We start from the raw sequence: 70084 nt of genomic DNA, 5'->3' as shown, positions 1-70084 counted from the left end.
GTCCGGTGTGCACCGGACACTGTCCGGTGACTCACCGGACAGTCCGGTGAATTATAGCGGAGTGCCCTCTGAATTTACCGAAGGTGAAGAGTTCAGTCTCGAGTGCCCTGGTGCACCGGACAGTCCGGTGCGCCACACCAGGGTGCCTTTGGGTTGCCTTTTGCTCTCTTTGTTTGAACCCTTTCTTGGTCTTTTTATTGGCTTATTGTGAACCTTTGGCACCTGTAGAACTTATAGACTAGAGCAAACTAGTTAGTCAAATTATTTGTGTTGGGCAATTCAACCACCAAAATCAATTAGGAAAAAGGTGTAAGCCTAATTCCCTTTCAGTGATAATCTCATAAACTTTTCAAGAATAACTTATTTGAGATTATTTTTGGTAAAAAACCCACTATCATTGGTTATTGGTTATGTTCATAAATTTACAACGTGTGTCGTTTTTCTTCTTTCCCAAACGACACGCATGCAGGGTATTGTTGTCTTTGACTTTGTGTCCCAAAAATCAATAATCTTAATTCATATAATCCGGTCATTCAAATGGGTACATTCAGATTATAATTTAGATTATATAATTATAAACTAAAACAAATAGGACCATAATCTAACTGAGGGAGTATTATATAAGTTATCTTAACTTAAACTGGCTTTAAAATAAGCTATTATAGGCCAGCTAAGATCATTTACTCTTCGTTGGAGCGGACCGGCACATGGATCTTTGTCTGATGTGATGATGTTGTTAACGGAAAGTTTTTTTCCCATATGCTACTTTATGAAGTATCGTTAGTGTGACCATTGTGAAACGTGGTGGCCTCTAATTGTTCGAAGCAGATGGAGCTCTAATCATTTGAACTGTTGCTGCAGCTCTAGTTCGTGAAGGTTCTAACATCAACACCTTTATATTGTTTGAGTAGCCTAACTACATATTCGTGAGAACCATTTTGCATCAAAAGAAGTGTCTACGTACACTCAGAGTCACAGTGGTGAACCTATTTAGAGCGTCGTGGACGCAAATGTACCCAAAAAAACAAAGTGTCATTAAGTAGATCATTTTTCATCATGTTTATGGCTTAAGTATAAACATCTGTAATGCAAGTGCCTTTCATCCGATTATGGCTTAAGTATAAACATCTGTAATGCAAGTGCCTTTCATCCGATTTGCTTTAGCTTCGCTAAGTTACAAAACTACCTAAATCTTTATATTTAGTTATAGCATTCACACGTTGTTCAATAAGATCTAAAATTGGCTTACACTAACAGTTTAATGTTTACATCCAAGCACGATTAAATCATTTTTCATGTATCAACGCTGAATCATTTGTGACATGTTGATGCATGTCTCAGCCGTGGTAGTAAGATATTTATGATATATCTATATGTGTACCACTATATAATATACTAGTTTAAACTTTGTAAAATCCATCTAACCAAATCACTACCACACCTATAACCTTTACTAAATTTATCAAACAAATTGACCCAAACTTACTAACGTGGTTCAAATCGCTAGATAACTCTCTTTCAAATACAATGAACAAGATCATTTAGATCATCCTCGTCTCCCTCCAACGACCCTACCGCCTTCACACCGTAGTTAACTACTCTCCTCGCACCGCCCCGTCCCTCTAGAATCGTAGTGTTGGCACAAACTATATGCTAGTATATCAAAATACACTACAAGATTGTGGCACAAATTTAAACAAACAATGTCACTCCAACTGGGGTGAATTTTACTAAGATACATCTGAATTGCATATATAGTTACCTAAATCAGCTTTCAGGCAGTCCATCGCACACACCACGCCTTGTCAGGAAATAACAGCAACTAAACAAGCAAGATGCACCAGAAATAGACGACGCAGACACGCAGTACATACTAACACAGACACCTGGTGAAGAAAAGTTCATCTAGGATTGCATCGCGTCCTCTCCATCTGCTTCCCCGGGCACTTCGTTGAACATGTACTGGCTCTGGTACTCCATCAGGTACTGCGTCGACCGCTTCACGTCCAGGAACAACTGGTACACCCGGCTAATGTCCTCCATGTCGACCACCTTCCCCTTGCGCCTCTGGCAGGCTAGTGCGGCAGATGTGATAAGGTTGATGGCGTACCGCAGCGAGGTCTCCACGCCGATTTTGGTGAGCAGGACCTTGGCGTCCGCGGACATCTCCACATCCTCCTCATCGCACCGGATGTCCAGGATCTTCCTGATCTCGTCCTCCGTGTAGGGCTGCGTCGTGATGATCAGTAACCGGTCAAGGAAGTCTGGCGGGATCCCGTGTGGCGAGCGGTAGTTTGTCCCACGAATGGATGTGATCCCTCTGTTTGTTGCGATTACTAGGATCGGAGCCATGTCATTTTCCAATGCTCGGTTGAGGAAGGAGAAGCACTCAATGTCTAGCATGTGAACTTCATCGATGAACAGAACACCAGGGACAATATCAGCTTTTCCTTCCTCTCTCCACTCTGCGACTTTTGTGTCAATCTGCTCCCGAACCTCTGCACGAATTTCACCGGTGTCACCAGTGAACAGTGCAAGAAAACCCTGTGTCCTGGACAGAACGTAACAAGATAATAGAAATGAGTTGATTGAGGCAATTTTGGATTTCACACTACAAATTAATTTACATCTGAAACCCACTAAATGTTTGTATCATGCATTCCAAGAATAAATGAAGCACAGCCTGCAGGCTGTTATTACCAGAAAGATCTGACGGATTCATAAAAAAGAACGAAAAAATTTAATGCAGTTTCATCCAAGTTGTATCTTCTAGTACACACATAGGTTATGTCAAAGTTTGGTAATCATTAGCAAAATAATAGCATTCATTTTTAGATGGTTACAGATATCTGTATATATATTATATTATGGCAAAATATCCTCCAAGGTCAGCTTTAAGCAGGGTCCAAATCCTTATGTATGTACAGATAATAACTTCTAATATGGGCATATGGCATTGACTCAAGAACATGTACCGGGAGATCTACTCATTTTCATGGGACCATGTTCTCTAATTTTCACACTCCTTAAACAAATTGATACAAAACAAGTCCATGTAGATCCTTCATTTCAATAGGGTTGCAAAAATCAGTTCGATAACACAGCTCTATAGTAACTTTGACCGAGTATATAAAAAACAAAAAAAAAATATGTAGGACTTCAAATTAGCTTAATTATATACAGTACACACTTTTATAATATACTTTTTTGATGTGGTAGATGTTAATACTCTGATCTATAAATTTGGTCAAACTTAACATAGTTTGACTTAGGATAAACATGGATCTCTTACTCCTTCGGTCTCAATTTATAATTCGTTTGACTTTTTTATATCAAGTTTGACCGGATTGTCTTATACATTTTTTTGCAAAAAAAAGGAGGAACATTCAAAATCATACTTAAAGTATACTTATATGCTAAACGTTATCACATAAAAAAAAATATTATGATTTTTTAAATAAGACGAGCCGATCAAACTTGAGGTAAAAAAAGTCAAACGGATTTTAAATTGGAAACGAATGGAGTGTATTTCTTGAAGGAGGGAGTATGTTTCTATTCGCTTTTATAGAATTTACATGTCAAAACAGTAGGTCATTAACTGTAGGTTGATGCACAAACCTTTTAGAATTGAAATATAAATTTAATAAAGCTTCAGGCATCGATAGGCATATAGGTCAAATGATCTTCTTTCATTGGATATACGCACAATTATTGCTAGGTATACAACAAAAGTTTGACAAGCAAGAAAACATAGCTTTACATTTTCTGCTGGACAAGAAGTCAGAACTGAACTATAAACAGGTTTGAGCCAACAATTGTTCACGGACGTTATAAAGCTCCTTTTGCATTTTTTTAAAGAATGGAATGGAACTTTGGCAGCTAGAAATGAGCAATCACTTACACTCAGCATAACCAAGGTAGCAGCAAGGTAATGTATATTATCCTTGTTTGTAAAATGTTAAAAAATATCATATACTTGCTATGACATTTTTACTGTTGTGTGATTTCTTGCTGTAGTCTTGCAATTTGGGAGACCAATTTAGCGTAACATCACTGAATACTACATTAATACATTGTTAATGTAAAGTGGATTCCTTGTCAGAACTGTTAAAGGTTACAAAAACTGAACTGCATCTTGATGTGAAAAAAAAAATCAGGGAAGGGATGTGTGAAGGTACCTGCTATTAATGACATCAATCTCATGTAAGGTAACACAGTGCACGATCTCCTTGCGCTTCTGGAGCTCGCCATCAGGACACTTGACAAACTTGGTGTGCGGGCCAACGGCATCATAATCCCGCGACCTCCCAATGGAGCGTCCAAGCTTGGTGACCTTCCCGGAGGCCTTGTCAAGCGCAATCACATCCCCGCTCTGCACCTTCTCCTTCCCAAGAGCCTCAATCATCTTTCCCCCGAGCTCGTACACCGTTTCCATGTCCGTGGTCTTCAGCGTGAGCCGACCCGACTTACCAGCCGCAGTAGCACCTGTAGGGGCAGCCGAGCTGCCGCCAGCGGCAGAGGCCGACAAAGGGCGGTCGATCAAGATCTCCACGACCTCGCCCTCGATGATTTCCGTCTCCTCCTTGATGCGCACGCCGATGGCGCGGCGGAAGGCCTGCGTGAGCGCCTCCGTCTTGGAGAGGTCGAGCGAGAAGAGCTCCGAGGCGGCGACGGAGGCGAAGGGCGTCTCCGCGCCGAGCGACTTGGCGATGCCCATGGCGAGCGCGGTCTTGCCGGTGCCGGGCTGGCCCGCGAGGAGAACGGCGCGGCCGGCGATCTTGCCCTGGCGGATGAGCTGGAGTATGAGCCCCGCGGCGCGGCGCGCGGGCAGCTGCCCGACCATGCCCTCCGAGGCGTCGCGCGCCTCCATGGAGGAGTCCAGCCCTAGCCCCCGGATGTGGGAGTGCGCGCCGATGCGCTCGATCCGCGTCAGGTCCCGGCTCTCTGACAGCCGCTTTAGCTCCGCCATGGCCACCGCTTGCCGCCGGCCCGCCGCTTCGGTGCGCCGGCTTTTGGCCGCCGGGGTTGAGGGGATGGACTGAAGGAGGCGAGACGAGGTTTAGGTTGAAGCCTCGAAGGAGAGACCCAGGGTTTTTGTCAATGGACCAAGCTAGAATGCGGTAGGCGAAGACGGCTGGTGGGCCTCGAATAGATAAGCGCGTGGCGTGGTCATATGGGCCAAGACAATTAGGCCGACGGTATTGTTTTAGTAGCAAACGCCTCTGCTCCCAGCACTATGGGGCGGATTCGAGTCCGGCCCTGAGGACCGGCTTACGTAATGAGCAAATATATTAGTTACGAAAATGTCCTCGGTATGAAAACACTGAGATGTTATTTGGTTCTCGAAATGTAGCGTAAATACAATGGTAATGATTCATATTTGAGTACCGATGATAATAAATTTCAATAGTCTGATATTAATTTTAGTGTGATATCTAGTTACTGTTGGTGCTAAACAAATATGATTTAACGTTATCTATTGTGTTATAAATATGTGAACCAAATTGCACCCGGCCTGCTACTTTTATGATAAAGCCGTTCGATGCCAGGCAGCCAGTCCGTAAAAGACGTCTTGGCATTTAGCATTACTTAATGGTCCGCCTCTATTGTTAGGCCTGACCTGACTATAAGTGGTTGCCATTTAGTACTTCTCTCCATGTAGCTTTCCGGTGCCGTGCCGTGTTACTGTTGCGCCCGTGGCTTCTCTTTAAACAGTCGCCTCTCTTGCAATCGTCATTCAGCCACTGGGGTACCTTGTGGCTGTTTGGTTCAGCTTCTGGGCGGCTTCTGGCCGCCAGAAGCTGAAGCTGAAACCAAACGCCCAGATTCTCGCGCGGCTTCTGGGCGAAGCGCTTGGGTAAGAAGCCGCCCGCCAACGGTCCTCGCGAAGCGGCGCTCATTTGGCTTCCGTGAGAAGCCCACGCGAAAGGCTAGGGTTCCCTGCAACGCTCCTCCGCCGCCGAGAAGCGAACGGAGCGCCGCTGGTCCGCACCGAACGCATCGCCGCCGGTGTACGCAGGTACGGAATCCCTCCTCCCATTGCCGTCCCCACCGTCTTCTCCTCCGCGTTTCCTTCAGCGTTTCCTCGTTGCAGCAGTGACACCTCCGCCCTGCCTCCGTCGCGAAGGTTCCGCCTCGAAGCGAACGGAGCGCCGTCGGTCCGCACCGAACGCATCGCCGCCGGTGTACGCAGGTACGGAATTCCTCCTCCCATTGTCGTCCCCACCGTCTTCTCCTCCGCGTTTCCTTCACCGTTTCCTCGTTGCAGCAGTGACACCGCCGCCCTGCCTCCGTCGCGAAGGTTCCACAGCTCCCCCACCATCGCGCCTGCATCTTCGTAGGTACGGTGCACCTCGCGTCCATCCGTACCCACCCCGCTGTCTCCTGTCGTGTTGCTAGGGTACCTGAATCCCGCCACACCCCTCCCCCTCATGTCCAGTAGATCCACTTAATCTTCGAAGGTATGAACGACCTAGTAACAGATTATTGTCTTCATTGCCGCCTACAGACTTTCGTATCAAGTCGAGGTCAAGGTGTTCGGATCCAAGTTAAACTGGGATTCTAGGTTCGGTTCCAACCTCCACTTAAGCTAAGGTAACGTCAATATCAATTTCTGTTTGACTTATTTGTCAGCATAGCTGCAGTTTATGTGTTCGAAGAACGTGGATCCATGGCCTTGTTTTAGTTCATAAACGTCACTAGACCTGAACAATGATTCCACGGTTAGGATAAAGAGAACTAATCTAAATGGTAGGGATCAATTGCTTCAACATTTTTATTGTGGGAGGGATGATTTTTTTTTAATACAGAAGATAGTACCAATTGTTGGTCGCAGTTAACTGCAATCCATTGATATGTTCTATCCGTCGTATTTAGGGTTAAGGGTTTATTCCATAGATTGCCAACCTGAGTATCTTTATGATTGTAGTTGCAACCCTAATTTTGTAGAGTATCTCAATGGATGTAAGTACATTGTCCTACTGCCTAGTTCACTGACAACCTTAATCCACATCAGATGGATTCAGCAGACTCCATAGCCGACAAGGCAATTGGAAGGATGCAAGAGATTGCGGACAAGATATTTTCCGTAGCTCGTCAAACAATTCGTCCAGGACGCGGGTTGTCCTCATTTGAGGCTACCAAATTACGTGTAGCATTGGAGGACATTGCTTGCATGCTTGAGCAAGACTCTCTGGTGTTGCAAGAGAATTTGGACAACGTGAACAACGTTGTAAACAACCCTGCTGACAGCAGCTATGAACCGTCAGCTTTGTCCTCACCACCCCCAGCTGACGAGTTTCTTAGTCCGGATTGGGACTTTGCTGACCACTTTGCAAACTTCTGGGGTCTTGAATATGACTCAGACCAGATACCGTCATTTAGTGACAATGAAGTTTAATTTGGATCATGTTAGAGTCAGGTGTTAGTAGTGTGACTGGGATAGATCAGGCTTTTGGTTCATGCCACTTTCTTAGCTGTTCCTTGTGCTTTTGTGTTCAGAAGCACTTTAATTTCGTAAGACCCTATATGTAATTATGACAAGCGAATGTGACTGCTTCTGGTACTGCTTTATTTTATTATGGTTAGTTTCCTGTTATATTTGTTGTCGTATTAAGTGAAACTTGAATACGTATTTTCAATCGTGTACACTATTTTGCACTAGATGGACAAGTCTGGCAAAGTGATTGCTAAGTGGGATAGTAGAGCTACAAAAATTTACACAGAAATATGTGTAGAAGAGGTCAATGCACGGAACAGGCCACAACAATTCCTAAACGCCGAAGGGTATGCTAACCTCATAAGAAAGTTTAAGGAACGCACTGGTCGCACGTACACAAGGGATCAAATGAAGAATAGGTGGGATTCGTTGAAGAGAATGTTTACCCAGTGGAAAACTCTTAATGAAAGGGCTACAGGTCTTGGTCGAGACCCTCATACTGGTTCAATCAGTGCGCCAGATGAGTGGTGGGCCAAGCAAAATGAAGTAAGTTCATCTTTTTTTTCATAGACTAACATTAGTATTGGCCATCTAAAGTAGGAACTACCAATTGGTGCAGGCAATGCCAGGTTGTATTATGTTCAAAACAGCCCCCCTAGAGAATGAGGACGAGCTAAAGGTTATGTTTGGACCCATTGTCTGCACAAATGAAAGAACCCTGGTTCCTGGCGTGGAGGATGCTAATTCATCTTCTGATGATCATTTGGAATACACTTTAGGTGGGGGTGAAAACAGCACACCTGACCCCTGCACAAATGCTACTGGGAAGCGTAAGATGCGCCATGATTCCCCAAAACCAAAGAAGAAAAAAGATTCGAGGGAAGAGTACATGAAAAGACTTGTGGAGGCTTTTGAGTCCCGCTCATTGACCACAAACAAGTCCATTACCTCTTCTGACAATGACCCGGTTCGATTAGAGATTAAAAAGCAGTTGCTACAAGTGAAGGAAGATGGATCACCTGAAGGGAGCGAACTACATTTGTTTGCGACACATCTTCTGATTCATAAGAAGTATAGAGATGTTTTTGCAAACTTGGAGACAAAAGAAGGAAGAATCGCTTGGCTTCGCAATGCTTACGAGTTAGAAACTAAAAAGAGCACTTAGCTGGTGGACGTCCGACAACAGAGTCGTACATGTTTACTATTATCGTTGGTTGTGTTTTTCATCAGGCATGTCGTTTCATTAGATGTTAAAAAAGTCCACCTACATGCTGCTGGTCGGACAAATGAGGCTTATATATGTTCAGTATGTTAGTTGTGTTTGCTTAATGAGTCATGTCGTGTCAGTTTTCGTTAGTATCATTTTCACTTTCAAACAATTTTCCACAAATTCGAGTTGAACATGTATCAGAATAATCAGAGTTGTAACTTTGTGAGCTATGTGAATCTGTGGACTTCATATGCCTGTAAACTGTTCGGCTTCTTTAATATGTCTTTTATAAATTGTGGTTGCATATGAAATTGTGGCTCTCGGTTGTCTCCATGCAGATGTGTGACCCTTATGAATATGATGATGAAATGGATGCACACACATCTGATGATGAAATGGATGCACACACATCTAATGACGAAACACATGGAGAAATGCTTGTTGCTCTTTATGCTGTTGACATTTGGGGCAGCCATTTCAGTCGGGCTCCTAGAAGAACATTGGTCGAATCTGGTATTCAATGGGTTCAAAGAACGTTGGAGATTAGTAACGACTGTTTTGACATGTTTCGGATGCGAAGAACTGTTTTTCGACGATTGCATGACACGTTGGTAGAAAATTATGGTCTGCTTCCAAGCAGGGGTGTCAGTACTATGGAAGCTCTTGGCATATTCTTGTGGGCATGTGGGGGTCCACAATCGTTTAGGCAGATCAGAAATAAATTTGGTCACTCATTGGAAACAATTAGCCGCAAGTATAGTGATGTCCTTAATGCACTTTATAAGATGTCATCGGACACAATCAAGCCAAAAGACCCACATTTTGTCCAGATTCATCATCGTTTGCGAGAGGCGAGGTTTTGGCCACACTTCAAGGATTGCATAGGCGCAATAGATGGTAGTCACTTCCCAGCGGCAGTCCCGGCTTCGGAACAAGCGAAATATATTGGCCGACACGGTTACACGTCGCAGAATGTAATGGCCGTATGTGACTTCGATATGAGGTTCACATTTGTGGTGACAGGATGGCCAGGTTCAGTACATGACACAAGGGTACTACAGGATACTTTAATAACTTATGCGGACAGGTTCCCCCATCCACCGGAAGGTATATAAATATTTTGTTCATTAGTATAATACAGTACTATTTTATGTCATATGTACGTAACATTTGTATTTTGAGTTTGTGCAGGTAAATACTACCTTGTCGATTCGGGTTATCCAAATAGAAAGGGGTACCTTGCACCATATAAGGGTCAGAAGTACCACATTACGGAATGGCAAAATGCGAGGCAACCAATTGGGAGTAAAGAAGTTTTCAACTATGCGCACTCATCCCTACGAAATGTTATTGAGCGACCATTTGGGGTGCTAAAAATGAAGTGGAGAATTCTATTAAGTCTCCCTTCATTTTCGCTTGAGAAACAATCGAAGATAATTATTGCATGTATGACACTGCATAACTTCATTAGAGATAGTGCTCTACACGATAGAGATTTTGATGAAGTAGGACCTAATAGCCTAAGTCATGATCTACCTGCAGGTGAGAGTAGTACTAGCACGTCTGATGAGTTAGACATGAGTGATTTTCGAGATGCAATTGCAAATGCATTAGTGTCGTAGTTAACTTAGTGCAATTGTAACGGTACTTATGATGTAATCAACTCAACTAATTAATTTGTAATGAACTTTATCTGCGTTATGGGTTTCATTTTATCGTTTGTTCGACCAGAATCTGCAATTTCAGAATCTGAAACCAAACACGTAGATTCTGACGGCCAGCTTTTCTGCACAGCTGGCGAACCAAACACCTAAATTCTAACCACCAGCTTTTCCTAACAGCCAGCTTTTCCCCACAGCCAGCTTTTCAGATAAGCTGGCCAGAAAAAAGCCGAACCAAACACGCCCCTTGTCATTTGGACGCCATTTCCTAAAACACATACGGAAAACGCTTCATCAAATTAAAACCAAGCCGTTCCGGTCCCAGCACAGCAGTACGAAAAACTTGGCCCGTTGGAAACTTGGAATCGGAACCATCGTATAGTAGTGACATTTGGTTGATGGAAACACCATAAACACGGGCTTCGTACGGGACGAAACACGGGTACGGTACTGCCCAGCTCTTGCTATACGCCGTTTACACTTTGGCTCTTTGGAGTGTTTGAAATGCTATTACGACGACACAGTGATTTTTCTTTGTTTGTTTGCTGTCCATGACTGTTCCTCCCGCATCGGCGTGGGAGGCGATGGCCAGCCCACCAGACCAGCTCCCATCTCCGTCACAGATTTTTTTGGGCACGTCCGTCCATGCGCTTCCAAGATCCGGAACGGGACGAGACAAACCGGCCGCTTGTTGGCACTCCGCACCCACCTTTGTGCGCCCGCCCTGCCCTACGGATGCCGTCGCCGACGCCGACGCCGAGCCACCCACGGTCACGGGTCGTGGGGACCTGGCGCTGCTCATCACCGTCTGGCTTCCGCCTCCGCTGCTCCCAGCTAAGCTAAAGTAATCCAGTCGTGGCATGATCTCCTGAACGTGTCCAGGAACTTGTCCACCACACACCACATCTGTCTCGACTCGAATCAGCTCATTTGAATTTTTTCACGAGCTGAGCTAATATCCTAGCACGATTCGTTAACGAGCTATTATATTTTACTAAAACAAAACTATATCATATCATTTACGTAAGAATAAATGAACATGCTATATGTATGCGCGGTGTATATGGTTTATAATTTAAACTAATGATTAATAAACTGTGTCTATGTGCTAAATTGGTCTGTGAGATAAACTGATGAACATGTGTGTGAATTGTGAACTGATGAGTGATAAGTTATGTTAATTTGTTGTTACATTGATGTGGTACAAAACTATAAGTACAATTACTATTTTATATTGTTAAATTAATTTAAAATTAACTAAACATTGATTATTATATATATATACATATATATATTTGTTCTGGCTCACAAACTAAATGATTTGAGCCGAGCTACCTTAGCTTAACGAGTCAGCTTACAAGCTGAATCAAGTTGACTCAATATGTAGCCGTAGCCTGTTTGGAGCGGCCTGGCTGCTAAACGAACCAAACGCGCCTAAACGTTTCCATCTCCAAAGAAAAGATCTCAAACGCTGAGACCGCTGCTGCTGCATCTGGTCCCCGCAGGTCGAGACCGACGAACGGAGGTGAGCCACGTGGCCGAAACGGTGTCGGTGCGTCACTTATAGATGTCCAAATAGTGCGGGCCGCTCGTTTGGCCCGTGGCACGGCACAAATTTAGCCCGGTCCAAATACGGCCCGGCACGGTCGGTTACGGGCCCGGACCGGCACGACCCGTTTAGCGGGCCGAGTATGGACAGATACGGCGGCCCGCGTGCTTTGGCCCAGTTCGGCCTGATAAATGGGTCGGCCCGACGGCGGCCCGCATATTTATGTAAATCCTAAATATGTAAATACATTTAATTCTCTCATAATATGTAAATACTAAATACGCGGCCAAACATATATAAAATGCATACATAAATATAAAATTCATACATAAATATTTTGTTGTCTTAATATATGTAAATAATATGTTATTATATATGATTAATTCTATTAAATGTATGTATTTATATACCGCTCTACTGTTGGTTTGGACCAGTGGCCGGCCCGGTACGTTGAGGTCCACCGGGCCAACGGGCCGGGCCGGCACGATTTTTCCCTGTGCGTGCCAGGTTTGGACATGTCCCTAGGCACGTGGGCCAGCCCGACCCAGCCCGAAGCATCAACGGGCCGTGCCTGGCCCGACCCTATTCGTACCGGGCCGAAACGAGTTCGGGCCGGGTCCGTGCCGGGTGACCTGTTTGGACATCTATAGCGTCACTGCGGCGTCGGCTTGGTGAGGCGGGCGGGTGGCTTCGTGACGGGGGGCGCATGGGTTATTATTTTTCTAGAGATTTAGATGTTTATAAATGCACTTTAAATTTTTTACAGACATACTTTATAAAGCTATACCTTTTATGGAAAATGTAGATGCATTTTATTATTTATTCTGTCAATATATGAAATTTCACGTTTATTTCTTTCTGTTTAATAAAAAGAAAATTTAAATACAGTATAAAAATAAAAAACGATATGGTTTTTATATCTTTTAACATAATATAAGTTAGAACTCAAAAATTATTATGTCGACAGAGTAAAAAAGTGCATTCATAGATATTTTTTATTTTATAATTTTTAGTAGTTAAATTGCATGGTGATCCTATAAAAAGAGTCTGGTTACGGATGAAATTTTATGTTATGGATAATCGCCCAACAATTCTATTTGCTCCATTTGACTTGGACACCATGAACAAAGCTTTATCTATTGCACTTTCTTTTAAGGCAATGACAAATATGCAAACAGATCTTGTCTGTTAGATTTAAATTCAACGGTAGATACAATTGTGGTTATGTTAGAGTTTTTTTATAAAGCTACATCAGGTGATGGTGGTGGAAGAGTTTAAGTGCTAAATATGACATACCGTTGAATCTAGATGTAATGGAGTAAAACATCTGTTTGCACGCTTCCACCTAGTAAGTGCATGATTGCATATTAGTCGTCGCCTTCTTTTAATCAAAGCCATGTCTATATAGAACCGGGGTGCTTTTTAATTCACGTAACGTAACGTAAATAGTAACGGTAATTACACTCAATTGTCAATAGTAACAAATTTAAATAGAATGATATTAATTTTTAGTAAGATATTTAATTAATATTGGACTTAAACAACATACTCCAGTTTAACATTATCTATATGTTACCAATATGTGAACAAAACAGAACCTGAACGTAGATGCCTTAACCTCTGCACAATGGATCCATGTACACCCGCGCACGTGACTACTGTACTCGGAGCTTCGCTCGGATCGCGTGCTTCGCCAAGTCAAATGAACGGCTCCCTGTGCCACGTGGAGCAGTCCACGGAAAGATCCGGTCAGAAGGCAGGCACAGGGCGGGCAGCGGCCGCGAAAGACGAGACTGGTTCCTGGCTCGACCAACCAGCCACGACCCCCGGAGATTGCAGGTTCAATGGTCCAGTGGCATGTGGCCTAACAATCAATCACAGCCGACTGAGAGGTATCGAAGCAAAGCTCTGCTCAAGCGCAGGCAGAGACTTGGAAGCGATCAGATCATGATCTCGCTGTACAACTTAATGCTGACAGTGATGTTTGGATTGTCACCTCCACACTCCAGAGATTAGATTAGACGCTCCATTGCTTCCACGGTTTTGATCGGGCGACGGGTCTGCCGTGCAGGTGCAGGGCTGTTTTAGTGGCCTCCACTTCATGTTTTTTTGTTTAAAAGGGAATAAATTCTACCATAGATTTAATATAAGTTTAGATTGAGTGAATCCATATATCACACTCAATCTCTTGGTGAGATTAAATTCATCATTTGATCTATTTATCTCTCAAAGTTAGTTATTCTTTTGATTCATGGATTCTAATATAAACTTGTGCAATATTTTTATGGATTTGTTCCGTACCTAATTAGCTATAGAATCCATGTCTTCGATAGTTTAAAAAATTTCTAAACCACTGAGTTATAATCCATAATATGTTTAACCTAATAAAAAAATTAGTAGACTTGAATTATTTTGGTACATGAATTGTAGCATGATTTAATTTTATTCTATGTTAATATAGAGCTGTATTGGTGTAAACGAACAAGGACTCATCCAGGAACCCCCAGCTTAGCAGAGATTCCAATCCACCGCGGGTTCCTTGGTTAGCTGAGTTCTTCAAAAGAAGAACTGGTAGGGTTGGTTGAGTTCCGGAAGAATAGAGTTCAGTTGGTCAACGGAGTTTCCAACCGGCCTCGACAAACTTTGAAGGAAGGAAGCATAGTAGATGATGACTTCACTCTTTGCACAAAGGGCGTGGTGGATCTCGAGGCCCAGAAAGAAAACTCCTCGCCCTTCCGCGTACCGCGCGCGCAAAGCGGTCGACAAGCGCAAATTACAGTAAATAAACTCCACAGGAAGTGACACCGGTGTCCGTAGAGAGGTCTAGAGAGGAAAAAAATCCTGCGGCCGCGCCCGTGACGAGCAAAAGGGTCGGAAGCTGCAGGGGAAATGCACCATGCAGCGCGGCTCGGCCCCAGCCCCCAGATCCAGGCACGCAACCGAGCCGCGGCCCCCCTGCGCCCTTGTCGTCGCCGCACCGTCCGTCCCCGCCCGCGTCAATCCGTCGTCGTCGTCGTCTCCTCGTCACCCCGCGAGCTTTTTTCACCGCTGCCCTGCCCTGCCCCCGCGCCCGTTGACGTTTCCGGCCCCCAATTCGAAAGCCTCGCGCTCCCCGTTGCTCCCTTCCTTGCCTAGGCGGCAACGCCCTCGTGCTTTATAACCCAGCGGCCCCTCCCGCGTGAGGCAACCGAGACGGGAGGAGACCAGACCAGCAGCAGCCCATCCGAACCCCGCCTCCTCCTCCTCCTCCCGGGTTCGCGTGAGGCTGTGTGCTGCTGGGAGGCGGCGCCGGCGCCGGCGCCATGGAGGCGGAGAAGAAGCCGCCGGCGGTGTCCGACGTGGGCGCGTGGGCGATGAACGTCGTCAGCTCCGTCAGCCTCATCATGGCCAACAAGCAGCTCATGTCCTCCTCCGGCTACGCCTTCGCCTTCGGTACCCCTTCCTTCCTTCCCCTCCCTCTCTCCGTCTCTCCTCCCCCGCGCGGCGGCTGCGGCGGGCGGGGATCTGGAACCCGGATCCGCCAGCCGCCGCCTGGGGAGACTCGCGGATCTGCGCGGCCGTCTGATCGCTCGTGTTCTCGCTTCTTGTGAGCGCGCGCAGCCACCACGCTCACCGGGTTCCACTTCACCGTCACGGCGCTCGTCGGGTGGATCTCCAACGCCACCGGCTACTCCGTCTCCAAGCACGTCCCGCTCTGGGAGCTCGTCTGGTTCTCGCTCGTCGCCAACACCTCCATCACCGGGATGAACCTCAGCCTCATGCTCAACTCCGTCGGATTCTACCAGGTACGCCTTTGCTCCGAGTCTGACAGTACCAGGCCTACGCCGGGCCATCTATTTGGACCTGGGTTGCTTCTGTGTGGCTCAAGTTGAGAATCTGCAGATCTCCAAACTGAGCATGATTCCGGTGGTCTGCCTCATGGAATGGGTGCTCAACAGCAAGCACTACACCACTAAGGTCATATCCGCAGTCATCGTCGTGGCCGCCGGTGTCGGGATTTGTACTGTCACGGATGTCGAGGTCAATGCCAAGGGGTTCATCTGCGCTTGCGTGGCAGTGTTCTGCACGTCGCTTCAACAGATCGTGAGCTCTTTTCCTTTTTTTTCACCAGTCTTCTTGCTAGCCTTTTTGTATCGTGTATCCCATTATGATATGGAGGATTCTAATTTTGACGTCCATAATGCTATTCTGCAATTTGCTGCAACGAGATTTTGTCACGTAGTTATGAATCTGAGCTGCCAGCCTTATTTAATTAAACCGATACGGCCAACAATGATGAAATGTTTTGGAAATGATTAGATGTTATTTGTCCTATTAGATGCCTTCCCTTTCTCTGCTCTCCCTTTAATCAAGCTATGAGCATATGTAAAAATAAGAGGGAAAACCATGTCGTTTGGGTTTGAGATTCCCCTCATAAGTTATTTTGTTGCAAATGTCCATCACTACTTAGCTTTGTTGCAAAAACCACCGACTACGCACACACTCAGCCGATTATGCCAATGTAGTGCCATGACAGGCCAAGCTAGCCGCTAGCAGTTTGTTCAAATGCTTGGATTAGCTTTATCATGTTGCAGTGCTCCTATTTTTTTTTTCAAATAGCAAGACCCAGTTTGTCAACACTTAAGGACCTGTTTGGAAGTGTAGTATTTTTGCAGTTTTGAAACAATACTGTGGTATTTGATGATACTATGGTATTGGAACACAAAAGGTATTTGGTTTGTACACTCAAAACACAGTTTTAAATACCATGGTTCACCTAAAACCGTGGTATTTTTGGAGTTTTCGAAACTCCACTCAAGACCTCAGTTTTCTTCTCTTCTCTCTACATATACTTTGTTTTTCCAATGGAATCAAACAGATTTCGGTTTTGAGCAATACTATGGTTTTACTGTGGTAAAGTAATACTATAGTAAATGGGTCATGTACAATTGTAAACTATAGTATCTCAAAACTACGTCATTTCAAAACTGCATTTCCAAACAGGCCCCATCAGTATTGTTTTGGTGGAATCCTCGAAACGTGCTGGGATTATACCCTAGTGATTACATTGGCAGTTCCTAATTGCTAAAAACATGTTTATTGTTGAATCGTTTAAGCATACGTAGAATAGAACAAAAAATGGTAGTGGGTGTTTGCAACAAAGTTGCTTATGGGAGAGACTCAAAATCCAAGTGATATGGGTTGTTTTTTTTGCAATTTCCCCCTTCAAACAACTGAGATGCTTATGCTTTGGACATCGCTTAATTGCTGTATCTGTAGCTTATGGCTTAACTGGTTATAACTAGGCAGCAAGGCACTGTTATTGGAAGCCCGAACTTTGCAACTCGGCTCTGAACTACAGTAATACAGATCAATGGTAAAAAGGTACTAAAAGATCATCAGTTGAGACACATTATAATCTGCAGATTGGCAGTTTTCTTCATAGATGCTTCTATGTGTTTCTTCACATTTTTTTTTGTACTGTACAAATTTATTTTCTTGTTTTGTATCCATCAAGATCAAACTGCCTGCAACCACTCTGAAGCATTTTTTTTGGTGTTTTACATTCTTCTTGTTTCATCTCCAATGACAGTGTATTTCTTCTTCTGTGATCTTAATGTAAGGAGATGCTTTACTAACAGAAATGTCGTCTTCAAAGTTTGTGCTGTACTAACAAAAATGTGTTCCTTGAAGTTTTTGGAAATTCTCTAAACTTAAGTAATACTTTTAAGTTGTACATGAAGTATTTATTATTTTTAATATTGGATACCGAAAAGAATTGTTTTTGCAAGTTACTTTATACAACACTACTTGTCTCACAGTAATGCTTCTGCAATCTACTAAGGTCCACTATACTCTGAAGGGATGAGCTGATGATGTGTTTCCTCTTCCCAGACAATTGGCTCCTTTCAGAAGAAGTACAACATTGGATCATTTGAGCTGCTGAGCAAAACTGCGCCAATTCAGGCACTTTCACTCATTATACTGGGCCCCTTTGTGGACTACTATCTAAATGGGCGGTCATTGTTGAACTACCCTTTTTCAGGAGGGGCAACTGTAAGTTATCCTAGTCACAATTCTTAGTTCTTGAGAGCATTGCTATCTTTATGACCGCTAGTTGTCCTGAGTTATCTATCTTCTACTTTAAATTCACTGGCAGTGCTCTCATCTCTTCAACTTATATGCTTAACTATATTATTTTTGCCATTCTAGGTTATGTTTGGGAGCAAGGGAAACGAAGAGGATTGTAGGGGCTAGTTGCTATTCAATTTTGAGTAACAAGAGGATTCTAGTCCCTCCAATCCCCTTCATTTCTCTTGCTCCCAAACAAGCCCCATAGTATAGTGAAAAACCCAGCCAGTGGCCCACCTGTACCTGTAGTAAATTCCTGTTGCTGGGCCCATATAAGTCAACTTACTCTGACATGGAATTGCCAGAATACTTATCCTTTTTTATGGTTTGCCTAATATTCTTAATGAGAATTTGCATATTGGTTGATTTGAATATATGGATTTTCTTCTTGGTTTTGCACCTTAAATTTTCAATTGCCATATGTTACCAAAATGTCATTAGCAGTTGATTGCAGCTACGAATGAAGTTGCTCATGCTGCTATATGCCCTACTCATTATGCATTCTTCGTACTAAGAGCACCTCCAACAGGCTAGGTAAGTTGATTAGACTCGATAAAAAATTTAAAAATTCCGTTGAATACGCATCCAAGAGACTAGCTATCTTCCACTCCTCGCCATCTTGATCGGTATCTTCTCCGCCTCGCTAGGCATTTTTACCGAGGCATACAGCTCGCCATCTACCTCCCATCGTGCCCTCCAGCCGAGCCACCCGTAGTGGACAGTTGTCGTTCCCGCGCTTCCTCCAGCTCTCCCGCCCACCACTGTCGACTTGCTCGTGGCAACGGCCTTCAGTTTCTCGGCGTTCGAGTCTTGACTGAACAGGCGAGCGGCTGGCCATCTCGGTCATGTCGATGATCTACAGATCGCTGTTGCCGTCAACTCGCATACCTCAAGACCGGGCGCGGTCACTCGCACTCGTGAGGGAAGGCTGATTGCTGGCAAATGCGGTTACTGGATGCCCTGCGAGGAAGGGAAAGATATGATGCAGTCTTTGTTTGTTCAGCCACCAGAGTTGAAAATTCAAGCGCCGGGAAAAAAGCACCAAAAATGTTGGATAGTTTTTATTTTAGCTAGTCTATTGGATACATCCACCTAGGTTGAACTCTTCTATCTTTTTTACAGCCTTGAATACTTCAAATTTAGCTAGAATTTATATCTAGTCTGTTGGAGTTGCTCTAACTGGATACTGGAGAGGTGGGGGGACTACCGGTTACTCCCTCCTTTCCAAAATATTGTTCTTTCTGGCACTCTTTTTTCAGTCCGCATACATTCGCATTCGAATGATAATGAACGTAGATGCATATTTAGTCTAAAACGAATTATGTTTTGGGACGGAGAGTGTATGATCTAACCGCTTACCTTTTAATCATTCTGCAGTTCTTCATACTGCTTTCCTGCTCCCTGGCGGTGTTCTGCAACATGAGCCAATACCTCTGCATCGGGCGGTTCTCAGCGACCTCATTCCAGGTCCTGGGCCACATGAAGACCGTGTGCGTGCTGATCCTGGGCTGGATCCTGTTTGACTCGGCCCTCACCGTGAAGAACATCCTCGGGATGCTGCTCGCCGTGATGGGCATGGTGGTCTACAGCTGGGCCGTGGAAGCGGAGAAGAAGGCGGCAGCCCCGATCCCCCGGAACAAGGGCGGCATGCTCGACGGCGAGGACGTGCCCCTCAAGGCCAGGGTGAGCGGCGTGCCCGCGGTCGACCTCGAGGACGGCGACGTGAAGGGCTAGCCGCTGATCCGTTCATTCTTCTCGTTCTTTTGTAACTGTGCGCGCGCGGTCGCTCGATGCAAAGTTGCTTGTTCGTCGGTTCTCAGCTATCGACACTACACTGTTAATTTTGTTGGCCCCTTGTTGGGGGGAGTCTGCTCGTAGGTGACCCCCCCTCCCCCGGGTTCGACGTAGATGAAACACACGCGGGCAAATTGTTAGGATTTTTCAGGCGGGGAGGTGGCGACATGCTGTTATAGATGGTGACAAGACTTTATATAATGGAAATGCAGGTGTTTTTGAGGTTTCGCTGTTCAGTTCTGGTTGCTGGGGTTCTGACATGTTTCAGTCCTAGCACACGCCACGGGCATCATGGGTTTCGTCGGAGCTGTTCCACATGGGATGGGAGTTGGGACGGGAGTGGGAAGGGATTGGTCGTGCCGGTGGCACGTGGCGCGATTGGCATGCGACGATGCCGACGGCAGGCCGGCGCCGGCCGGGCGAGGAAAAGCCGGGGCCGATCACATGAACTCCACTCAAGCTGCATGTTCCACTTCCCAGTCACGAAATTTGCCGACCGAACCAGGGTTAAGCACTTAAGGCATGTTTGGTTTGTGGCTAAATATGTCATACTTTGTCTAAGGTTAATCGTTCGAATTGAATAACTAACCTTAGACAGAAAAGTTAGGTAAAATATGACAACTGAGGTAGTGAACCAAATATGCCTTTAAGCTTTCCGGCAAAGGACGGCTGAGTTCTTTCCGCCTTTATTATATTTATTCATCGGACTAGAATTTTGGAAGGATGCCTCAACGTTGCATTGTTGGTTCCCAGATTGAAGGCGACGCAAGGACTCTTGTGGGTTAGTGGCTACCGGCTTCATCCGGAGGATGCTGCTGATGCCTTGCTGACATGCATGCAGATCAACTCCTAGAGTGCTTGGTTGAGCTATGTCTGCATCTTGATCCGTAACGCTTGTGGTGAGCGAGGGACGATTTTATAGATGGACGAAATTGACAATATTCTTAATGAGCTCATTATACTCCATGTCTAATAATATACTTACCTTTGAACAAGATATGGTCTCTGATGCGATCAAGCATTTTTCATTGCCTCACGAACACTCACTACACATTATGTCATTATCCATACAATACTTCACCAGATTGGGCAGTGCTTATAGTTGTTTGTTGATATGTACTTTCATGATTTATGCAAACATATGTTACTGCTCTATCTAAAGACAGTAGCAGATTTTTTTACTGTACTCATGGTCTCTCTGGACGTTTGTCACCAGAACCTAAACTCTGATTGTATTGAACATTGAAAATGACATTCTGTTCTATCTCCAAAAACATGTATGTACTGTCTTCCCTCCATTTCATTATTTACAGGTTCATAAAACTTGATGCACTATTCCGCTAAAAAAATGATTGTCTGCATGCATATACAAAGTTAAACCTGTCCTTCCTGACCCAGCAAACTCTTACCTTTCTCTGGCTGCATGTTCAGAAACGTTTGTTGGCTTTTGGCCCTAGAGGCAAACAAACTTCACAATGTTCCATGCATGTTCCATTCCAAATATCTCTTGGGTTTATTATGTTCCACAAGTTTTTTCCCCGCAATTTTTCTAGTGTTTGATTTGAAAAGGGCATGATGACATATGTGCTATGCATAAACTGATAATGCATATATGACAGTGTTAGTCCAAATTGGTCGTGGCCTTCACAACCGTGCTCTCGGGCTAACAAAAAAAATCATGGTTAAGGCTATGACTGACTCGGTGAGTGCACTATGTTGTATGTGGTTTAGGGGGTGTTTGGTTTCTAGGAAGTATAGTCCATCCGATTTATTTTATTTTAATCTCTAAATTATTAAATACGGAAACTAAAATTTAGCAATTTAGAATCTAAAATGGAATAAAATATAGCGACTAAAAATTAGTCACTCGAAACTAAACACCCTCTTATTTCCAGTTTAACTAAGGTGGTGTTTAAATACACTAGAACTAATAATTAATTGGCTAAAAATTGTTAGCGAAATTAACTAGCTAACAAATAACTACCTAAATATTAATTAATTTACAAAAAATAGCTAAACTATTAGCTAGAGTGTTTATATGTATCAACTAATTTTAGCCACTAACTATTAATTCTATTACATTCAAACACCTCTAAAATAATCAATAACCACAGCACGTATCTCCATTTGGATTGGGGTAAAGTTGCGCGGCTGTTTTTATATCGTGGAGTAATTTTTCAGGATGCGTGAAAGTTCTGCATTCACTCCGCTTTGAAACACCCCCACCCAAACGCACACATTTAGACTGACAGAAAGTTTCACATTTATTGCAGGTTTTACTCGACGGTTCATTGGTTCCTAATGACAGACAGTTTAGAGTAGCATGCAACGGATCCGTTTTAACTTGAAATGGAACTGCTGATCAGCTAATGTATGGGGAAACAGCCATCATTTAAATACAGTAACGCCCCGTTTGAATCATTGGAATTGAATTTCATTCTAATAATAGTAATTTAGGCATATATCAATTAAGCTAATTCCATTTTATGTAAAATAAATTTGTATACTATTATTAGCAAGATGCCAGAGATATTTATGTGCTACATTTTTACTGTAGAAAAGTGAGACAAAGAGTGTCACGTAAGTTACAGAGTAGAAACAAATTCTACTAATATATAAAATCATTTCTCATCCTCCACCTCATAAATTTGATATAGGCTTATATCTGAACTTTGGAAAGCGGTGGAATGTCAAATTCTAAACTAAATAAGTTATTTTATTGACTGAATTTCAATTCCTCTAGAATGAAGGGACCTAAATGGGCCGTAACAGTATTTGAATTGCTGTGACCCTGTCCGTGTAGATGGAAAGCAAGACATGTCACGCCCGCTCCTTAAAAAGCGAGACATGCATGCAGATCAACTCCTAGAGTGCTTGGTTGAGCTATGTCTGCATCTTGATCCGTAACACTTGTGGTGAGCGAGCGATGATTTTATAGATGGACGAGATTGACAATATTCTTAATGAGCTCATTATACTCCATGTCTAATAATATACTTACCTTTGAACAAGATATGGTCTCTGATGCGATCAAGCATCTTTCATTGCCTGACGAACACTCACTACACATTATGTCATTATCCATACAATACTTCACCAGATTGGGCAGTGCTTATAGTTGTTTGTTGATATGTACTTTCATGATTTATGCAAACATATGTTACTGCTCTATCTAAAGACAGTAGTAGATTTTTTTTACTGTACTCACGGTCTCTCTGGACGTTTGTCACCAGAACCTAAACTCTGATTGTATTGCACATTGAAAATGCCATTCTGTTCTATCTCCAAAAACATGTATGTACTGTCTTCCCTCCATTTCATGAATTACAGGTTCATAAAACTTGATGCAGTATTCCGCTAAAAAAACGATTGTCTGCATGCATATACAAAGTTAAACCTGTCCTTCCTGACCCAGCAAGTGTCTTACCTTTCTCTGGCTGCATGTTCAGAAACGTTTGGTCATATCATATCTCCAACACAACTGATGAGGTACTGAATAGGATTCTTTCTGATAATGGAATCTTATATGAGTTTGATTACATGATCTTTGATTTGCCTTCTCGACCTTCCTTTTCAACACCTGAACTCTAGAGTTTTCACACTTCATGTGTGTGCAAAAAAAGGTCCAAGCAGATATGGGCAGGTTGCGATCAGCTTGATTTGCAAAAATAAATTTTATTTTGCTCCTTTCCTCATGAAAAACTCCCAGTTTTTTGGACATCAGTTTGTTGGCTTTTGGCCCTAGAGGCAAACAAACTTCACAATATCCATGCATGTTCCATTCCAAATATCTCTTGGGTTTATTATGTTCCACAAGTTTTTTCCCCGCATTTTTCTAGCGTTTTGATTTGAAAAGGGCATGGTGACATATGTCATATGTGCTATGCATAAACTGATAATGCATATATGACAGTGTTATTCCAAATTGGTCGTGGCCTTCACAACCGTGCTCGGGCTAACAAAAATAAATCATGGTTAAGGCTATAACTGTGAGTGCACTATGTTGTACTCCCTTCGTTTCGTTTTAGTTGTCGCTGGATAGTGCAAAATTGAACTATCCAGCGACAACTAAAAAAAACGGAGGGAGTATGTGGTTTAGAGGGTGTTTTGTTTCTAGGAACTATAGTCCATCCGTTTTATTTTATTTTAATATCTAAATTACCAAATACAGAAACTAAAATTTAGCAATTTAGAATCTAAAATGGAATAAAATGTAGCGACTAAAAATTAGTCACTCGAAAATAAACACCCCCTTATTTTCAGTTTAACTAAGGTGGTGTTTGAATGCACTAAAACTAATAATTAATTGGCTAAAAATTGTTAGCGAAATTAACTAGCTAATAGATAACTACCTAAATATTAACTAATTTATAAAAATAGATAAACTATTAGCTATAGTGTTTATATGTATCAACTAATTTTAGCCACTAACTATTAATTCTATTACATTCAAACACCTCTAAAATAATCAATAACCACAGCACATATCTCCATTTGGATTGGGGTAAAGTTGCGCGGCTGTTTTTATATCGTGGAGTAATTTTTCAGGATGCGTGAAAGTTCTGCATTCACTCCGCTTTGAAACACCCCCACCCAAACGCACACATTTAGACTGACAGAAAGTTTCACATTTATTGCAGGTTTTACTCGACGGTTCATTGGTTCCTAATGACAGACAGTTCAGAGTAGCATGCAACGGATCCGTTTTAACTTGAAATGGAACTGCTGATCAGCTAATGTATGGGGAAACAGCCATCATTTAAATACAGTAACGCCCCGTTTGAATTATTGGAATTGAATTTCATTCTAATAATAGTAATTTAGGCATATATCAATTAAGCTAATTCCATTTTATGTAAAATAAATTTGTATACTATTATTAGCAAGATGTCAGAGATATTTATGTGCTACATTTTTACTGTAGAAAAGTGAGACAAAGAGTGTCACGTAAGTTACAGAGTAGAAACAAATTCTACTAATATATAAAATCATTTCTCATCCTCCACCTCATAAATTTGATATAGGCTTATATCTGAACTTTGGAAAGCGGTGGAATGTCAAATTCTAAACTAAATAAGTTATTTTATTGACTGAATTTCAATTCCTCTAGAATGAAGGGACCTAAATGGGCCGTAACAGTATTTGAATTGTTGTGACCCTGTCCGTGTAGATGGAAAGCGAGACATGTCACGCCCGCTCCTTAAAAAGCGAGACATGCATGCAGATCAACTCCTAGAGTGCTTGGTTGAGCTATGTCTGCATCTTGATCCGTAACGCTTGTGGTGAGCGAGGGACGATTTTATAGATGGACGAGATTGACAATATTCTTAATGAGCTCATTATACTCCATGTCTAATAATATACTTACCTTTGAACAAGATATGGTCTCTGATGCGATCAAGCATTTTTCATTGCCTGACGAACACTCACTACACATTATGTCATTATCCATACAATACTTCACCAGATTGGACAGTGCTTATAGTTGTTTGTTGATATGTACTTTCATGATTTATGCAAACATATGTTACTACTCTATCTAAAGACAGTAGCAGATTTTTTTACTGTACTCACGGTCTCTCTGGACGTTTGTCACCAGAACCTAAACTCTGATTGTATTGCACATTGAAAATGCCATTCTGTTCTATCTCCAAAAACATGTATGTACTGTCTTCCCTCCATTTCATGAATTACAGGTTCATAAAACTTGATGCACTATTCCGCTAAAAAAACGATTGTCTGCATGCATATACAAAGTTAAACCTGTCCTTCCTGACCCAGCAAACTCTTACCTTTCTCTGGCTGCATGTTCAGAAACGTTTGTTGGCTTTTGGCCCTAGAGGCAAACAAACTTCACAATGTTCCATGCATGTTCCATTCCAAATATCTCTTGGGTTTATTATGTTCCACAAGTTTTTTTCCCCACAATTTTTCTAGTGTTTGATTTGAAAAGGGCATGATGACATATGTGCTATGCATAAACTGATAATGCATATATGACAGTGTTAGTCCAAATTGGTCGTGGCCTTCAAAACCGTGCTCTCGGGCTAACAAAAAAATCATGGTTAAGGCTATGACTGACTCGGTGAGTGCACTATGTTGTATGTGGTTTAGGGGGTGTTTGGTTTCTAGGAAGTATAGTCCATCCGATTTATTTCATTTTAATCTCTAAATTATTAAATACGGAAACTAAAATTTAGCAATTTAGAATCTAAAATGGAATAAAATATAGCGACTAAAAATTAGTCACTCGAAACTAAACACCCTCTTATTTCCAGTTTAACTAAGGTGGTGTTTAAATACACTAGAACTAATAATTAATTGGCTAAAAATTGTTAGCGAAATTAACTAGCTAACAAATAACTACCTAAATATTAATTAATTTACAAAAAATAGCTAAACTATTAGCTAGAGTGTTTATATGTATCAACTAATTTTAGCCACTAACTATTAATTCTATTACATTCAAACACCTCTAAAATAATCAATAACCACAGCACATATCTCCATTTGGATTGGGGTAAAGTTGCGCGGCTGTTTTTATATCGTGGAGTAATTTTTCAGGATGCGTGAAAGTTCTGCATTCACTCCGCTTTGAAACACCCCCACCCAAACGCACACATTTAGACTGACAGAAAGTTTCACATTTATTGCAGGTTTTACTCGACGGTTCATTGGTTCCTAATGACAGACAGTTCAGAGTAGCATGCAACGGATCCGTTTTAACTTGAAATGGAACTGCTGATCAGCTAATGTATGGGGAAACAGCCATCATTTAAATACAGTAACGCCCCGTTTGAATCATTGGAATTGAATTTCATTCTAATAATAGTAATTTAGGCATATATCAATTAAGCTAATTCCATTTTATGTAAAATAAATTTGTATACTATTATTAGCAAGATGCCAGAGATATTTATGTGCTACATTTTTACTGTAGAAAAGTGAGACAAAGAGTGTCACGTAAGTTACAGAGTAGAAACAAATTCTACTAATATATAAAATCATTTCTCATCCTCCACTTCATAAATTTGATATAGGCTTATATCTGAACTTTGGAAAGCGGTGGAATGTCAAATTCTAAACTAAATAAGTTATTTTATTGACTGAATTTCAATTCCTCTAGAATGAAGAGACCTAAATGGGCCGTAACAGTATTTGAATTGCTGTGACTAGGGGTGTAAACGGTACGGATATTATCCGACCATCCGACCGTCCGAAGAGGCTAATTATTCGGTTGAATAGGTTTTTTCGGATATCCGCAGAATTTTCGGATTTCGGATTCGAATTCGGATACTACAGTTCGGATATCGGATACGGATATGGTATGACTGATATCCGTCGGATTTCGGATATCCAGATATCTTCTCGGATAACTATCCGGATTTCATATTTCGGATATCCGGACATCTACCCAGATATCTTACCAGATTTCAGATTTCAGATATTCGGATAGTTACATGTGAAATCACCCTAAATATCCAAGTTTCAACATAATCAATACTTCACTTTATCATTTTCATATCAGGATTTGAGGTTATGTTCTTATATAATGTTTATTGTTCCTGGTAAAATATTTGCAATTTTCGGTCAATAGTGGAATATTTTATGAATTTAAATGTATTTTGATAATTTTCTGTAGAAAAATTATAATAATACACAAATAGTCTCAAAAAATCATGAAATTTGACGGAGGAGCAATATATGCCCATATAGCATCCTCAAAAATGTTTGGGCCATAAAATCTAAAGATTGCCAACATTTCTTTCAAATCACTTTCACTTGTTATGTGAGTTACATGTGATATCACCTTAACTATCCAAATTTTAACATAATCAATACCTCACTTTATCATATTCACATAGGTACTTCATATTATCTTTAATAGAATGTTTATTGGTCCTAGTAACTTATTTGCAGTTTTTGGTAGACACTAGATTATTTTATGATTTTAATTACATTTTGATGATTTTTTGTAGAAAGAAATTAATAATACACAAATAGCCTTAGAAATTCATAAAATTTGACGGTGGGTTAACATTTGTCTACATAAAATTCTAAAAAATGTTTGGGCCATAAAGTCCATAAGATGCCAGTGATTCTTTTCATTTTCTTACACTTGTTGTGTGAGTTACACGTGAAATCAGCTTAAGTATCCAAGTTTCAACATAACTTTTACTTCACTTTCTCATTTTCATGTAGGGACTTGAGATTATCTTCTTATGGAATGTTTATTAGTCTTGATAACTTATTTGCAATTTTTGGTCGATACTATAATATTTTATGGATTTAAATGCATTTTGATGATTTTCTGCAAAAAGAAATTAATAATATACAAATAGTCTCAGAAATTCACGAAATTTGGCGTATGAGTAACATATGTCCATATAACATCCTCAAAAATGTTTGAACCATAAAAACCACAAGATGTCATCAATTATTTTATTTCATTTCCACTTATTTATGAAACCCGTAATGATTACATGTGAAACCACCATAATGATAAGTGAAACCATATATCATAATAACACATGAAACCACATATCATAGTTATCAATATTTTATAAATTTAATTGTATTTTAATGATTTTCTACATAAAGAAATTAATAATACTCAAAATAGCCTTAGAAATTCATGGATTTTTATGGAGGTGTAGCATATGTGCACATATAATCCTCAAAAATAGTTGGACTAAAGGAGGGGCTAAATGATTACAACTATGATATGTGTGGAATGGTGTCTTACACGATATCCGACAAAAATATTCGTTACCGACGCTATCCGTGTCCGATTAGCTCCGTATTCGATCCACGACTATTCGTATTTGTATTCGAGAACATCCGTATTTGTATTCGTATTCGAAGCTATCCGTATTCGAATTCGAATTCGACTAAAAATATGAAAACAAATATGATTTCATTGATATTCATCCGTATTCGATCCGATTACACCCCTAGCTGTGACCCTGTCCGTGTAGATGGAAAGCGAGACATGTCACGCCCGCTCCTTAAAAAGCGAGACATGCATGCAGATCAACTCCTAGAATGCTTGGTTGAGCTATGTTTGCATCTTGATCCGTAACGCTTGTGGTGAGCGAGGGACGATTTTATAGATGGACGAGATTGACAATATTCTTAATGAGCTCATTATACTCCATGTCTAATAATATACTTACCTTTGAACAAGATATGGTCTCTGATGCGATCAAGCATTTTTCATTGCCTGACGAACACTCACTACACATTATGTCATTATCCATACAATACTTCACCAGATTGGGCAGTGCTTATAGTTGTTTGTTGATATGTACTTTCATGATTTATGCAAACATATGTTACTGCTCTATCTAAAGACAGTAGCAGATTTTTTTACTGTACTCACGGTCTCTCTGGACGTTTGTCACCAGAACCTAAACTCTGATTGTATTGCACATTGAAAATGCCATTCTGTTCTATCTCCAAAAACATGTATGTACTGTCTTCCCTCCATTTCATGAATTACAGGTTCATAAAACTTGATGCAGTATTCCGCTAAAAAACGATTGTCTGCATGCATATACAAAGTTAAACCTGTCCTTCCTGACCCAGCAAGTGTCTTACCTTTCTCTGGCTGCATGTTCAGAAACGTTTGGTCATATCATATCTCCAACACAACTGATGAGGTACTGAATAGGATTCTTTCCGATAATGGAATCTTATATGAGTTTGATTACATGATCTTTGATTTGCCTTCTCGACCTTCCTTTTCAACACCTGAACTCTAGAGTTTTCACACTTCATGTGTGTGCAAAAAAAGGTCCAAGCAGATATGGGCAGGTTGCGATCAGCTTGATTTGCAAAAATAAATTTTATTTTGCTCCTTTCCTCATGAAAAACTCCCAGTTTTTTGGACATCAGTTTGTTGGCTTTTGGCCCTAGAGGCAAACAAACTTCACAATATCCATGCATGTTCCATTCCAAATATCTCTTGGGTTTATTATATTCCACAAGTTTTTTCCCCGCATTTTTCTAGCGTTTTGATTTGAAAAGGGCATGGTGACATATGTCATATGTGCTATGCATAAACTGATAATGCATATATGACAGTGTTATTCCAAATTGGTCGTGGCCTTCACAACCGTGCTCGGGCTAACAAAAATAAATCATGGTTAAGGCTATAACTGTGAGTGCACTATGTTGTACTCCCTTCGTTTCGTTTTAGTTGTCGCTGGATAGTGCAAAATTGAACTATCCAGCGACAACTAAAAAAACGGAGGGAGTATGTGGTTTAGAGGGTGTTTTGTTTCTAGGAACTATAGTCCATCCGTTTTATTTTATTTTAATATCTAAAATACCAAATACAGAAACTAAAATTTAGCAATTTAGAATCTAAAATGGAATAAAATGTAGCGACTAAAAATTAGTCACTCGAAACTAAACACCCCCTTATTTTCAGTTTAACTAAGGTGGTGTTTGAATGCACTAAAACTAATAATTAATTGGCTAAAAATTGTTAGCGAAATTAACTAGCTAACAGATAACTACCTAAATATTAACTAATTTACAAAAATAGATAAACTATTAGCTATAGTGTTTATATGTATCAACTAATTTTAGCCACTAACTATTAATTCTATTACATTCAAACACCTCTAAAATAATCAATAACCACAGCACATATCTCCATTTGGATTGGGGTAAAGTTGCGCGGCTGTTTTTATATCGTGGAGTAATTTTTCAGGATGCGTGAAAGTTCTGCATTCACTCCGCTTTGAAACACCCCCACCCAAACGCACACATTTAGACTGACAGAAAGTTTCACATTTATTGCAGGTTTTACTCGACGGTTCATTGGTTCCTAATGACAGACAGTTCAGAGTAGCATGCAACGGATCCGTTTTAACTTGAAATGGAACTGCTGATCAGCTAATGTATGGGGAAACAGCCATCATTTAAATACAGTAACGCCCCGTTTGAATCATTGGAATTGAATTTCATTCTAATAATAGTAATTTAGGCATATATCAATTAAGCTAATTCCATTTTATGTAAAATAAATTTGTATACTATTATTAGCAAGATGCCAGAGATATTTATGTGCTACATTTTTACTGTAGAAAAGTGAGACAAAGAGTGTCACGTAAGTTACAGAGTAGAAACAAATTCTACTAATATATAAAATCATTTCTCATCCTCCACTTCATAAATTTGATATAGGCTTATATCTGAACTTTGGAAAGCGGTGGAATGTCAAATTCTAAACTAAATAAGTTATTTTATTGACTGAATTTCAATTCCTCTAGAATGAAGGGACCTAAATGGGCCGTAACAGTATTTGAATTGCTGTGACCCTGTCCGTGTAGATGGAAAGCGAGACATGTCACGCCCGCTCCTTAAAAAGCGAGACATGCATGCAGATCAACTCCTAGAGTGCTTGGTTGAGCTATGTCTGCATCTTGATCCTTAACGCTTGTGGTGAGCGAGGGACGATTTTATAGATGGACGAGATTGAAAATATTCTTAATGAGCTCATTATACTCCATGTCTAATAATATACTTACCTTTGAACAAGATATGGTCTCTGATGCGATCAAGCATTTTTCATTGCCTGACGAACACTCACTACACATTATGTCATTATCCATACAATACTTCACCAGATTGGGCAGTGCTTATAGTTGTTTGTTGATATGTACTTTCATGATTTATGCAAACATATGTTACTGCTCTATCTAAAGACAGTAGCAGATTTTTTTTACTGTACTCACGGTCTCTCTGGACGTTTGTCACCAGAACCTAAACTCTGATTGTATTGCACATTGAAAATGCCATTCTGTTCTATCTCCAAAAACATGTATGTACTGTCTTCCCTCCATTTCATGAATTACAGGTTCATAAAACTTGATGCAGTATTCCGCTAAAAAACGATTGTCTGCATGCATATACAAAGTTAAACCTGTCCTTCCTGACCCAGCAAGTGTCTTACCTTTCTCTGGCTGCATGTTCAGAAACGTTTGGTCATATCATATCTCCAACACAACTGATGAGGTACTGAATAGGATTCTTTCCGATAATGGAATCTTATATGAGTTTGATTACATGATCTTTGATTTGCCTTCTCGACCTTCCTTTTCAACACCTGAACTCTAGAGTTTTCACACTTCATGTGTGTGCAAAAAAAGGTCCAAGCAGATATGGGCAGGTTGCGATCAGCTTGATTTGCAAAAATAAATTTTATTTTGCTCCTTTCCTCATGAAAAACTCCAAGTTTTTTGGACATCAGTTTGTTGGCTTTTGGCCCTAGAGGCAAACAAACTTCACAATATCCATGCATGTTCCATTCCAAATATCTCTTGGGTTTATTATGTTCCACAAGTTTTTTCCCCGCATTTTTCTAGCGTTTTGATTTGAAAAGGGCATGGTGACATATGTCATATGTGCTATGCATAAACTGATAATGCATATATGACAGTGTTATTCCAAATTGGTCGTGGCCTTCACAACCGTGCTCGGGCTAACAAAAATAAATCATGGTTAAGGCTATAACTGTGAGTGCACTATGTTGTACTCCCTTCGTTTCGTTTTAGTTGTCGCTGGATAGTGCAAAATTGAACTATCCAGCGACAACTAAAAAAACGGAGGGAGTATGTGGTTTAGAGGGTGTTTTGTTTCTAGGAACTATAGTCCATCCGTTTTATTTTATTTTAATATCCAAATTACCAAATACAGAAACTAAAATTTAGCAATTTAGAATCTAAAATGGAATAAAATGTAGCGACTAAAAATTAGTCACTCGAAACTAAACACCCCCTTATTTTCAGTTTAACTAAGGTGGTGTTTGAATGCACTAAAACTAATAATTAATTGGCTAAAAATTGTTAGCGAAATTAACTAGCTAACAGATAACTACCTAAATATTAACTAATTTATAAAAATAGATAAACTATTAGCTATAGTGTTTATATGTATCAACTAATTTTAGCCACTAACTATTAATTCTATTACATTCAAACACCTCTAAAATAATCAATAACCACAGCACATATCTCCATTTGGATTGGGGTAAAGTTGCGCGGCTGTTTCTATATCGTGGAGTAATTTTTCAGGATGCGTGAAAGTTCTGCATTCACTTTGCTTTGAAACACCCCCACCCTAACGCACACATTTAGACTGACAGAAAGTTTCACATTTATTGCAGGTTTTACTCGACGGTTTATTGGTTCCTAATGACAGACAATTCAGAGTAGCATGCAACGGATCCGTTTTAACTTGAAATGGAACTGCTGATCAGCTAATGTAGGGGAAACAGCCATCATTTAAATACAGTATTTGAATTGCTGTGACGGTGTCCGTGTAGATGGAAAGGAAAGCGAGACATGTCACGCCCGCTCCTGCTCCTTAAAAAGGTGCTGTGCGGTCGTGCCAACACCACACCGAGCAGCAAGCACCACCACCGCCCGGGCGGCCACTCCACTTCCTCCCCTGCTGCACTGACGCGCCCAGCGCCAAAGCATCCTTTCACCTCAAAGATAAGGAGGCCGTAACCTGTCGGGGCCCTCCCCCAATCTCCAGCGACGCCGTCCCCCCCAACTCGCCACCCATGGCCATGTCGTTCCACTTCCACCCGCTGGCCGCCTCGCGCGTCCACTTCTCCCCACTCCCGTTCGCCGCCGCCGCGGGGGCGCCCTCCCCCTCCTCCTCCGTCGCCATCGCGGCGCACCACCAGCACGGTCGCCGCCGCTTCTCCGCCATCGTGGCCACGGCGGCCGCCGCGTCGGCGGCGACCACGGAGTTCGACTTCAAGGCGTACATGGGGGAGCGCGCGGTCGCGGTGAACCGGGCCCTGGACGCGGCCGTCCCCGCCGGGGAGCCCCCCGCGGCGCTGCACGACGCGATGCGTTACGCGCTGCTGGCGGGCGGGAAGCGCGTGCGCCCCGCGCTGTGCCTGGCCGCGTGCGCCGTGGTGGGCGGGCCGGAGCCCTGGGCCATGCCGGCCGCGGCGGCCGTCGAGATGGTGCACACCATGTCGCTCGTCCACGACGACCTCCCCTGCATGGACGACGACGACCTCCGCCGCGGCAAGCCCACCTGCCACGTCGTCTACGGCGAGCCCATCGCCGTCCTCGCCGGGGACGCGCTGCTCTCGCTCTCCTTCCACCACATGGCCAGCGTCGGGTCCTACCCTCCGGACGTGGACCCGGAGAAGCACCCCGCCCGCGTCGTCCGAGCCATTGGGGAGCTCGCGCGCTGCATCGGATCCGAGGGACTCGTCGCCGGCCAGGTCTCCCCCCGTTTTTTTTTCAGATTATATTTACTTTTGTTTCCGCCATTCAGCCAATCAAGTAAAAAAAAAACCGGACAATTGCTTATCCTGGCATTCTTTATTTTATATGGAGCATCTTCCTAACGGCGACGCGGTCGATGCTCAAATTGTCTGCACTCACTGGAATTATAAATTGAAAATCACTAGCACTAGCTCTCAAATCAGCTGAAAAAATGCTCCACATGCCCTCTCCAGGTTGTCGATCTCGAGATGACGGGCACATCAGAGACGGTGCCCCTCGAACGCCTCGAGTACATCCACCTCCACAAGACCGCCGCATTGCTCGAGGCCTCGGTGGTGATTGGGGCGATCATCGGAGGCGGCACGGACGAGCAGATCGAGAGGCTGCGGAAGTACGCGAGGTCGATCGGGCTGCTGTTCCAGGTGGTCGACGACATACTCGATGTCACCAAGTCGTCAGAGGAGCTCGGCAAGACGGCGGGGAAGGACCTGGCAAGCGACAAAACGACGTACCCGAAGCTGCTGGGGCTAGAAAAGTCGCGGGAGTTCGCGGAGGAGTTGCTCTCTGATGCCGTAGAGCAGCTTGCTTGCTTCGACAAGGAGAAGGCAGCGCCTCTGTTGCATCTGGCCAACTATATCGCCCATAGGCAGAACTGAGAATTTGAGGTGACTGCGTACTCTATTGTCGGACCTGTTGTGACTTTGTCAGGCCGTCGCCCGTCGAACTTGGGTTCGAGGAATATATCCAAATCGTCATGTGATGTATACTAGCTGTAGCTCTGTACCTTGATGGAATGGGGCTGTTTAGTTCGAATTCCAAAAGTATGAAATATCGTATCAAATTATGAACCCTATCTTCTCTTGCCGAACGCTATGTCCTTCCAAGCAATTTCGGTTAACAAAATTTCAGTTGCGGAGCACTTGTAAGTTTCTACTAGAGGTTGGCCAAAATTATTTTATTTTTTAAATGTCTTAAACTCTAAACCCCCTTGAACTCAAAACGCCCAGCTGCAGAGCACTTGTATGTTCCTCTGTTCTTCTTCCTGGAATATTTTATTCTTCTCTGAGTCTTAGGTCTTGTTTGTTTCGGATTATATAAGTAAACAAACACCTAAATTATGGATTCATATTATATAATTTAAATTTAAAGCTTAGGTTATGATAATCTCATAATCTATTTAAGAGTAGCTTATTTGATATTATTTTTAGCAAAAAACCCACTAACCATGATTATGTAAATATATAGAAATTACAATATATATCATCCTTTTTTTCTCGTCTCAAATAAACAAACAAGGGTACTGTTGTCTTTCTGAATAATGTACATTTGTATAATCTAAACTATCAAACAGCTACATATAGATTATAATCTGGATTATATAGTTTAGATTATAATCTAAATTATATAATCTATAAACTGAAACAAACAAGCCTTAGTCAACTGTTTGCGTATCACAATTGCAATGGCCAAGATTTGATAGAGTAAGCAATTTTTTGGGCCAAGGTTGGAAAAGAAGTATCCACCAATGGATGCCTTGCTGATTGATTTTTTTTCTTTGGGGGGGGGGGGTGGCGAAATGCTTACTTGCGCATAACTTTTTTCTTCAAGAATTAAAAGCAATTTGGAAGAATTGTACACACGCCTTAAATCTGAAGAATCACGACAAACAAAACAGACCTTTTATATGTTTCAGTATTCATGAAACATGGGTGCACTGCGGATATGTATAACACCAAGAGTGCAATTATAAGGTTTCCAGCTCACCAAATTATTGTTTCTTCTGGCAAGTTAAATATTGACAGAACTGTAACTAGATTTTGCTTGCACAAGTGAGGAATGCAGCACCTACCACATTATATGTTAGCATGCTTTTTTTTTTTTGAACATAATGGCAGGAGCTCTGCCTCTCAATTAAGAAGAATAGAATTGATCCAGTTTTAAGGAAAACCGGACCCAAAACCTACACAGGGGGCACCGTAGAAAAACCGGCGAAGGCCTTAACAAACCACCTAGACAACGACAGCCTCACACACACAAACACATCTATAGTCATCATTGCCAAGCTCAAACACAAGGGACGAGCAGCTCCGACTCCCCAAGACGAGCCGCACACTGCCAAAGCAACTCAACGACGCCTAAATCCAGACACCGACGCAAGAAATAAGATCACGGCGCGTCATCGTTGCCAAGCCTCGCACACCCCACACGAGGCAGCTCCGATTCTTCGCCACGAGCAAAGATCCACAACGCCGAACTCCGGGAGCAAGCAGACGCCAAAAGCGACAATGGCCCCGACACCACCGAGCCAAGCGGAGTGACAAAGAGCCTCCACAACGCCGACGAACACATAAACTAGAGGTCTTCTGGGCCGCGCCTTCAAGAAGGAGAAACGACATCGAAAAGTCGTCGCCGCCCGCCTGGTACCAACCAAGCAAAGTTTGCTCCGAAGACCTCCTGTCGTCCGCCGACCCACCAACCCAGCAGCCCCAACCTTCAGAGCCCCAACGTCGGACGAGCACCAGCGAAAGACCCCAAGAAGGCCGAGGCGAGGGTTCCCGCATTGTGGTGAGAGGTCCAAGGACAGCACCCTCAATAGAGTAGGGGTGGCGCCCGCGGGCGTCACCGCTGTCCGCCCGCAAGCGGGCATGGCTTTCGCTAGAGGCCCTCCCACCACACGCCCCAACGCACGGAGCTAGCCGCCCCTGCAGAAGGCGCCGCAGATCCGGCGACGGCCAACGCCCCGACCAAGGCAAGTACAGGCAAGCCACGCAACCACCACAGCGGGCCAGCCGCACGCGTGTGTGCCGACGCCGCAGACCAGCTACGGCCACGCGAGCGCGCGGGCACCGCCGCTGCCACCACGGCCACAGCAGCCGCAAGGCCACCCGCCCAAGCCAGCAACAGGGAGGAGCGGCGGAAGGCGACCAGCCCCCCAGATCCGGGCAGCCAGCCCGCGAATCCGACCAACCCAACGCGGATCAGGACGCCGACCACCTTATCGTAGACGCAGACGAGTGGAGGTCCCGCCACCGCCAATCCGGCCGACCGCGCAGCCCACCAACGCACCACGCCGAACACCACCCCGACACATGCCCGAGACCAGCCTGCTGGCGCCTCCGAAGGCTGGCACGCGGAGGTCGCGAACCCCACGCGCACCAGATTCCAGACCTCCACGCGCGGCGCCGCTCCCTACCCTTGGGCGCCAGACAACACCTTCTCCGCGCGTGCGACCCACGGCCGGCCGCATGCCCCCCTGCTGCGCGGACACCCAGCCAGGACCCGCAACGCCCGGATGTGCCAAACGAACGCCGCGCTCACTGCCGCCATGATGCCGCCGAGGCTGAGCCGCGCCGGCGAAGGGTCGCCGCCCCACACACGCCGTTGCCACCTCCTAGAACCCGACTAGATCCGGGCAGACGCGACCAAAGCAGAGAAAAATCGCCGCGTCGCCACCTTCCTTGGGGCCGCGCGGACATCCGGCGGCGCCCTCTGGTGACGGCGAGGTGGGATGGAGTGGAGGGAGGGGGCGGCGGCGCTAGGGTTTCGGCCGCCCGTGTCGCCCAGCAGAAGGCGACCGAGCGGCTTTGGTTCTGTCATGTTAGCATGCTTTGTTCTACACGTTTAAGGAAGAAAAAAAAACCGATGAATGGAACATCAAATCCCTATGGATAGTGCGTCCTACATCTAATAAAATTAAAGCAACCAAAATGTTTCGAACTTTATCGTTGGCACTGACTGAAGTTGGTATCTTGATTCTGATGCACTTATGTGCTCTGCATAGGCTTGGGCACTTCGTTTGGCTTCACGTGATGACCAGTTGACCTTGACCACTCATATAAAACCTAATACTTGCTTTGTGATCTCACCAGTACCTCATCTGACCAAATCAATGGGTACACAGGGCCATATCCTCTCATTGGTTGTGGACTACATCTCCTATAGTAATATTGGAAGGGAGGAATCACTATTTTTTATGTCACTGTGACGTCTCTATCGTAAGTTTTGTTGACTGAAGAAGGCAAAAAACTAGTCTCTACCGCCTCTCTGGCTCCCTGTAGTCCAGACAAGAGCTGCTCATCTAGTAATATTGCAGGGAGGAATTGCTATTTTTTTTAAATGTGAACAGATGAATCAATGCCGGCGATGACCATGCCTCTATAGCTTCTACGTAGGACATATAACTTACATTTCATGCATATGACCATGCCCGTGCTAGTCATGGTGTGCTTTCGTCTACTGCTCTTGCTAGCAATTGCCTTTGTAGTCACGCATAATATATGCTATTTTATTTCATGTTGCTGTAAGCGTTGTTGACTGAAAGGGCAAACATGTCTCTAAAGTCTAACAATCTTTCTGAACAAGGGAAAACAGCCTGGTTCTCATTCTCATTGATCACATGGATGGATCCATTTGGCAGTCATGTCATGTCTTGATCCCTTCGTTGGCTGGTTTATGCTCGATGTCTACAACACTACATCAACTGTATTTGAGTATCGTTGAATTTTAAGATGATCCGCAGTGTATATATGACAAATCCTTTTGTTCCTTTTCGTGCCATCGCAAGCTGTCTTGACTGAAGCGGGGTGGAATAGTCTCTGCAGTCTACATTGCGTCGAGAGCAGGTTTTATGTTACCGTTTTCTACGCAATCGTTTCTTCGGGCCTGTTTGTTAATTATATAATCTAGGTTATAAATTAAATACGCACCTTATAATCTGCTTATGGATTATTATAATCTAGGTATCTAGGTTATATAATCCACCTAATAATATGTGTTGCTTGTTAACCTCTTAACTTATTTAATCTAGATTATATAATCTAGAGGGTAAACAAAAAGGTTACCTGCAAACAAGATTTAGGAGATTTTTTTTTAAAATCACATCATTCCTACTTAATCAAATGGCCCAGCAAATTGCAGATGCTGTAGTTAATAGTAAACGACGTGATATGACCGGTATCACCCTCGCCGGTCCCTAAACAAATCATTCGCATCCCGGGATAGTCTCAACCCTGCGCTTATCTGCACCAAAACGCCAAATAAAAGACGCATAAGTACACTTGAAAAACAGGTGATTTTTGTCTACAGTGTGCTACAAAAGCAACATGTCAGATTATTAGGCTAATTCCTCCTAGCCAAGTTATCATTTGTTAAAGTTACACCTCTTTTGAGGTACCATATAAAAACTTTTATTTTCAAAAGTATCATAAGATTATAATGATCCATAAATATATCATCAGGTTCTTATTTTAGATTATCGTTTAGCTTTTTACCTACTAATAACTTATGTAATCAAACATCTCTAATGGGATTATATAATATATTTTATAGGTGGATTATATAAACAAACAAGCCGTAAGTTTGGTCGAGAAGAAAATCAAAACCTAGGACTTAGAGGAGCTATAAAAAAAGTGAGGCTGCTAAAAATCCAGTCATCACAAGGGTTTCTTAGACTTGTTTGGTTATGTCTAGATCAAAGGGTTGGAGAGGATTAAATATCTTTCTAATAAAAAATGAATAGAAGGAGATTGAATACCCTTTGATCCAGACGCAACCGAATAAGGTCTTAGAGTTTGACATGAGTTGCTCTAAAAGCACGTGTCTACTAACGTATTGTTCGTTTTAATCCGAATCTACCATATTGATTAAACAGGATTGAGTGAGTTTAAATCCAAAAAATTATCATCCATCACAATTCTCTTCAACCTCTATAGAATGGGAATGCTTAGTAGCTAGTAGTCGAAAATACACCTTTGGTCCACCAGTCAAATCATGCGCGGATTCGTTGCGCCTAGCGTAGTCTACAGAACACGAGGCTCAAAGGTACGTACGTACAGTCGTACAAAAGCGCTCGCCTGTTTGCACTTGCGCACCTCCCTCCTTGACCCTCGATTGCCTTTTGCGTACCCAACCTGCAACCTTGGAACGGGAACGGGACGGACAGACTCTTCACAGCTCTTGTTGGTCTCATCATTTGTATGGCTTGACGGCTTCCGCGTACGGCTGCGACGACCTTTGGTGATCTCGTTCTCACCTGCTGAACTTTCTGTCATTTGACTCTCTCTCTCCAGGTTCCAAATCACGTGGAAGGAAAAACGCGCAGCGCGGAGGCATGCTTGCCTATTTGCAGTGTAGCTGCAAGCGCACGTAGGGTTTTATTACCTCGTGCCGTTTTCGGTTGCGTTGGTGACAGAAAAGGACATGCCGTTTGAGAACAGGGAAAAAGGATAACGGAAGCCGTTGACCAGCTAGCTAGCTAGCGCTTCTCAATCAAGAGATCGCGCGCGCTCTCTCTCTCCACTCGCTCTGGTCCATAACTACCGATGACAATGGTGAATTTCCTACCGCGAATAGCTTTCCATCTCCGTTCCTCACGGACATAAATCTTTAGGCCCTGTTCGGTTTGTAGGGATTGGAGCACCGGATTAATTTCTAGTCAGATTACTTCTCTAATTTATATAGATTTTGATGAGCTGAAACGAATCCTAATTTATTCCTGTACAACCGAACAGGGTCTTAACATGATCTTCGTCCCCGTTTAAAGTATAATTTACATATACGTCATTTGTTATTAATATGAAACATTATCACTTATACATATTATAAGATGTAAGAAATCATTAAGTATATCAAAATAAACATATTTATATAATAAGTGATCTCTTGACAACGTAATTATTTATTTTTATCATTAACTGATACACAATAACATCGTCAAATGCAAGTTTAATGAGTCCCCGCGGGAAATAGGATGAGGAATCATGTCCCCGTTTGCCCATTGTGGGAAGAATTCTCTCTGTTTATATCCACACGGAGAAAGAACATCTCTATCCATATCTGCCACTGGCGTCGTTAGAAGCATCTAGGAAATAGCTAGTATATATATGGTCAAATTGTGCGAACATGAACTCTATCAGTTAGAAAGAACTGTAGCGAACACTTGTTCAATTTGTGTTTTTTTTTTTAGTGTGTGTGTGTGGTGATAAGGGATAACACGGCGACTTGTATGAATATTCATGGAAACTCATGCGAAGACCGTACGAATATTTGTTTAAACCAAGCACGTGGTAGCAGCCTAAGTTTTGTGTGTGTGGGTGGTCCTCAGCGATGAGAAGATGTTAGTGAGTTCCAATTCAAATGGTGCGTTTGGATGCCGCCAGACGTGACGGCTGGCCAACGTTTGACGCTCGATTTTGTTTTGGTCGTCGCCTCCGCAAAAAAACGAACTGGGCGTGGGCATGCAAGCCGAGCGTCATTAGCATCCAAAATGCGTGCGTGCGGTGTATCAATCCAAAAAAATCAGATGAATTTGCCCGGGTATTTGTGTGAGTTTGGCTACTAATCTGTCCCTGACCTGTCCCTCCAAGACTCCAACACTCTCCCTCCAAGACTCCAACGAGTCACCTGTGCCTGTGTGTGAACCTGAGAATTGGAGCAACAGCTTCGACTTCGGAAGACGTGACAACAAGTCAACAAGACGCTGGAGACAAAGGTGAAGCGAAATGTCAAATGATGAATTGTCAGCGAGAGAATAGTATGTCGAAAATCGTTTTCGGTTCGACAGGGCAACGGGCGAGGCAGTAGTGGCAGCCCACAAAGGCCCACCCTGCAGACGCAGCAAAGGGCTAAATTTCTGTGAACGCTGGCATTCCTGAATTCCTGATGCCGACTACGAAACTGCCCAAGCTAAAGACGGGCCAGGAAATAAACATGGGCCGAGAAGCATCGTGTGCAGTAGCAACCCGTAGGTCACACAAAGATGGGCCTTGGCTCTTGGACACCAACAACACCTACCCGTGGCCCGGGATAAAATATGCGTAGCTTAAGCTGCCCGGGAACCACATGCACTGGGCAGTCTGCCTTCCACGGCCCCGTGTAATCTGGCGGTCAAACTGGAACGGCATGCCGGATCCCGCGCGGCACACGGTCCACGCCTTCACGGCGGCGCCAGATGGTCCCCGTCCGGCCAGTTACCAGCCACGGACGGACGGCCGCGTGACCATGGCTGAGGATGAGGCGGGGCCACGTCCGTCCCGTGTACTACTACTACAGCACGTCCTACTACTGTGAGTCATGAGTGTTTCGGTACGGTCCGGTCCGGTCCGGTCAAAGCAACGGGGCTTTGAAGGCGCTGTGTCACTGACAGCCTTGTCTCTCGCGGCCTCGGAGGTGAAAGGCCTTCCCGCCGTGACTGGTTAACTAGGCAGGACAAAGCGGCAATGCGTCGTCTTGGGTTGGGAAAGGAATGCTGGAGGCGCCATTGTTGGACGGGGGCACAGGCGCTGGAGCTCCGCCATAGCCAAAGGAACAAGACGGCAGAGTGCGCTACGTTGCGCACATGGACGTCAGAGACGATACGCATCATCGCGCACTGCGGCCTGCGGTCTGCGGCTGCTAATCCCTTCCAGTGAGGTCATCAAATCTCCATGCGAGTACGCGCCACTTTGCAAAAGAAACGTACCAGCAGTCCAGCACAGCCTACGCGGCCTTTCCCACGATGCTGCTGTATTGCTGGACTGGACACGCCTACGACGGTGGCACAGCCGCCGTGAAGCTCGCCGTCGCAGATCCCAAGGCACATGCCCGGCACCGGCCCTCAGGGGCGGGCCCAATTCAATTCAAGGGTATTCAAATGAATACCCATTATTTTTGGCAAAAGAGTTTTAATATATATACATGTATATAGTGTATATGCATATAAAATAAAAAATAAATCAAATAAATAAATGTATTCTGTTAATTTGGACTAAAATATCTCATTCCTACCTCTCGTACCTAACTAATTCAATCGTTTGTCGTGGACCATGAAGCCCAACTGAGCGACAAAGCACATCTTAGTATCTCACGACAAAAAAAATCACTAAATTTTATTGTAGTCGCAACATGGCAGAGCCACCAGATACGCCAGCCACCAAGTCGTGGTCACATCTTGCAGCCCCACGTGCCATGGAGACACCAGCACCTCCGTTGAGACATCGTGGCTCCGTGGCACAGCTAGGTGCCTAGACTTGATCGACTAACTGTCATTGTGTTGCATCTGGCCTCGTTGTTGCGTCGTATGTCGTTCGTCGTCCGAGCCTTCAATCCAACATAGTCAGGGCGTCACCACGTGCCAGGACAGACAACTAGGGGCAAGGTCGTATCGTGCCAATGTCCAAGCCTACCCAGCAGTGGTCACCCGACCTAGCCTCCCCTGCTTTGCTGCTTGCAGTACTGGGCTGCAGATGGGGCATTAGCGGTTGGAAAATGACAAAGAGGACAAGCAGTCAGCCAGCAACTGAGCAACAACCAACAGATGCATTTAGATTTAATTTTTTTGAAATAGTTGTATGAAATCTGAGTTTAGTAGACTAGTTATTGAATCAGTTATGACCATAGCGTATGTGCTTAATTTTAGGTTATACATATAATTAACTATATATGTCAATAGACATGTTTTAATCTTCCAAAAAACCATCTTATAAAAAAATTTGAATACCCACACTCTAAATCCTGGGCCCGCCACTGCCGGCCCTACCCTGCTGCACTCGCCTCGCTCACGCGCAGCACACCACTCTCGTCTGGCTCACCAAAAGCCGAGCCGGGCAAAGCGAGGAAAAAGTACTGGTCATACCGACCCACCATGGCCGTGCCAGTAGAATCTAGCCAATCCAGTTGCAATAAAGTAATGTTACCGTACCACTACCACCCTCGTGACAGTCGTGAGCCGGCCGGGCCCGCGAGGGGGAAAGCTTCCAGCAGCTCGCATGCCATGCCATGCCATGAGCCCATGACCCAGAGCAGTGCCGCACACAGACAGGCAGCAGCCCTCTCCCTCCCTCCCTCCCGCCCGCCCCCACTAGTCAATACTGAGCACAATACGCCACCCACCACCCCTCCATCAAAGAAAAGGGCGGCAGGCCGGGGGAGGGGAAGGGGCTGAGCATCAGAGCATGACGTCGGGAGCGGCGGCGGTGGGAGGCCTCGGGCGGACGCCGACATGGAAGGAGCGGGAGAACAACAAGCGCCGGGAGCGCCGGCGGAGGGCCATCGCCGCCAAGATCTTCACGGGCCTCCGCGCGCTCGGCAACTACAAGCTGCCCAAGCACTGCGACAACAACGAGGTGCTCAAGGCGCTGTGCCGCGAGGCGGGGTGGGTCGTCGAGGACGACGGCACCACCTACCGAAAGGTGAGGGATATCGATCTTTGTTGGACCGACGCTTTTATTCGCTGCATGCGTGGTCTGCTCTGCCTCTGCTCCCCGATCTCTCTACCCTACCGTTTCCCTGGATCTCTCGCTGGGTGCTTATTGTCCGCGCAACAGATCCGGTCGGAGCTTTGGCTGACCTCACCGTGCGCTTCTTGCGTCGTCTTTGCAGGGATGCAAGCCGCCGCCAGGGATGATGAGCCCGTGCTCGTCCTCGCAGCTGCTGAGCGCGCCGTCCTCGAGCTTCCCGAGCCCGGTGCCGTCCTACCACGCCAGCCCGGCGTCGTCGAGCTTCCCGAGCCCGACGCGCCTCGACCACGGCAGCGGCAGCAACAGCCACACCCCCGGCCCCGCCGCCGCAGCAGCCGCAGCGGCGGCGGCGGCCTCCTCCCTGCTCCCGTTCCTCCGGGGCCTGCCGCCGCTCCGCGTCTCCAGCAGCGCGCCCGTGACGCCGCCGCTCTCGTCGCCCACGGCGGCGTCGCGGCCGCCCGCCAAGGTCCGCAAGCCCGACTGGGACGCCGCCGCCGCCGCCGACCCGTTCCGCCACCCCTTCTTCGCGGTGTCCGCCCCCGCCAGCCCGACCCGCGCGCGCCGGCGCGAAGAGCACCCGGACACCATCCCCGAGTGCGACGAGTCCGACGTCTGCTGCTCCGCGGTGGCGGACTCCGGCCGCTGGATCAGCTTCCAGATCGGGGCGGCCACCACGGCGCCCGCGTCGCCCGCGTACAACCTCGTCAACCCGGCCGGTGGCGGCGGCGGCGCGTCCGCTTCCGACTCCATGGAGCTGGACGGGGTGGCGGGCGCGGAGTTCGAGTTCGACAAGGGCCGCGTCACGCCGTGGGAAGGCGAGCGCATCCACGAGGTCGCCGCCGAGGAGCTCGAGCTCACGCTCGGCGTCGGCGCCAAGTGAGTGAAGCGGCCACGGCCGTCGTCGCGCTCACAGCAAGCTCGGGATCTTTGAGCTCCCCTACAGCAATGCCGGGAGTAGGAGACGATTGCTGTGAGACCGGCAACAAAAAAAAGTGTGTAGTTCGTGCCTTCGTGGTCGCATGAGAAATTGTCGACGCATTCATTCGTGCTGCGATTGGATCGGGCATAAGTATTTCGGTGTAGGTGATGATTCTGTTGTTTTGATTCATGGACTGGTAAAATGAGGTGAATCGGAACAGTCGATCGTCCGTCCGGATTGAATTATTGATAACGCTGGCTCGTCCTTTGTTAGCGCTTCGAAATGCGTGGTCTCGTGGGTAAAAAAGAGGACGCGCTGAACTTTGTGGCTGGACGATCTTGTCTCTCTTGGTCTTGGCCGTGACTGTGACTGCACGACATTTTACTCTTCACGTGCTACTCTTGTTTTTATTTTTGACAGTTTATCACAGTGGGACTGTGGGAGTATCTTCTCTCAACACTTTTTTTTTTTACGATGTGGCCATGTGGGGAGTATCTTCTCTGGGAGTGTGAGCTACTCTAGGCCGCCGCTGCGTACAGAGCACCCCGTACAGTACAGAGTACAGACTGTTCGCTAGTATATCGCCAGCTTTGCCGACGCTGCGACAGCATGTCTGCGAAACGCAAACACTCACGCCTGCCTGAGATTACGGACTCGAGACCAATGTTTTTTTTATCTTCTATGCACACCATCTACTACTACTACTAGTAGTTCTGTTGCTATTACGCCAAGTGGCTCACAAACCACATAGACATATTGTTCCATTGCTTTTCTCTTCTTGTAGATGCTCTTGTCTTCGCACCAAACATGATGACAAACCCGAAAAAAAAGATACAATAGTAATTATTTTAAATAATTAACTTAGCTAATGATTTATGAAATGTTCTCAAGGTGGAAAAATTTAAAATTCATACATATAACTCAACTATTGTTACTACTTGATTGTTTTTTTGCTAAATTATTGTTTAAAAGTGTACACTCAGTAAAATCATCGGATACCCTAAAATGGTTTCGGGTTTGGATGCAGGTTTAGAATTGCACTTATGGATGCGAAACGTGGACGGGTTTCGGTAGTTTTTACGGCTGCAACCTAACAAGAAACCCAACTGATTTGAATGCGGTTTTGGAATTACAGTCACGGGGTGCGACCGTGACAGGTTTCGATAGTTTTTACGGCTGTACCTAACACGAATGCTAGCACCAAACCAATCATCCGTCGTGCTGGCGCCGCGCGGCGCACGCACCTGCACGAAGAAGGCGCAGGCATCGGCACAGGTTTCCATCCAGCTGCGAAATCATTATCGGTCTCTGTACGTGCGCCGCTCCCATTATTGGTCGACGCATGCATGCACCCCGCCGCGGCGTGCGCGGGGCCGACCTGGACCTGGGTGCGTCCAACAGTGCCATGCCATCGCACTGGCTGCGCACGTCGGCACGGCAACGGCAAGAGGGTTCACTTCACGCGGCCCCGGAGACGACGACGCCTCGGACCATTGCTCGTTTGTTGCGTGACCGACGCTCGGCCTCGCCTACTAGTACCTCCTGTTCGTATCCTAGTACACAGCATCTTTGTCCTGGAGACGAGACCTGGTCGCCCGGACTACCTCGGGTCGTTTTACGCGTCCAGACTCCAGACCCCGCGGCTGCAGGGAGAGCGACGGGCGGCTGAAGGGGACTCGGCGGCACTCGGGAGCACCGGCCGTCCGGTGCACGCGACGCGACGCTCGCTCAGGCTGATGCCCCGCCCGGTTTGGCTGCCACGATCGTGCACGCGAGCAGCATGTGCGGTTGTCTGTCCAATCACCCGCGCGTCCGCCGCACCGAACGCGCCCGACGGCGACGCGTGATTTTTTTAATTTGTTTTAGCGCCGCCCGACCGCCGCGGTCTTTTTAATGCTAATAGCTAGACAATCCCGCTCGTGCGCCGTGCCGCGACGCAACTGGAGGCTGGAGCACGGTGGTTCAAGCTCTCGACTAGGCGACAAAACAACCGGCCGGCGACAACGGGGCACACGGAACGGAACGGACGTCGCTGTCTCCCGTGCGTTTCGTTGGTTGTGGCGCTAGCAGCCTCGGTTCGTATTGACCTGGGCGCTAGCAACGCTGCATATAATTTAAATGTTTTGAAGCTAAATATTTTGAAAACCATTATTGTTGTCTGTATTCTTTAAGGTATAACTAAATCTTTATACCGAAAAACATGAATTTTATCAGTAGAGGGACAATATCTGATGGTCTGAAACATGTTTATTTGTGGAGAAATTTTACTTGGATTTAATTATTGGCAATTCATTTTAAAGTTGCAACCGTCGCGACTACAAGTAAGGGATTGTTACAAGTAAAAACTTGTTCGGTTAACTCTCAATCCATATGAATTGAGTAGGATTGGGTGGGTTTAAATCTCAAATAAGTTAAACTTCTTCTTAATTTTTTCTAATCTCGTCTAATCCATGGGTAACAGGATTAACCGGGGTAACAGGATTAACCGAACAAAGCCTAAATAAGATTTGTCTACAGATGCCTCAACAAAAATAAATCTGAAGTGGCTGGAATAAGATGTAGACGTCCAGTTCACCCTGTTAAAACGTAAAAGATGATACAAGAGAGGAGCCACGAGGGGGAAAAAAGAGACAGTTTCCTTGATCTGCTGGTGTATTTGCTAGTGCAACCAGGGATCAGAAGAAGGTGCTTGTTGTGAAAGCATGGCTACAGAGGCCAATCAACTTCATTGCATCCTCTGCAACGCCGCAGCACTTATTGGAATAACACCGGACGATGAGACCAGAGCATCAATAGGAACATCAGTTGAATTGACTGGGATGATGCCCTCGTCCATAATTTGCACCGAGTACGAAAGAGCAACTTCAAAATGGGAAAGCAAAATTCACCATGGTTAATTTAGTAACAACAGATGGCTTTCATGTCACATACTGTATTACCAGTTATTATCTCATGGATTCAGTGGAAGGCAAAATAGCAAAGAAGCTAAAAGGTATTTGCATTTCGATTAACAGATTTCATGGTCATGTAGAAGTAAATGAAATATGTATGTCTCTGTTATAAAAAAGTAAATCATTTATCCGAAGTAGACAATGAATCTCCAGTTGACTTGTTGATTTGGTATGACAAAACTTTTGATTCAAAGCACACACCACGGCTTACTATTGTCACTATTTTATGCCAGCTATACTGTTTCGCTCTGGAACAACAATAAGTGTCTGCTCTGTCAAACCTAGCTCATATTCTTATCTTGCATACTTAGCTTGACAGTTGTGACAGGTGTAGGTAGGCAGAACCCCAAAAAAGTGAGAAGTATGTGACTGCTGTCATGCCACATCCAAGTTTACATCAACCATTGCATGATTTAGAAATCAAAATGATTTTTTTGTCGCTAGATCTCTGTTGAGAGCTGATGCAAGCAGAAGCTTAGCAATTGTCATCTTTGAAATTAATTTACTTAGTTTGGAACATTAGTCAACTCTAAATCAGAGACTGATAACAAATGACTAATCAGTTCTACAAAATAACAGTAGTTTGATATTAGAAAATCTTATAATACGAGCATACGTTTTTACCCATAGACCCAACAGCCTTTTATACTATTAATTGGACCATGAAATGCTATTTACATCAACTCTAGCCTTTCACTTCAAAACATCTGAAGTAGATTGTTCAAACAGCAAAGTAGAGAAGGCAAGTATAATTTAACTAAATATCACAAACAAAATAAAACAACTTGCTGCAAAACAGTATCAGAAAAAGATCCATAATTATAAAGATAAAGTTGAAGGAAAATACTAGCAAATCTGCATATAAAATATGTGCATCACATACCTAAGAGAGGCTGGTTCCACCCTTTCTCTTTTGCAAGTTCTTGGTACTTCAGCAAGAATGTGTCATAGTACCTTTTAATTTTGGAAAAAGAAACAATCATATAGCAGCATAAAAACCTTTCAAGAAATCAAAAATCATAGCTGTGTACTTTAGCATAAACTTAACCATCCATTAGAGTAGAACAATATATCTTTGGGGTTCATGTACTCAGGCGTTTTACACAATATACAGAATCAAGAAAGAAACCAGACAGTGATAGGCTTATTGTCTTATGCCGCACCAGCATGGATTTACTCTTTCAAAGTTCTAAGATGTAACTATACAGAATTCATGTTCATACATCGAATCCTGGATCCAATCCACAGGACCAGGTTACAAGCTCTCAGTTGCAAGTTTGTTGGTTCAGAATCCAGATGTCATGAGAAATGCTTGATTTCTTAGCCACACAAAGAGTTTATGTGAGTATGAATCAACCTTTCCACGAGTTTTGCATCTGAAAGATATGATTACTGTCTTAGGTGGTAAGTGTCGCTATGATCACAAACGACTCTTCTGGTACCAGAGCAAGGTATTAAAACTTCAATATTATTGAACCGAAACAAAATTTGGGATTCATACAGTTTGTGATCACATTTCTTATAGTGTATTGTATTTTCTGAATTGTCCCTGAAAGATATCAATTCCGGACAGGCAAATGTAATTTTACTATGTAATCATACCCTCCACCACGCCCCAGTCTTCGACCAGTTCTATCAAAAGCTTGTCCTGCATGAATAACAAGTATTATCCAATTGAGCCCATGTGGTGGAGCATTTATGAAGTAAATGAAAGAGAACCTACCCGGCAATAAAAAAAGATCAACAGGAGACAATGATGACAATACTGCATGGATAAAACAAGGATCAGAGGTAATGAATACATGTCAAGTTTACCAGCCCATGAATGCAGTAACTTATATAATTAGACAGGACAGGTAATGAAAACATGTAAACCCTAAACCCCAACAATACAGTAACTCATATAAATTAGATGTGGAGAAAGCTTTGCAGTAACATGAAAATAAAATTTCGTACCATCTTCACGATTGTTCCCAGTAGCATCCACAGGCGATGGTTCCAGAATGTTCATTGAATTCTTAACTAAATCATCCATGGTGGTGATTTTGAGCATCCTCATGTTACGGTTCTTATCCTCCACTCGAGGAACATAAAGATCCTTTGCCAGTTCCTCTTGTCCTTAAGGAAAACCTAATTGTTAGCGACAGAATCTGTAACGGGCATAACTACAGATGGACTCACCAGGATTCGACGGTAGACACTCTGCTAGTATTTTTGATGTATCAACTTCTCGCAACTGCTGACAGCTTATATAAGCGCACAACCGTTTGCTTGCTTTGAACCAAGAGGAATCCAGTATTGTAGTTTGAATAGCCAGATCTAGAAAAAATAAGAAAATTTTAACCTCCAAATACTCAAATCAAACAACACTTTGTCCCAGAAGGTAAGCAATAGTGTTGTATAGCCATCCCAATACTAATTGAAGTCTCTAGATACCAGATAAAAATTAAGTATATTCCACTTCGTTGCAGTAACGTAAAATCAAAGCTAGAGCACACAAATCTTTATTTTTCCTTGTGTCTGCTATGACGCTTTCATTATCAGTATTCAACTGTAAATACAACATATATCTGTTCATCTTAATCAGGAGTCAAATATCAATTCTCATCAGGTTCTCAGACACTACATAGTCCCATGAATTTGAAATAAAATGTCGAACTCGAATCTACTGTGAAGTTGCACAAATCTTTCACATCCTTTTTATTTCTCGTTCTACTCTGCGTAAAAATCTAGCCAAGAGCAGCACGGGCAAAGCGCACTCCCTAGTTGTCAAATCGACGAACATGTGGTGACCAACGCCCCCTACAACCGCGTTACAGTCTTAAAGAACTGGAACCAAAGCGGACATGCTCGAAGCAGGTCGCGAGGCATCACCTTCGCTGGCGCGCTGGTCGGCAGAGAGGGCCTTCAGCGCCCTGCGCACCTCGGCGCGCAGCGTGCGCTTCTGGTCGGCGATCGTCTGTTCCGCCGCCGTTGACATGACGGCGGCCGATGCCCGCAGCCGAGGGAGAGGGGGCGCGAGGGCGAGGTGGCGGCCGCAACGGTAGGTGGGAGCGGGCGCGGCGCGGGGCAGGGGCAGGTGGTGGAGGCGCACCATCAGCGTGGCCACGGTATTTTTAATCATCTCCCTTCGTGCCAGCTGCCACTACCGCCGTGTCTCGTACAGTCATACTACTAGACAGTCGTTACGCTCGCCCGGCCATCGCGGCTAGCCGGCTCGTGTGCCGCCCCGGCCGCGGTGCACCTCCGGGATCCGAACTGTGGGTTTCGCGGCCGAGAGGTGCTAGGGTGTCTAGGACTCTAGGTGTGTTTGGTCCAGGTCCAGCTTTTTGGACCAGATTTTTTGCCACAAATCTAGAATCCCAACTAAATAAGTAAAACAGAAGAATATATTCCAAGCTACAAACTTCTTTAGTTTAATTTAGAATCACTTTTTTCTCCAAAGTTTTTAGATTCCAATCATTCATTATACAAGTTGTTATGCTCTTATATAATCTACTAGGTGAGTGCCCGTGCGTTGCGACGGAACCGTATAATAACACGATAACTTATTTACATATGTGTTGTATTGTTATAGGTATGTGCCCGTGTGTTACGACGGAAGTAAAAAGTTTGTATCAAACATTGATACAGATGAATCTCTCATGACAATGCCACAAAACAAAAGGTTCTCGATGTAAGGACCAACTTTGAAACCAGTTAAATTGAGTCATCGTGTGTTATACTTGTACTCTGTTCTAAGTATGTGTATCTCTCGAGCTTGAAGTAGAATATAGCTGTGGGCATGATTGCTTCTGCGTTAGTTAGTTTTCAGTTTGAAGTAGAATATAGCTGTGGGTATGATTGGTTGATGTACATATATTGCAGCACATCTCTGCCAAAACATGTCTCAGTTTTGTCGGCGTTTCGAGACCGGAGGGTCCCTGGGCCGACGAGTGAAATGTCGCCGCGTGCCCCAGCCCAGATGGGTCGGCGCGAGGCCGAGCGCGAAGGGGGGAAGTGAGGTGGCCGGAGATGGGCGTGAGAGAGGTGGAAATCCCGCGGCCTTCGTGTTCGTCCCGCGCCCAGGTCGGGTGCGCTTGTAGTAGGGGGTTACAAGCGTCCACACGGGAGAGGGAGCGAGCGGCCTCACGCGAGCGCCTGTCTCGTCCTCGTCCCCGCGCGGCCAACCCTCTGTAAGAGGGCCCTGGTCCTTCCTTTTATAGGCGTAAGGAGAGGATCCAGGTGTACAATGGGGGGTGTAGCAGAGTGCTACATGTCTAGCGGAGGAGAGCTAGCGCCCTAAGTATATGTCGTCGTGGCAGCCGGAGAGGTTTTGGCACCCGGTTCGTGTGGTGTCGTGGCCGTCAGAGGAGCGCTGGAGCCTGGCGGAAGGACAACTGTCAGGGCTGTCGAGTCCTTGCTGACGTCCTCTTGCTTCCGTAAGGGGGCCGAGAGCCGCCGTCGTCAGGGAGCGTGCGGGGCGCCATCATTGCCTATCTGGCGGAGCGAGCCAGATGGGACGCCGGTCTTGTTCCCCGTAGCCTGAGTCAGCTTGGGGTAGGGTAATGATGGTGCCTCCCGTTGACGTGGCCGGTCCGCGCCCTAGCTTGGGCGATGTGGAGGCTCCTCCGAGGTCGAGGTCGAGTCTGTCTTCCGTAGCCGTGGTCGAGTCCGAGCCCCTGGGTCGGGCGAGGCGGAGACCGTCGGCTGAGGCCAGGGCTGAGTCCGAGCCCTGGGTCGGGCGAAGCGGGGTTCGTCGTCTTCTGGGGCTGAGCCCAAGTTCGAGCCCTGGGTCGGGCGGAGCGGAGTTCGCCGTCTTCCGGGGTTTAGCCCGAGTCTGAGCCCTGGGTCGGGCGGAGCGAAGTTCGCCGTCTTCAGGGGCTGAGCCCAAGTCCGAGCCCTGGGTCGGGCGGAGCGGAGTTCGCCGTCTTCCGGGGCTTAGCCCAAGTCCGAGCCCTGGGTCGAGCGGAGCGATGTTCGCCGTCTTCCGGGGCTTAGCCCGAGTCCGAGCCCTGGGTCGGGCGGAGTGGAGCTTCCTATGGTGCCTGAGGTCGGGCCTGACTGCCTGTCAGCCTCATTCTGTCAAGTGGCACTGCAGTCGGTGCGGTGCAGGCGGCGTTGTCCTTCTGTCAGGTTGGTCAGTGGAGCGGCGAAGTGACTGCGGTCACTTCGGCTCTGTCGACTGAAGGGCGCGCGTCAGGATAAAGGTGTCAGGCCACCTTTGCATTAAATGCTCCTGCGATTTGGTCGGTCGGTGCGGCGATTTGATCAGGGTTGCTTCTTGGCGAAGACAGGGCCTCGGGCAAGCCGGAAGTATGTTCGCCGCTGGAGGGGGGGGCTCGGGCGAGACGGAGATCCTCCGGGGTCGGCTGTTCTTGCCCGAGGCTAGGCTCGGGCGAGGCGTGATCGAGTCCCTCGAATGGACCGATCCCTAACTCAATCGCACCCATCAGGCCTTTGCAGCTTTGTGCTGATGGGGGTTACCAGCTGAGAATTAGGAGCCTTGAGGGTACCCCTAATTATGGTCCCCGACAGTAGCCCCCGAGCCTCGAAGGGAGTGTTAACACTCGCTTGGAGGCTTTTGTCGCACTTTGTTGCAAGGGGACCAGCCTTTCTCGGTTGCGTTTTGTTCCGGTGGGTGCGCGCGAGCGCACCCGCCGGGTGTAGCCCCCGAGGCCTCGGAGGAGTGGTTTGACTTCTCCGAGGTCTTAATGCCTCGCGTAATGCTTCGGCTGGTCTGGTCGTTCCCTCATGCGAGCTGGCCGTAGCCCGGGTGCACGGTCGGGTTCCAAGTTCTCGGGCTGGTATATTGACGCTGTCAACGGTTTGGCTGGAGCCGTGTTTGCGAGAGCAGCCCCCGAGCCTCTGCACAGGGCGAGAGGACGATCAGGGACAGACTCGACTTTTTTACATATGCCCCTGCGTCGCCTTTCCGCAAGGAGGACAGGGGGAAAGCGCCATGTTGCCCTCGGTGGGCGCCGAACATGGTGTCTCCGGTGAGCTGCTGGCGGGTAATCCGAGCGGACGTCCGTGCCCCATTTGCTAGGGGTCGGCTAGAGGCCCAGAGGCGCGCCCAAAAGTACCTACGGGTGATCTGCCGGACCCGGTCCCCTGTCGACGGGGTCCGAGGGCTCGATGCCTCCCTCTGATGGGATTCCGTTACAAGATTGTTCCCACTGGTCTCGGAAATGTCCTAGGGTACCTCGGGAGCGCAGCCCGAGCCTTGGTTATGTATCGAACGTACCCATGGTCATCCCTCGCTCTGTGTCTGAGGCGGCTATGAACCCTTCGAGGGCCAGCCTTCGAACCCCTGATCAGTAGTGGGCGCGGAGCCCGAGTAGCCCGAGGCGGTCGTTGAACCCTTCCGAGGGGCCGACCTTCGAACCTCTGACCAGTAGTGGGTGTGGAGCCCACGCGCTCTGAGGCGGCTGTTGAACCCTTCCGAGGGGCCAGCCTTCGAACCTTTGATCAGTAGGGAGGCTCGGAGCCTGGTTCCTTCACGGAGAAGGATCCTTTTCGGGGTATCCCCCTTTCCCGGTCCCTGTTGTAAGAGATAGAAAGAGGAAAAAAGGAAAAGGATTTGAAATTGAACGACGTGGTGTACCTTTTTTTTGACGCGGTCATTATGACGAAGGCGAAGCGTCGCTCGCTCCCCCTGCCAGAGGCGCCGCCTTTCCCGCCGCGGAGTTAATGCGACGGGGCGTGCGGTTCGCGGGGCGGCCGTTGCGCGTGCGCGAGCCGTTTGAGGAACAACCGTTTTGCTTTGGGTTTTTTGAATCCCGCGGCGGGTCCGGACGAAACGTTGAACGGGTCTCATCTTGGCCTTTATATACTCGGAGGAGGGTCTAGCGACGGTTCTTTGCTCCGCTTCCCCCTTAGGTTTTCGCAACCTGAGAGGTTTAGCCAGAGAAAAGGAAACCGCTTACCCAGTCCTTTCCGCCGCCACCCCTTTTGCTCGGTGATGGCCGACCGGGTGACCATCATCTCGCCGCGCGATCCATGGCCTTTCTCCACGGTCACGGCGGGTGACCTAGAGGATCTTGTTGCTGAGGGTTTACTTTGCCCTCTCTCTGATGAGAAGCGGCCGGAGTGGATTCCCCCTGCGAGCGGAGCTGCTCCGTCCCTGCCGCCGGGGTACGTTGTGAGCTTTGTCTCCTTCCATGAGCGGGGATTCGGTGTGTCGGCGAGCCGCTTTATGCGGGCGATCCTGCACAACTATGGGGTGGAGTTGCACAACCTCAGCCCCAACTCCATCTCGCAAGCCGCCATCTTCGTAGCGGTGTGCGAAGGGTATTTGGGGATCGCCCCCACTGGGATTTATGGACCCATCTCTTTTCCGCGGAGCTTTTTGCTTCGCCGACGGGGGAGAGAAGGGTCCGCGCGGCAGTGCGGGCCGGCGGCTGCATCCTCCAACTGAGGCAGTCGCGAGCGCTGCTGTACATTCCCGCCATCCTTGCGTCCTCGAATAAAGGGTGGCAGCGCAGGTGGTTCTACCTCCGGAACGACGACGAGATGCTCCCGCCGTTTTCCCAGCGAGTGGTTACCATCGCCGCCGATGTTTGGCGCCACGGGACCCCGCACGACAGACAGAAGAACCTCGAACCCCTTCTCAAGGCCCTGGAGGCGCTGCGGAAAGGGGGACTCACCGCCGCGGGAGTGATTGCCGCCATCCACCGCCGGAGGGTGCTTCCCTTGGCGGAGCGGCGGTTGCCACTTTGGGAGATGACGCCGGAGGCTGACTTGGAGGGCTCGCGGATGTCCTCGGATCCTCTTCCCGTCGACGTTCTCCACGGGCGGGTGGCCGTCGCGTTGGGGAAACCGGACGCTAGCGCCCTTTCCCAGCCCTTGATGCGCCCTGACCAAGGGTGCGTGACTCTGGTGAGTGTCCGCTCCTTGCTTCTTCTTGCGTCGGGTTGCCCCTGGTTCTTACGGTCGGGATTTCCATCCGTCTCCAGGAGGTAGGGTGGCACAAGCTGTAACACCCTGAATTTGGGGGTATAAAATTTCTTTGCTCATATTCACAAATTCAGGTGTTACTTCCCTTTTCTTATCTTTCCTCATTCTTTTCTTTTTCATGTCTATAGGAGAAAAGTGCTTATTTTATTTGTAATTATAGTTTAATAGGTTAAACCCTAAGGGAGTATGAATTGTTGCATCATGTTGAACCCTAGATTTCACTTTTGCTTGGTGCATAATTCTTGGAAAGTCTAATTTGAATTTGTGGCTTATTTGGATTTGAATCAAATAGAGAAAATAAAAAGAAAAAGGAAAACAAATTCCAGAATAAAAAGAAAAGGAAAAGAAGCCCAACCCTGCCGCCCCTCGGCCTTTCGGCCCACTAAGCCCATCCCGCGCGCGCGCCTCTTTCCCCCCCCCCGCTCTCTCTGCCCTGGCGGGCCCGCCCGTCAGCGCGGCCGCCTTCCGCGCGCCCGCCCCCGCTTTCCCCTCTCTCTCTGCCCGCGGGCCCCGGCTGTCAGCCCCGTCATCCCCGCGTAACCGCCGCCCGAGCTGCGCGCGGCCGCCTTCTCCGCGCCCACGTCGCGCGTGGAGCTCGCAACCGCCCCACCCCCGGCCACTTGGGCCCAGAACCCCACTCGCCCTCTCCCCCTCTCTCATTTGCGCACCAGCAGACCCCTCTTCCACCTCTCCCTCGCTGTGCGCACGCCAGAGCGCCGCCGCCACAAATCCCCGCCGTCCCGAGCTCGTTTCCCGGCCGCCGTTGGAGCTCCGCCGTGTCCGTTGCCACGGTGAGCTCCGCCTCGACGTCCGCAACCCGGGACGCGCCCCAATTCCCTCTCCCCCTCCCTATTTCTCTCTGCTCGCGCTCACCCGCCGTCCTCCGTGCAGCCGCGGAGGTCCGCCACCGTCGCCCCGGGCCACCGTCGCGCCATTGCCGCCACCGAGGAGTCCCCGGAGCCCGCCTTGAGGTAAAGAACCTCTCCCGCCCCTATCGACCCGTGTATTGCCTTCTGCTGCGTTTAATTCCTCGCCGGAGTAGATTTATGCCGCCGCCGAGCCGCTCCGCCGTGAACCGCCCCCCTCCGGTGCCCCTGCCCCGACCCAGACCCCACCAGAGGATTCCCCGTGCCCTCCCCAACCTTCCCGGCCACTCAGGTCGCCCCAGAGACCCGCCAAGCGCCCGCGCCCCTCGTCTCCGGCGAGTCCTCCGCAGCGGGGACGAGCGCCGCCGCCCCAGCTAGCCGTAGGAGAAGCCCAGGCCGGCCACCCGATCCCCACCGTCCGTCCCAGATCGGGCGGTCCCGTTTTAATTAGGCCAAGCCTAATCCTGGCCGTCCGCCGGAGATCCAGCGGCCCAGGCCCGCTTCCCCCACACCCCGCCTCCCTGCCGTCTGGGCCCCGCCTGTCAGCCCGCCCGCGCGCTCGCGCTGCCCGCCGGTCCCGCCTGTCAGCCGCGTGCTCGCGCTGCCCGCCCGGCCCCGTCTGTCAGCCACCCAGGCCGCCGCGCGCTCGCGCGCCCGCCCGCAGGATCTAATCCTGGCCGTTCGCCTTAGATCTGACGGCCGTAGGAGCCCGATACCCCTTCGCCCGCGCGTTTTCTTAAAGAGACCCCCGGTTTTCTGGAATTTGAACCCGCCGTCCCTGGTTTCTCTCAGTTAGGTCCCTGGGCCTTTTATTTAATTTAAAATAGGTATTTAGGGTATATTTTTTTAATCCCCAAACTTGTAAAATTCATAACTTTGTCATATGAACTCCAAATTAGGTGCTTCAAATTGCAAAATGCTCATGATGTTTTTGTCTATCTATTTAAACAATGTTTCCCTGCTGTTTCCTTGTACCAATTAATGGTTAATCATTAGGATATGATTAAGGTTATTGGAACCCTATTTGAGATAATTAGAAGTTGGTAGACTTTAATAAAAGTTAGAGTACTTAAGTTTATGGACTTAAACACCTAAGTTTAGGAACTTAAAACCAGGTAATAATTTAATCCCACCACTGACTTAGACCTGATTAGTGGATAATGAATCACTTTGTATAGTCCTCTACCCCAGACCTAGGGAACACCAGAGTGCCTATCCTTTTTCTACTACGAACTTGTGATCTCTTTGCTGCATATGTTTGGTATGTTGCTTTTGTTTGTTATCTTCCCAAGTGCATAGTGTGAATGATTACTTTACGTAGACAACGAGCAGTCTGTGTTTCCCGAGGAGGTTGCAGAGGAAGTCCCTGATCAGCAGTTTGGTGAAGGCAAGTGTCCTCTGTCCCATTATGTCCTATTCATTTATAACTTACTACCCCGCATTACTTACTTGAAACCTAAGGATTGACTAGCTTTACACTTTACTTTATCCTTGATGACCTTATGGGCTGTTATGGTTAGCACTCTGCTATTGCTTTAACTTAATCAATGAACATGATGTGACTATTTATGATACTGTTATCCCGATGATGTTGATGATCTTGTGATACTCTAGGGGGCTCAGGTTGTTTCCTGAGTACCTCTCCGTAAGGACTTGTTCGTTGAGAGACCACCCGGGATAACAGTGCAACCATGAGGGTGAAATGGGATGCCCTTAGCTAATTAATTAGAGGAACTAGAAGTGTAGTTGCTTCGCCGTCGTGCCGTCAATGGGGTCCAGGCACAGTGCTTGCTCTGCCGAGGCTGGGTGCCGAGGTTCTTTCGTTTTGCTTTTTAGTCACCCTCCTGCGGGGAGAGGTACTGTGTTTATCAAACTGGAGAAACCTAACGGGCAGCTATGACCTCTAGGGAATCTTTGTAAAGGCTTCGTAGTGAGTCCCTGGCCATTCACCTTGGGAGTGAATAAGGGTCTTGCAAACCCGGGCTAGAGAGGGAATCACGGCTCATGGGTAAAGTGTGCGACCTCTGCAGAGGGTAGTGAAACTGGTATATCAGCCGTGCTCACGGTTAAGAGCAGCCTTGGGATCCTCTTTGATTAGAGATACAGATGGTTCGAGATACAAGGATTATGTTATGGTTTTGGTTCAACTATGATGATGATGTTCCTCGACGAGGAAATGGTTTACGGGTTGGTTAATGCTAAAATATGGCTTCTACTAATGATAAATACCTGACCAACTAAAAGCAACTGCTTGAGCCTAACCCCACATAAAGCTACTCCACTTCAACCAAACGGGACATTTGCTGAGTACGTTGATGTGTACTCATCCTTGCTTTACCACAAAACACCAGGTTGCCCGCACTGTAACCACTGCTCAGGAGAAGGCAAAGTCGTGGAAGGAGACTTCCAGGAGTTCCAAGACTACGACGAGTTTTAGATGTGGGTTGGCGGAAACCCCCAGTCAGCTGCCTGTGGAGGCCTTATCTTTACTGCGTTTCGCTAGTACTTTGATTTACCTGTTAAGACAATGACTATGTGGATGTCTATGACTCTGTGATGTAATAAGTTAATACTCTTTTATGTTATTATTCGAGCATTGTGCGATGATGTTCATTTATGTAATCGCTGTGTACGTGAGTTCTGATCCTGGCACGTACATAGTTCGCATTCGGTTTGCCTTCCAAAACCGGGTGTGACATAAGTGGTATCAAAGCCGTGTTGACTGTAGGACCGCTGACCTAGAGTAGCACTGGTCGTACTAGGAACTATTGACCTTCCCTCTCACCTTGACCTCTGATGTTACTTCAAAAAGTCGGTCACCTCGACCAACCCTATGTTCTACTACATATATATACTATATTATACCTTGTCAAAAAATTTTTATCTTATTCTGTCTATGGTTTATTCACTTGTCATATTAGTTCTGCTCTTACTCTTATGCTTACGGTGTCTTTTGTAGATGACTCGTCTTAGACACACTGCACGTAAGTCGGTGATTCCTTTCCTGTCGTCTCGACTTGCGGAGCGTCCTCTGCACCGCACCGTGTCCGGTCAGTCGAGTCACCTGGAGAGGCTGCACCACCGCCTGCGTGAGGAGCAGGAACGCCGGCGCCAGCACAGAGAGCAGCAGGGCTCTTCCTCCCCACCCCTGCGAGAGGTGGAGTCCGTGAGGCCCCGTTCCTCTGTGGCCCAGCTGGAGGCGCCCCCTGCACCACCGCGGGACGCCCCGGCTACTGGAGGAGATCCTGGAGGAGACCCCGACGACGACTCAGGCCACAGCACGGAGTCTTCTGAGCCGCAGGAGGCGGAAGGATGGGTCGCCCGATCCATCACCCGTGACGCCGCTCGCGGTTGCCACTTCCACGACGCACTCGACACCTTGCTGCGCCAGGCTTTCGACCGGCACACCTGGTCGATCGAGTATCGTTGTGTAGTCTACCAGCACAGTCGCGGGAGGTACCCGGACCGCTGGGAGGCTACCTGCCTAGTTCGCCGTCCGGAGGATGACCTCCGGGGTGCGGAGGCCGTTTCGGAGCACTATTCCATCTCCGAGAGGGACACTGCAGAGGCGGCTATGCAGGATGCAGCACGGCGTGCACTCTCCCAGTACTGTTCTTTGTTCGGTGGGGTGGCCGACGGTCTTAACCTTAGGTACTACCCCCGCCGCCCTACTGGCAGCACCGAGAGTGTGGTTGTCTCACCTGTTGGTGAGGCTAACCCTAGGTTGAGCAGCACCGTCAACCTAGTCGCAGTGCTTAACACTGAGCTAGACCACTCTCTGGACGAGCTAAGCAGGGCTCGAACGGAGATTGCGGAGTTGCGTGCTGAGCTGGCAGAGCGCCATCAACAGGAGGGTGGTTCCCCCGCTCCTGTTGGGACTCAGCACCCATACCGCTCACCGCCACGTGGTCACCACACTTATGGTTCCCCTGTCTGTAGGACCAGGATAGATCTGGATCCTTAGATCATTAGCGTCGGAGTTTGTAATAATTCTTAAGTCAGATGTCTCAGTCTTAGGTAGTCAGTTTAGTTTGCTTATCAGTTGCTTTCATGCTTGTTATGATGAACTTGTGCTGGATTCGAATCTTTGTAATGACTGTTGCCAACCTGTGGGTTTCCCCTGCAGTTTGGCCTAGCTAGTAATGTTAATGAAGTCAGTTGTTTAGTTGGGAAACCATTTACTTCTACTTTTCTTTCTATCTGAGAAGCTGTGTTGAATCATAATGAGGATCAGTGAAGCTCTTTGTTCACTCAGTGTCATGAAGAATTCTGTATTCCCTTTTCTTATGCTGAAGGATTGTAAGATCAACGCTGATGTATGAATGTCTTCCACAGATGTCTGACAACAGGCGCCGATGCAACAGGCGTGCTCAACAAGAGCAGCATGACCAGCAGGAGGAACAACAGAGGCAGCCTCCCCCACCACCCCCGATGTCAGTAGAGCAGATGTTCTTGATGCAGACCCAAGCAGTGCAGGCCATTGGGCAGACTCTGGCAGCCATGCAGCAGGCTCAACAGCAACCCCAACCCCAATTGCAAGTGCAGATGCCCCAGATGCCACGAGATAAGCGTGGCGAGTTCATGAGAGGGCACCCTCCTACCTTCGCCCATTCTGCTGACCCCATGGATGCAGAAGACTGGTTGCGTGCAGTGGAAAGGGAACTGCGCACCGCCCAATGTGACGATAGGGAGAAGGTTCTGTATGGCCCCCGTCAGCTGAGGGGAGCAGCCCAGTCCTGGTGGGAGTCCTACCTCGCCACCCATGCTGACCCCGAAGCCATCACCTGGGAAGAATTCAGCGAGAGTTTCCGCAGGTACCATGTGCCGGAGGGACTGATGATCGTGAAGAAGGAGGAGTTTCTGGCTCTGAAGCAGGGACCCCTGTCTGTTAGTGAATACAGAGACAAGTTTCTGCAGCTATCTCGTTATGCACCTGAAGACGTCAACACTGATGCCAAAAGGCAGTACAGGTTCATGAGAGGTTTGGTGGATCCCCTGCATTACCAGCTGATGAATCACACCTTCCCCACCTTCCAGCACCTGATCGATAGGGCAATTATGACTGAGAAGAAGCGTAAGGATATGGAAGATCGGAAGCGCAAGATGAGTGGACCCCAGACCGGAGGCATCAGCCGTCCACGTTTCTCAGGCAGTTCGTCTCAGCAAGGCAGGCCTGGTCACCCACAGGGATATCAGAATCAGAATCAGCGTCCGCATCAGCAGCAGTTTCAGAGGCAGTACCCACAGCAGCAGCAGTATCGTCAGCACAGCCAGCAGGGAAGTAATCAGAATCAGAAGCAGAACAACCAGACACCTCGCCTTCCTGCCCCAGCAGCAAATCAGAGCAACCAAGCAGCCCCAGCACAAGGAGGAGGCAGAGGATGTTTCCACTATGGAGATCAAGGCCACTGGGCGATGCAGTGCCTAAAGAAGTTGGCGCAGCAGCAGACCAACCCCAATGCTCCAACAAGGCAAGGTGTACTGCAGCCGGCAGCAGGCAATCGTAACCAAGCGTACAACCGTGGAGAGGTGAACCACTTGGAGGTCGAAGCAATCCAGGATGCACCAGATGTGGCAGTAGGTATGTTCTCAGTCGAATCTCATCCCGCAAAAGTGTTATTTGATACTGGTGCAACTCATTCATTTGTCACTGCAACCTGGGTAGAATTGCATAACATCTCAGTAGAGGCAATGATGCCGCCCATGAGGATTAATTCGGTTGGTGGCAAGGTGCAAACGGATAAAATATGCTCAAATATAATGGTGGAAATAAGGGGGATAGGATTCCCCAGTGACTTAATAGTAATAGACACCCCCGGGATAGATGTTATTCTAGGGATGAATTGGTTAATGAAGTATGAAGCAAATGTTAGTTGTGACAAGAGGACCGTAACATTGAAGTCCCCGTCAGGAGAAGAGGTAGTGGCCGAGCTAAGGATGCCTAAGTCAGAAGAGGGAGTAATATGGTTCAAGGACCGATTGTGTGTTCCCGACCTCAAACCTATTCGGGAACTGATCCTCAAGGAAGCTCATGAGACAGCTTACTCCATACACCCAGGGAGCGAGAAGATGATCTGAAGGCCAAATACCCTGAACTCTTTGCTGACCAACCTTGAATCTCGGGGCGAGATTCTTTTAAGGGGGATAGGTTTGTAACACCCTGAATTTGGGGGTATAAAATTTCTTTGCTCATATTCACAAATTCAGGTGTTACTTCCCTTTTCTTATCTTTCCTCATTCTTTTCTTTTTCATGTCTATAGGAGAAAAGTGCTTATTTTATTTGTAATTATAGTTTAATAGGTTAAACCCTAAGGGAGTATGAATTGTTGCATCATGTTGAACCCTAGATTTCACTTTTGCTTGGTGCATAATTCTTGGAAAGTCTAATTTGAATTTGTGGCTTATTTGGATTTGAATCAAATAGAGAAAATAAAAAGAAAAAGGAAAACAAATTCCAGAATAAAAAGAAAAGGAAAAGAAGCCCAACCCTGCCGCCCCCTCGGCCTTTCGGCCCACTAAGCCCATCCCGCGCGCGTGCCTCTTTCCCCCCCGCTCTCTCTGCCCTGGCGGGCCCGCCCGTCAGCGTGGCCGCCTTCCGCGCGCCCGCCCCCGCTTTCCCCTCTCTCTCTGCCCACGGGCCCCGGCTGTCAGCCCCGTCATCCCCGCGTAACCGCCGCCCGAGCTGCGCGCGGCCGCCTTCTCCGCGCCCACGTCGCGCGTGGAGCTCGCAACCGCCCCACCCCCGGCCACTTGGGCCCAGAACCCCACTCGCCCTCTCCCCCTCTCTCATTTGCACACCAGCAGACCCCTCTTCCACCTCTCCCTCGTTGTGCGCACGCCAGAGCGCCGCCGCCACAAATCCCCGCCGTCCCGAGCTCGTTTCCCGGCCGCCGTTGGAGCTCCGCCGTGTCCGTTGCCACGGTGAGCTCCGCCTCGACGTCCGCAACCCGGGACGCGCCCCAATTCCCTCTCCCCCTCCCTATTTCTCTCTGCCCGCGCTCACCCGCCGTCCTCCGTGCAGCCGCGGAGGTCCGCCACCGTCGCCCCGGGCCACCGTCGCGCCATTGCCGCCACCGAGGAGTCCCCGGAGCCCGCCTTGAGGTAAAGAACCTCTCCCGCCCCTATCGACCCGTGTATTGCCTTCTGCTGCGTTTAATTCCTCGCCGGAGTAGATTTATGCCGCCGCCGAGCCGCTCCGCCGTGAACCGCCCCCCTCCGGTGCCCCTGCCCCGACCCAGACCCCACCAGAGGATTCCCCGTGCCCTCCCCAACCTTCCTGGCCACTCAGGTCGCCCCAGAGACCCGCCAAGCGCCCGCGCCCCTCGTCTCCGGTGAGTCCTCCGCCGCGGGGACGAGCGCCGTCGCCCAGCTAGCCGTAGGAGAAGCCCAGGCCGGCCACCCGATCCCCACTGTCCGTCCCAGATCGGGCGGTCCCGTTTTAATTAGGCCAAGCCTAATCCTGGCCGTCCGCCGGAGATCTAGCGGCCCAGGCCCGCTTCCCCCACACCCCGCCTCCCTGCCGTCTGGGCCCCGCCTGTCAGCCCGCCCGCGCGCTCGCGCTGCCCGCCGGTCCCGCATGTCAGCCGCGTGCTCGCGCTGCCCGCCCGGCCCCGTCTGTCAGCCACCCAGGCCGCCGCGCGCTCGCCCGCCCGCCCGCAGGATCTAATCCTGGCCGTTCGCCTTAGATCTGACGGCCGTAGGAGCCCGATACCCCTTCGCCCGCGCGTTTTCTTAAAGAGACCCCCGGTTTTCTGGAATTTGAACCCGCCGTCCCTGGTTTCTCTCAGTTAGGTCCCTGGGCCTTTTATTTAATTTAAAATAGGTATTTAGGGTATATTTTTTTAATCCCCAAACTTGTAAAATTCATAACTTTGTCATATGAACTCCAAATTAGGTGCTTCAAATTGCAAAATGCTCATGATGTTTTTGTCTATCTATTTAAACAATGTTTCCCTGCTGTTTCCATGTACCAATTAATGGTTAATCATTAGGATAGGATTAAGGTTATTGGAACCCTATTTGAGATAATTAGAAGTTGGTAGACTTTAATAAAAGTTAGAGTACTTAAGTTTATGGACTTAAACACCTAAGTTTAGGAACTTAAAACCAGGTAATAATTTAATCCCACCACTGACTTAGACCTGATGAGTGGATAATGAATCACTTTGTATAGTCCTCTACCCCAGACCTAGGGAACACCAGAGTGCCTATCCTTTTTCTACTACGAACTTGTGATCTCTTTGCTGCATATGTTTGGTATGTTGCTTTTGTTTGTTATCTTCCCAAGTGCATAGTGTGAATGATTACTTTACGTAGACAACGAGCAGTCTGTGTTTCCCGAGGAGGTTGCAGAGGAAGTCCCTGATCAGCAGTTTGGTGAAGGCAAGTGTCCTCTGTCCCATTATGTCCTATTCATTTATAACTTACTACCCCGCATTACTTACTTGAAACCTAAGGATTGACTAGCTTTACACTTTACTTTATCCTTGATGACCTTATGGGCTGTTATGGTTAGCACTCTGCTATTGCTTTAACTTAATCAATGAACATGATGTGACTATTTATGATACTGTTATCCCGATGATGTTGATGATCTTGTGATACTCTAGGGGGCTCAGGCTGTTTCCTGAGTACCTCTCCGTAAGGACTTGTTCGTTGAGAGACCACCCGGGATAACAGTGCAACCATGAGGGTGAAATGGGATGCCCTTAGCTAATTAATTAGAGGAACTAGAAGTGTAGTTGCTTCGCCGTCGTGCCGTCAATGGGGTCCAGGCACAGTGCTTGCTCTGCCGAGGCTGGGTGCCGAGGTTCTTTCGTTTTGCTTTTTAGTCACCCTCCTGTGGGGAGAGGTACCGTGTTTATCAAACTGGAGAAACCTAACGGGCAGCTATGACCTCTAGGGAATCTTTGTAAAGGCTTCGTAGTGAGTCCCTGGCCATTCACCTTGGGAGTGAATAAGGGTCTTGCAAACCCGGGCTAGAGAGGGAATCACGGCTCATGGGTAAAGTGTGCGACCTCTGCAGAGGGTAGTGAAACTGGTATATCAGCCGTGCTCACGGTTAAGAGCAGCCTTGGGATCCTCTTTGATTAGAGATACAGATGGTTCGAGATACAAGGATTATGTTATGGTTTTGGTTCAACTATGATGATGATGTTCCTCGACGAGGAAATGGTTTACGGGTTGGTTAATGCTAAAATCCGGCTTCTACTAATGATAAATACCTGACCAACTAAAAGCAACTGCTTGAGCCTAACCCCACATAAAGCTAGTCCACTTCAACCAAACGGGACATTTGCTGAGTACGTTGATGTGTACTCATCCTTGCTTTACCACAAAACACCAGGTTGCCCGCACTGTAACCACTGCTCAGGAGAAGGCAAAGTCGTGGAAGGAGACTTCCAGGAGTTCCAAGACTACGACGAGTTTTAGATGTGGGTTGGCGGAAACCCCCAGTCAGCTGCCTGTGGAGGCCTTATCTTTACTGCGTTTCGCTAGTACTTTGATTTACCTGTTAAGACAATGACTATGTGGATTCTATGACTCTGTGATGTAATAAGTTAATACTCTTTTATGTTATTATTCGAGCATTGTGTGATGATGTTCATTTATGTAATCGCTGTGTACGTGAGTTCTGATCCTGGAACGTACATAGTTCGCATTCGGTTTGCCTTCCAAAACCGGGTGTGACATAAGTGGTATCAAAGCCGTGTTGACTGTAGGACCGCTGACCTAGAGTAGCACTGGTCGTACTAGGAACTATTGACCTTCCCTCTCACCTTGACCTCTGATGTTACTTCAAAAAGTCGGTCACCTCGACCAACCCTATGTTCTACTACATATATATACTATATTATACCTTGTCAAAAAAATTTTATCTTATTCTGTCTATGGTTTATTCACTTGTCATATTAGTTCTGCTCTTACTCTTATGCTTACGGTGTCTTTTGTAGATGGCTCGTCTTAGACACACTGCACGTAAGTCGGTGATTCCTTTCCTGCCGTCTCGACTTGCGGAGCGTCCTCTGCACCGCACCGTGTCCGGTCAGTCGAGTCACCTGGAGAGGCTGCACCACCGCCTGCGTGAGGAGCAGGAACGCCGGCGCCAGCACAGAGAGCAGCAGGGCTCTTCCTCCCCACCCCAGCGAGAGGTGGAGTCCGTGAGGCCCCGTTCCTCTGTGGCCCAGCTGGAGGCGCCCCCTGCACCACCGCGGGACGCCCCGGCTACTGGAGGAGATCTTGGAGGACCCCGACGACGACTCAGGCCACAGCACGGAGTCTTCTGAGCCGCAGGAGGCGGAAGGATGGGTCGCCCGATCCATCACCCGTGACGCCGCTCGCGGTTGCCACTTCCACGACACACTCGACACCTTGCTTAGCCAGGCTTTCGACCGGCACACCTGGTCGATCGAGTATCGTTGTGTAGTCTACCAGCACAGTCGCGGGAGGTACCCGGACCGCTGGGAGGCTACCTGCCTAGTTCACCGTCCGGAGGATGACCTCCGGGGTGCGGAGGCCGTTTCGGAGCACTATTCCATCTCCGAGAGGGACACTACAGAGGCGGCTATGCAGGATGCAGCATGGCGTGCACTCTCCCAGTACTGTTCTTTGTTCGGTGGGGTGGCCGACGGTCTTAACCTTAGGTACTACCCCCGCCGCCCTACTGGCAGCACCGAGAGTGTGGTTGTCTCACCTATTGGTGAGGCTAACCCTAGGTTGAGCAGCACCGTCAACCTAGTCGCAGTGCTTAACACTGAGCTAGACCACTCTCTGGACGAGCTAAGCAGGGCTCGAACGGAGATTGCGGAGTTGCGTGCTGAGCTGGCAGAGCGCCATCAACAGGAGGGTGGTTCCCCCGCTCCTGTTGGGACTCAGCACCCATACCGCTCACCGCCACGTGGTCACCACACTTATGGTTCCCCTGTCTGTAGGACCAGGATAGATCTGGATCCTTAGATCATTAGCGTCGGAGTTTGTAATAATTCTTAAGTCAGATGTCTCAGTCTTAGGTAGTCAGTTTAGTTTGCTTATCAGTTGCTTTCATGCTTGTTATGATGAACTTGTGCTGGATTCGAATCTTTGTAATGACTGTTGCCAACCTGTGGGTTTCCCCTGCAGTTTGGCCTAGCTAGTAATGTTAATGAAGTCAGTTGTTTAGTTGGGAAACCATTTACTTCTACTTTCCTTTCTATCTGAGAAGCTGTGTTGAATCATAATGAGGATCAGTGAAACTCTTTGTTCACTCAGTGTCATGAAGAATTCTGTATTCCCTTTTCTTATGCTGAAGGATTGTAAGATCAATGCTGATGTATGAATGTCTTCCACAGATGTCTGACAACAGGCGCCGATGCAACAGGCGTGCTCAACAAGAGCAGCATGACCAGCAGGAGGAACAACAGAGGCAGCCTCCCCCACCACCCCCGATGTCAGTAGAGCAGATGTTCTTGATGCAGACCCAAGCAGTGCAGGCCATTGGGCAGACTCTGGCAGCCATGCAGCAGGCTCAACAGCAACCCCAACCCCAATTGCAAGTGCAGATGCCCCAGATGCCACGAGATAAGCGTGGCGAGTTCATGAGAGGGCACCCTCCTACCTTCGCCCATTCTGCTGACCCCATGGATGCAGAAGACTGGTTGCGTGCAGTGGAAAGGGAACTGCGCACCGCCCAATGTGACGACAGGGAGAAGGTTCTGTATGGCCCCCGTCAGCTGAGGGGAGCAGCCCAGTCCTGGTGGGAGTCCTACCTCGCCACCCATGCTGACCCAGAAGCCATCACCTGGGAAGAATTCAGCGAGAGTTTCCGCAGGTACCATGCGCCGGAGGGACTGATGATCGTGAAGAAGGAGGAGTTTCTGGCTCTGAAGCAGGGACCCCTGTCTGTTAGTGAATACAGAGACAAGTTTCTGCAGCTATCTCGTTATGCACCTGAAGACGTCAACACTGATGCCAAAAGGCAGTACAGGTTCATGAGAGGTTTGGTGGATCCCCTGCATTACCAGCTGATGAATCACACCTTCCCCACCTTCCAGCACCTGATCGATAGGGCAGTTATGACTGAGAAGAAGCGTAAGGATATGGAAGATCGGAAGCACAAGATGAGTGGACCTCGGACCGGAGGCATCAGCCGTCCACGTTTCTTAGGCAGTTCGTCTCAGCAAGGCAGACCTGGTCACCCACAGGGATATCAGAATCAGAATCAGCGTCTGCATCAGCAGCAGTTTCAGAGGCAGTACCCACAGCAGCAGCAGCAGTATCGTCAGCACAGCCAGCAGGGAAGTAATCAGAATCAGAAGCAGAACAACCAGACACCTCGCCTTCCTGCCCCAGCAGCAAATCAGAGCAACCAAGCAGCCCCAGCACAAGGAGGAGGCAGAGGATGTTTCCACTGTGGAGATCAAGGCCACTGGGCGATGCAGTGCCCAAAGAAGTTGGCGCAGCAGCAGACCAACCCCAATGCTCCAACAAGGCAAGGTGTACTGCAGCCGGCAGCAGGCAATCGTAACCAAGCGTACAACCGTGGAAAGGTGAACCACTTGGAGGCCGAAGCAATCCAGGATGCACCAGATGTGGCAGTAGGTATGTTCTCAGTCGAATCTCATCCCGCAAAAGTGCTATTTGATACTGGTGCAACTCATTCATTTGTCACTGCAACTTGGGTAGAATTGCATAACATCTCAGTAGAGGCAATGATGCCGCCCATGAGGATTAATTCGGTTGGTGGCAAGGTGCAAACGGATAAAATATGCTCAAATATAATGGTGGAAATAAGGGGGATAGGATTCCCCAGTGACTTAATAGTAATAGACACCCCCGGGATAGATGTTATTCTAGGGATGAATTGGTTAATGAAGTATGAAGCAAATGTTAGTTGTGACAAGAGGACCGTAACATTGAAGTCCCCGTCAGGAGAAGAGGTAGTGGCCGAGCTAAGGATGCCTAAGTCAGAAGAGGGAGTAATATGGTTCAAGGACCGATTGTGTGTTCCCGACCTCAAACCTATTCGGGAACTGATCCTCAAGGAAGCTCATGAGACAGCTTACTCCATACACCCAGGGAGCGAGAAGATGATCTGAAGGCCAAATACCCTGAACTCTTTGCTGACCAACCTTGAATCTTGGGGCGAGATTCTTTTAAGGGGGATAGGTTTGTAACACCCTGAATTTGGGGG

The 70084-nt window shown here is 46.8% G+C and overlaps 7 protein-coding genes across 9 annotated transcripts; 4 read left to right on the top strand and 3 right to left on the bottom strand.

Annotated features, from left to right (window-relative positions):
* Positions 1-1631: 1631 nt before the first annotated feature.
* On the bottom strand, positions 1632-5127 carry LOC100284260 (ruvB-like 2). The gene is made up of 2 exons (NM_001157155.3): positions 4179-5127; positions 1632-2551 (listed from the first exon to the last, which is right to left on the bottom strand). The coding sequence occupies exons 1-2, from the start codon at positions 4967-4969 to the stop codon at positions 1906-1908; spliced, it is 1437 nt and encodes a 478-aa protein (NP_001150627.1). The 5' UTR covers positions 4970-5127; the 3' UTR covers positions 1632-1905.
* Positions 5128-7548: 2421 nt separating this feature from the next.
* Positions 7549-8897, top strand: LOC103647772 (L10-interacting MYB domain-containing protein-like). Its single transcript, XM_008672286.3, has 2 exons — positions 7549-7984; positions 8058-8897. The coding sequence occupies exons 1-2, from the start codon at positions 7664-7666 to the stop codon at positions 8601-8603; spliced, it is 867 nt and encodes a 288-aa protein (XP_008670508.2). The 5' UTR covers positions 7549-7663; the 3' UTR covers positions 8604-8897.
* Positions 8898-14732: 5835 nt separating this feature from the next.
* LOC100284122 (uncharacterized) lies at positions 14733-19998 on the top strand. Of its 2 annotated transcripts, NR_182037.1 has the most exons (6): positions 14733-15290; positions 15459-15643; positions 15741-15941; positions 17144-17222; positions 17733-17894; positions 19347-19998. NR_182037.1 is itself a non-coding variant. In NM_001157019.2 (5 exons), the coding sequence occupies exons 1-5, from the start codon at positions 15161-15163 to the stop codon at positions 19701-19703; spliced, it is 1035 nt and encodes a 344-aa protein (NP_001150491.2). In that variant the 5' UTR covers positions 14733-15160; the 3' UTR covers positions 19704-19998. The 2 variants fall into 2 exon arrangements, 1 of the variants encoding a protein (NP_001150491.2); NM_001157019.2 differs by lacking the exon at positions 17144-17222.
* A 13344-nt stretch (positions 19999-33342) lies between these two features.
* Positions 33343-34683, top strand: LOC100502523 (putative geranylgeranyl pyrophosphate synthase 1). Its single transcript, NM_001197001.1, has 2 exons — positions 33343-34023; positions 34261-34683. Exons 1-2 carry the CDS (start codon positions 33343-33345, stop codon positions 34681-34683), a joined length of 1104 nt encoding a protein of 367 aa, NP_001183930.1.
* Positions 34684-35908: 1225 nt separating this feature from the next.
* LOC100382421 (uncharacterized) lies at positions 35909-37595 on the bottom strand. The gene has a single exon (NM_001175164.1). It carries the CDS (start codon positions 36672-36674, stop codon positions 36204-36206), a length of 471 nt encoding a protein of 156 aa, NP_001168635.1. The 5' UTR covers positions 36675-37595; the 3' UTR covers positions 35909-36203.
* Positions 37596-43824: 6229 nt separating this feature from the next.
* On the top strand, positions 43825-45443 carry LOC100274111 (uncharacterized). The gene is given in 2 exon segments (NM_001349167.1): positions 43825-44193; positions 44384-45443. Coding segments are annotated over 2 exon segments (975 nt in total). The 5' UTR covers positions 43825-43956; the 3' UTR covers positions 45122-45443.
* A 2172-nt stretch (positions 45444-47615) lies between these two features.
* LOC103647771 (5-formyltetrahydrofolate cyclo-ligase, mitochondrial) lies at positions 47616-51449 on the bottom strand. Of its 2 annotated transcripts, none has more exons than XM_008672284.4 (7): positions 50986-51449; positions 50293-50430; positions 50068-50229; positions 49835-49876; positions 49714-49759; positions 48995-49065; positions 47616-48022 (listed from the first exon to the last, which is right to left on the bottom strand). In XM_008672284.4, exons 1-7 carry the CDS (start codon positions 51233-51235, stop codon positions 47886-47888), a joined length of 846 nt encoding a protein of 281 aa, XP_008670506.1. In that variant the 5' UTR covers positions 51236-51449; the 3' UTR covers positions 47616-47885. The 2 variants fall into 2 exon arrangements, with proteins under 2 accessions (XP_008670506.1, XP_008670507.3); XM_008672285.4 differs by having other exon boundaries at positions 50068-50223; positions 50986-51423.
* Positions 51450-70084: the final 18635 nt, after the last annotated feature.

The sequence above is a fragment of the Zea mays genome, chromosome 2, assembly GCF_902167145.1.
Source record: "Zea mays cultivar B73 chromosome 2, Zm-B73-REFERENCE-NAM-5.0, whole genome shotgun sequence".
NCBI classification, from domain to species: domain Eukaryota; kingdom Viridiplantae; phylum Streptophyta; class Magnoliopsida; order Poales; family Poaceae; genus Zea; species Zea mays.
Note: the sequence above shows the minus strand (reverse complement) of the source record. Positions and strands in the feature narration are given on the sequence as shown.

Excerpts from the sequence above, each read along its gene's own strand:
- LOC103647772 (XM_008672286.3), top strand. The coding sequence starts at position 7,664 with ATGGACAAGTCTGGCAAAGTGATTGCTAAGTGGGATAGTAGAGCTACA. Across the intron at positions 7,985-8,057 it reads GGTGGGCCAAGCAAAATGAA|GCAATGCCAGGTTGTATTAT; the intron begins GTAAGTTCATCT and ends CAATTGGTGCAG.
- LOC100284122 (NM_001157019.2), top strand. The coding sequence starts at position 15,161 with ATGGAGGCGGAGAAGAAGCCGCCGGCGGTGTCCGACGTGGGCGCGTGG. Across the intron at positions 15,291-15,458 it reads CGGCTACGCCTTCGCCTTCG|CCACCACGCTCACCGGGTTC; the intron begins GTACCCCTTCCT and ends GAGCGCGCGCAG. Across the intron at positions 17,895-19,346 it reads CTTTTTCAGGAGGGGCAACT|TTCTTCATACTGCTTTCCTG; the intron begins GTAAGTTATCCT and ends ATCATTCTGCAG.
- LOC100502523 (NM_001197001.1), top strand. The coding sequence starts at position 33,343 with ATGGCCATGTCGTTCCACTTCCACCCGCTGGCCGCCTCGCGCGTCCAC. Across the intron at positions 34,024-34,260 it reads AGGGACTCGTCGCCGGCCAG|GTTGTCGATCTCGAGATGAC; the intron begins GTCTCCCCCCGT and ends TGCCCTCTCCAG.
- LOC100284260 (NM_001157155.3), bottom strand. The coding sequence starts at position 4,969 with ATGGCGGAGCTAAAGCGGCTGTCAGAGAGCCGGGACCTGACGCGGATC. Across the intron at positions 2,552-4,178 it reads ATTGATGTCATTAATAGCAG|GACACAGGGTTTTCTTGCAC; the intron begins GTACCTTCACAC and ends CGTTCTGTCCAG.
- LOC103647771 (XM_008672284.4), bottom strand. The coding sequence starts at position 51,235 with ATGATTAAAAATACCGTGGCCACGCTGATGGTGCGCCTCCACCACCTG. Across the intron at positions 49,877-50,067 it reads TGGGAACAATCGTGAAGATG|TATTGTCATCATTGTCTCCT; the intron begins GTACGAAATTTT and ends TTATCCATGCAG. Across the intron at positions 49,760-49,834 it reads TGATCTTTTTTTATTGCCGG|GACAAGCTTTTGATAGAACT; the intron begins GTAGGTTCTCTT and ends TTATTCATGCAG.
- LOC100382421 (NM_001175164.1), bottom strand. The coding sequence starts at position 36,674 with ATGCCCGCTTGCGGGCGGACAGCGGTGACGCCCGCGGGCGCCACCCCT.